We start from the raw sequence: 70543 nt of genomic DNA on the forward strand, positions 1-70543 counted from the left end.
AAGGTTTGCTTAGATGATGTTTTATTGCTGTTTTCTGGCTGATTGGCCACTTCCCCAGCTGTCCCACAGGAGAGATAAGGACTGATTGTTTTCTACTTCACTTAAAACAAATCTCCTAAAATTGCACCATTTATTCTTGAAAGGCCACCTGTGCCACCTTGCAAATATTCTGCTTTGAATGCATCTACTTTTTGCATTTCCCTATCCTCTTATTTTGAGGGTTGTTTGCCTGCAAACAGGATTCTTGTTTCCTTAAACTCTAGAGCATCTCCTGCTCATTCCCCTTAAAGTGATAATGCCGTTGTGATGTCCCAGTTGTCTGTTATAGAAAGAATTTTGATAAGTCTGAGGAGTATGAGTTCATGTGAGGAATATGCAGCAGGAGTGTTTGTTTAGCACAAGGCACATATTAAAATGTTAGGTTGTATCTCGATTGGTCAATTAAAGATTGCCCAACTTTATAAATATTATTTTGCCATATTTGTCAATAGAAATTGAATTCTAGCCCATTCTTCAAACTTTAGAATAATGCACACAAACAGGGCCTGGAAATCTGTCAGTATTTGGATATACTCTCCCTGGAGCAAGGGGAGTGGCGTGTTCTGTTTCCAGCAAGGGGGCAGTGCACAGAGCTCCTGAGCTTGGCTGTCAAATTTTAATGTATCTGGGATACCAGGTTTGAGCACCAGACTTGGGGTTTCTCCAACTTAGGTCTTGTGGTGAAGCAAGAGCTTACTGTTGCAAGTTGCACATGGGACATCTTGTTTGAAGTACAGCTGTTTCCATGAAAGTATGTGGGAGATCAGGAATAGTCATTTTGATGAAAAGGAGTTCCTTGCTGCTCTGTATGCTTGCATTTCATGTCAGAGGCATCTGTACCGTGGCTGACTGTTTGGAATATCCTGGCTTGTTTGTCTTTTCTTTCTCTTTGAGTTGTGTAGCTGTTTGAAAGAGTCTCTCTCCAAATAGCTTCCAGTTGTTCTTTGCCTGTCTGTTCTGTGCTCATTCCTGTTTTGATGAGAAGATGCCACTCTAAACCCACAGAGCAGTATGCAAAAATATTCCTTGAATGTACTTGTTTCAATTGTGGGGGAAGCATGCATTCTGACGACATGCATAACAAATTATAAAATGAAGGAGCTAAACAAGTGGCTTTGAAGCTGTTGTTTTGCAGGGTTCAAATTCTCCTTAATTAAGTACCTCTCCTTAAAGTCCAGGTACCCTTCTCCCAAACTGTGATCGTCCCTCACCTTGTCGGTATAAATAAAAATTACATGCTATTTTTTAACTATCCATCTCACTGTATAGAGTATATAGATATACTTTCTCTATAACTCAACACAAAGGCTCTCCTGTGTCTATAAAAATAGCTGCTTTTGTGTGATCCTGCAAGTAGAAACGACCATACAAAATTCCAGTTGCTTCTACTTTTTAGTGTATACATTTGAGTAAATATAGTTAAAATGCATTTTGAAGTACTACATTTGAACAGGTGTTTTCCATTCTCCTAGAGGCAATTTGCCAGAATTGCTTATAAACCGGATCAGAAAGCAGTACCACATAGCCCTAGTCAGAAGGCCCTAACATCAGCCACAGCACTTTAATTACATGGAGAAGGGGTGGCCAACCTGTGGCTCTGGAGCCACATGCGGCTCTTCAGAAGTTAATATGCAGCTCCTGGTATAGGCACTGATTCTGGGGCTGGAGCTACAGACGTCAACTTTCCAATATGCCGAGGGTGCTCACTGCTCAACCCCTGGCTCTGCCACAGGCCCTGTCCCCACTCCACCTCTTCTGGTCCCCTCCCCTGAGCCTGCTGTGACCTCGCTCCTCCCCCCCCGCCCCCCAGTCTCCTACATGCCACGAAACAGCTGATCGTGCAGGGAGGGAGTGGAAGGTGCTGATCGGTGGGGCTGACAGTAGGCAGGAGGTGCTGGGAGCGGGGAAGGGGGGAGCTGATAGTATTACTGTGGCTCTTTGGCAATGTACTTTGGTAAATTCTGGCTCCTTCTCAGGCTCAGGTTGGCCACCCCTGACATGAAGTGACATGATCTTTAAGTACAAACAAAAAGTCAATACAATGTATAATGTAGCCTTCTTCAGCACAGGTTTTCCATGAACAGAGACACCTGACTTAATTGCTGAGGCCTGCTCATTAGTAAGTGTTGAGCTTTATGCCAGTGTGCTAAAGGGAAGATACACAGCTTGATAGTTGCCTCCCCCTGCTGTGCCAGGTGATCATAGAAACTTTGTATATGCCTTAAAAATTGTCAAAGTCTAGTGAAATCCTCAGATTTCATTAACTACTTCTCTAGTCTTTCACTTGGTGTTACATAAACAATGCAGATAACCCTAAGTACAGATAACCAAACACATAATTTCAACACATAGTTAAGAGTAAAGTCTTGGCAGCTGAGAGCTGCAGCTTCTCAGACTGTGGAATGTGGTCATGTAGCTTCCTATAGCCGGGGAGTGCTATTACCTTGGTTTTCAAACATGCCCAGTTTCTGATTGAGCTGGTGTTATCTGTGTCTGACAGATTGCATTCTTAGAGAGGGTGTTACTGGATGAACTTCTGATAGCTCTTCATTTCACTAAGTCCTTGTCTATACTACAGAGTTTTGTCAACAAAAGGCAGCTTTTGTCGACAAAACAGTGGATACGTACATACTGCAATGTGACTTTTGCCAGCAAAATACCCTGTTTTGGTGACAAAATAAAACCACCTTGATATGAGAGACAAGGGTTTTTGCACAAAATTTTTGTCGACAAAGTGCCAGTGTAGACACCATGCTTGATTTTATCGCTTTAATTGGCGTCCAGGAAGTGTCCCACAATGCCCTTCCTGACCGCTTTGGTCAGTAATTTGAACTCCACTGCCCTACAGCCACATAAACAACCATCCACCCCTCCCCCTTAGAAGCCCCAGAAATTTTTGAAATTCCGTTTCCTGTTGGCTCGGCATGGAGAGGTCTCATCACATCTTCCCAGGCGACCATGACATCTTATCGCACCAAACACTCTCCCATCTGGACCACTGCGGAGCTGCTGAATCTGCTCAGTATAGGGGGAGAGGAGGCTGTGCAGTCCCAGCTGCACGTGACCCGTAGGAATTTTGATACCTACGGGCAGATCACTAAAGGGGCTATGATTGGGACATGCTGCAGTGCAGAGCGAAGATAAAGGAGCTGAGGCAGGCGTACCATAAGGCGAGGGAAGCAAACCATCACTCCAGTGCTGCACCTAAGACCTGCCAGTTCTATAAGGAGCTGGACACTATCCTCGGTGATGACCCCACCTCCATCACCAAGAGTCCCATGGATACTTCGGCGGGCCTGGAGGCGGCAGAAAGAGGACCTAACCCGGAGGATGAAGTCATTGATGAAGAGGTGGAGTTAGATGATGTGGAGCTCCCGACGGGGTGGCCCAGTGGGGCAGGCAGGCAGACAGGCACTGTTCTCCACTCCGGAGGGGTCTAGCCAGTCTCAGCAGTTGCTCTCTTGTGAGCAGGAGAGGAGACACCTGGTAAGTGGCTGTGTTTTGTGTAGCACAGAGGGGTTCAGGGTATAGAAATGTACAAGGCTGGCTGTGTTTCTGGGTGCTGGATATTTCCCTTTGCAGCTAATCAGTTCGGTTGAACAGGGTGCACACCAAGATCTCATGGGAATCCTCCAGAGAGATCTCTAGGAAAGTTTCCTGGAGGTACTTGGCAATCCTCTGCCAAAGGTTCCTTTGCAGAGCTGCTTTGTTCCTTCCCCATGGTAGGAAACTTTCCTGTGCCATTCGGTAATCATTTGTGCAAGGACCAAAGTGGCACACAGGCAAGCAGCATAGGGACCAGGGCAGAAGCCACAAGCATGTAGTAGATGTACCCTTGCTTCCCTGCTTATCCTCAACAGTGAGATATCTGCAACAATGACCCCTGCCTGTGGAAAAGTGTGAAAGAATTTTAGAATTTTTTCCCAAGTCGACTGCACCACAACCCCTGCAGAGTGCTCTTTTCGCCATGTAGAGCACCCCCTGCCCCAGCCAACACTCACCATGCTTTGGGTGTTTGTCAAGATGTGTGCTTGCCAAGAGTCTGTAAGAAAGTGATTGTTTGGTTCTAATAAAGAAAAAAGTTAATTGTAGCTTCTTGCAGCCTCTGCTCCGTAACAGGGAGGGCTGGCAGTGCTGTTCCCTTGCATTCTCTCTGCCATTAAATGAGGATTAGTAAAAATGAAGAATTTCCAAATTACAAATGGCTTAGTGAAGTAGAGGGAGAGAGTGCCTCCCCTTTTGACAGCAAGCTGGGTGGGGATGCATGCTTTACTCAGTAAATTGGACTATGTTCCAAATTAATTTTTTGTTTTAACCTTTTTGATCTGCGGTTTGTTGAGATTTTGCTGTCCTTGAAGACGGTGCGCTGGCTCACTGTCTGCAGGAACAAGAGAGTAAGAGCTGGAATCCACAGTAGGGAACAGAGCAGAAGCAGTTCTGCCATGGCAGTCCTTATCCCTTCTCTCCCCTGCTGACCTGTTTCCAGGTTTTGTATGTGTTTCCTGCCTGCTTTTCCATAGACACTGAAGAGCAGTGGAAGGGTAAAGCTGCTCCAGTGTGCATTTCCTCCAGTCCAGCTAGTTGCTGCAGAATAAAACAGTTTGTTAACCCTTCCAGAGTTGAGTTTAGAGGACAAATGTGAGGCAGACTGTAACATCCCAGACCTTGGACAAGAGCCACTGACTAATTAAAGAGGCCTCCTAATGGTCACTGGAATGTATCTGTCCTACTTACCCTGGGCAGCAGATGAATGGCACATAGAGGCTGATTTTAATTTTGCATTTTGCTATCCAAGTGCATAATCCCTTTAATCCTTCACTCCATGGATGATGTTTTTTGTTTCTGTTGTTAATTAAATGGAGTCTATACAGCCTCAGTGACTCAAATTTTAGGACAAATCTGTGCACTTAAAGAAGCAGGCTGGCCCAGGTCTTCTCAGGCAACATGACATTTAAAAGGACACTTTCAAGGTTATTGCATAGATGAATTGGCCTTTCCTGGCAGCCATCCGTACAGAAGCTTCCCTTCACCATTCCAGAAGTGGATTCTTATTTATCAAATAATTCTTAGTATTACAACAAATACTAATAAATCATCCCTATGGTGTCTGATTTACTGCAGGGCTGATAGTGATTGGAGTGGAAACCCTGCCTCCCTGAAAGGGAGATGATAAACAAGAGTAGGGACCGAACCAGGGTGAAGAGAGAAGGTATTTGTGCATCAGTTTGTTTATCATGGGGCACACAGCAAAATGAACCTTACCTGCTGTATCAGGGATGCAAGAATTAGCAAGGAGTGAATTTGGAGTGGGGGATAGGGACACATCCACTCCTGGAATTTTGAAGGGGAGACTTACAGTACAGGGTCACTCCCCAAGAAGTCAGTGTTTGGCCTCCTATCCTTGTCCCTTTAATAAGTTTGTATTTTTTTACTAAAGCTTTTAACACAGACAACACCAGATGGAGACTATTAAGATGAGGCTGGAAAATGTTAATGGGGAAGGCCCGCAGAGATGAGGTGTGGGGAGAATGGGTAAGAACAGTACTGTACCTAGAAGGGTGTATTGCCTGGTGGGGCCTAGTCTGAGCAGCTCTGCCAGATATTGGGTTGTGGCTGGCCAGCCTTTTTCTTGTGGTTCTGTAATAATGGGAACACATCTGGCCTTTCTTTACTTTTAGATTTTTATAAACAGGCTCCATGGTGAGCTCTGTGCATCGTCGTTCTATAAAAACCCAGCTGGGATGACGCACGGGGAGAGCGTTGTCTCGAAGGCAGCCAGGACACAAGATGTGTAGGGTGGTCTAAAAGTTAGTTAGGAGGGACATGTGGTTTTCTTCAGGGAATATTAGGTTTTAGTCTTACATGTCACAGGGGCATAAGTAAAACATTTTTATTTGGGGGTGGTAGAATTTTGTCCACATTTAATAAAGTGAGATAAATGCATTTCTGTTCCAAACACAGTGTTTCCTTTATTTATTAATGCAATACCTAAGTGTGTATGTGGAGACAGGGGGCAAGAGCCAAACCAATCACTAAACCCCCAGTTGTGTCCACCCATTATTATTATTATTATCTAGCACAGTGGTGTCCTGGTCCATGACTAGGGCATGCAGGTGCTACAGAAGAGGTGGGCAAACTACGGCCCACAGGCCACATCCAGCCCACAGGACTGTCCTGCCTGGCCCCTGAGCTGGCTGGGGAGGCTAGCCCCAAGCCCCTCCCCCACTGTTCCCCGTCCCCCGCAGCCTCAGCTCACTGTGCCCCCGGTGCAATGCTCTGGGCAGCAGGGCTGCGAGCTGTTGCCGGGCAGTGCAGCTGCAGAGCTGCGGCCTGACCCAGTGCTCTGTGCTGCATGGTGGCGTGGCTGGCTCCAGCTGGGTGGCACGGCAGCCTGTCCTGGTGCTCTGGGCTGCACGGCTGTAGTGCCGCCAGCCACTGGTGCTCCAGACAGCCTGGTAAGGGGTCAGGGAGAAGGGGGGGTTGGATAGAGGGCAGGGGAGTTCGGGGTGGTGGTTGAAGGCAGGGGTGTGGATAGGGGTTGGGGTGGTCAGAGGTCGGGGAACAGGGTGGTTCGATGGGGCAGAGGTCCCGGGGGGTTGTCAGGGGACTGGGAACGGGGGGTTGGAAGGGGCCGGAGTCTGGGGGGGCATCAGGGGGCGAGAAGGGGGGGTCAGATAGGGGGCAGGGGCCGGGCCACACCTGGCTGTGTTGGGAGGCACAGCCTCCCCTAACAGATCCTCCATAAAATTTTAGAAACCCGATGTGGCCCTCAGGCCAAAAAATTTGCCCGCCCCTGTGCTACGGTAATACAAAATCATCATCATCATCATACTAGTTGTTGGTGTTCTTATCTAAATCTAGATTTGGGAGTTGTCTCATTATGTCAAACTTTTGCTTTCTTATCCACTTGTCAATGGAAAGTAATGAGTGTTCCCTGAGCCTCCCTCGGAAAGTGACTTTCAGTTTCAGCACCGTGAAACCACTGCCAAAAAAAACAACCCTCACTTGAATATCCCTATGGTTAGTGGTAGACCACATCTCGGAGGAAAAATGCTAGGCAGCAAATGATATTCTGTTGCAAGGAATAAGTTTAAAACATAAAGTGAATAATTTAATGGCAAAGAAGATTAGCCTGGAAGAGAGGTTAGGACTATTAAACTTAAACTTAAACTCTTAAACTATTAGTTTAAGCCAGGAAACTGAAAGAGTGAGAGCAAAAAGCAATCTCAAGTGTCTAGCTCAGGGGTCTGTTCTCCTGACAATGGTGAAGACTAAAATTCCTGTCTTAGGAGAAGAGGTGCAGGTCCTAGTCTCCATCAGGGAAGATGCCCTTGTGCTCTTGACCTTCCAAAATACAGGTAATTGTTTTGTTGTTTGTTCTCAGAAGCAAATGCTGGCATGGCAGTCTTCTAACCTTTGAAACACCCCACTTTATGAAAGATTCAGGCATACTCTTCATCCAGCTCATCTGATTGTATTTTTTCTCTTTCACTGTTGAGATTTAAATGTCAGTACAACTTTATTGTTGTTCAGTGTTCTTCCTGCATGATATTACAAGAGAAGAAAGGTGTCAGTATTGTGATGCATGTGGTATTCTTCTACAGGTCAAATAATGCAAAATAAGAGATCCCATTCATGTTTAGGTGTCACATTTAGGAATTTGATATGGATAAATATAAACTTTTTAATCCTTTACCATTTTTTAAAAAACTCTAGTTTCCACAGATTCTGTACATTTTTGGCATTTTGGCATGCAGGAATTTTCACCACCTGTAATGGCACAAAATATGTACAGCCATCTGCAGCCAATATAGACAGATTCCTTAACTACAACATGGATGAAGTCTTTGGATTTCAGTGAACCTGCTTAAGATGTTATTTGCACAGGAGCAAATGAAATGTTTAAGAAATTGCATCAGTTGAAAACTTGGGCAGACCAATGAAATAATATTCAGTACAACCTGGCTTCTGCCACATGGTAAGCCATGATAAGCCTCTTCATGTCATCACTGGCGGAGACTTGTGCCAAAGAATCCTCTTAACAGAATAAGTTCTTAAAGGGATATTGCCATTTTGGATAGGGTGTTTTTCCTCCTAAAGAAATGAGGACTCTGTGAATTGTTAAAACAGATTTCTGCATCCTTCTTAAAGGTCTTCCAATTACTAAAATATTCTGAATTAAATTCAAGTCTCAGGACACTTTCACCTGTTGTGAATGCCCACAGAGTGTGTGCGTGCACCCTGGTACTTATATTTCAGAGAGTGCATGAGCTGCTCTTTGAGTGCATCACACACATTCAGCAGAGCCAGGCTTGGCGATATGTGGTTGTGTATTTTTAAATTATGCACATTGCCTGAAATAAACTGTTATCAGGCGTTTTCTGGAATCTTTATTTCTGTGGTATAAATACATTTCCCCTTCCTTGTGTCATTGAATGGATGCTCTGTTTTGCAAATTGGATATTAGAGATTGGACCTGCTGTTAGGGAGAACAATGTGAACTGTAGACCTACAGTTCACTGAAAATAATGTGCTTTCATACCTTGGTGAATGCACACTTTCAGTCAGAGGTTTGCCATGTCCATGGAACCTCCCTGAACATGCTCAATCAGCTTGTTATGTTTAAAAAGACAAGATGTAACAACAGTTAATTTGTTTTTAGTGAGATGTATTTATTTTTTTGCAAGAAAGGAGTGATTTTTTTTCAGGAGGGGGTTGGGTGACAGGAGTTGCATGTGTTAATTGTGGCCACAGTGTTTGTGTACGTTTTTTCATCTTCTGGTCTTGTATATCGCTACATGGGATGGTTCTTATATGATTCAATATAGGAAGCTTCTTTTCCTCCACTCTTCATATTTTCATAATGTGACTCAGAAGGCAATTGTATTTGGCTTTTTGGTGGGATTTTAACTTTTGAGACAATAGAATTCAGGACATCTGGTGTTGAACTGAAGTGCTTCTGTCCCCGTGTGCTGAAGGACTTTCCCCCCCCCCCCTCTTGTATATTCCCCTCTTTTTTAGGGTCACTGTCTTTGTTTCACACTCTGATTCAACAAAGTGAAGTTGTGCTTTAGAGATTTGTGTACAGAGTGAACTTGTTTTTTCAACTCCACTTTGGGTGGCTTTGGGTTTGGAAAAACGATCTTGTAAATACTAAAAACTTTGTGTTAAAAGTGCTTAAACTACTTAAGAATCTAAGAGTAAAATTTTCAAAAGTTCTTAGCTCCTTAGTCACTTAGGCACTTTTGAAAATTTTACTGAAAATTTTTTGGTATAATTTATGGTATACCATGTTTGTATTTCACTATGCTTCCGTTGTTCATTCTATACATCATGCAGTCTTGCCATAGATTAAGAGTGAATTCAGGCATCCACGTGTCTGTCACTTTCAAAACTGGGACTCAGCTGCTTTTGAAATTTTTACCTTTTATCTTGAGAGATCATTATTGGCAAAGTTAGACATCAAATATTCCAAAGTTAGACATCAAATTGAAAATTTGGTGCAATTACTTTTACATTAATCATTCAATATTCAGTACATTATATGAGCGTTCTTGTCACTGTGTTGAAAAAACACAGTTAAATAAATATAATTGTAATGGTTTATTTGTCAATTGATGGATTTTCAGTTTACAATATTTGTCTTGGTTTAGAATCAGCTGTACTTTTGAACTCTGTCCCAAGCTAGGGAGTGTTGTGTATGTGATTTGGAAGAGACCACCTCTAAGGCCTTGACATCTGTATTGTCAAATAAGAACCAATGATTGGGCTAAGTAAAGCCATTAACTTTGGTTCCTGCAGACATACAAAACTACCTAAGGCTTATTGTCATTTAGCAAGCAACCCTGTGAACATCATACAAATAATATGCATTCTTCACAATATTTCTCATTTCTATGTAAATGTGTACTCTACTTTTAAAAAGTCATTTAGAAATTGCATAATCAGTAGAAATAATCCCTCTGTATGCTTACAAACCAGTCTAATGTTAACTTTAGGTTAAATATCATAACATTTTCTATGTGAGAAAGATACATTGGTGCAGCCTAAGGTGTGAATTTAAACTGATATAGTTAAACTGCTACAACTGTCTGGATGGACACTAATTTCAGCTTGCGCATGGCTTTTTTCCGTGTAGCTTTAGTTGTTAGGGAACAGGTTTAAAAGTTTAAGATAAATTGACATAATCTATGCTTAAACTGAAATTAGAGTGTCCGCACAGGGACACTGATTTACCTAAATTGGTTTAAAAACTGGTGCAACTTTTCTATATAGACAGGCCAAATCCCCGAGTACTATACATGCATACCTTGAAGGCAATCACATGAACTGTTTAACATAATAATAATACTTATGTATATAGTATGCTACATGTTCAGAGCACTGTACAGACATTAACTAATCCTCACACCACTCTGGGAAATGAGGGAGGGGGTATTATTATTATCCTCCCTGTTTTACAGCTGAGGAAACTACAACAGAAAGGTGAAATGACCTACCCAAGGCTACACAGTGAGTCAGTGGCAGAGCCCCTGACTCCCAGTTATGTGTGGAATACATTAGTGTATTCAAAGATTCACTCTGCATCTTGTTTAGGTGGGTGGAGGATGTGTGTGGGATGAGGACAGTAGACGTTATTAATAGATTTTGTGGTTTGCTTATAAATCAGTCTGTTTCTTCCACGTGAGTAATTCTTTTTGGTGACTATTCATATGCTTAAAACTGTTATTACTATATAATAAGTACACGCCTTTATGGAAATGGCTTCATACATAGAAAATATTGTGCAAAATAATTTGATTGCACCAAAGCAAATCCAATATCCATAGTTTTGTTGCTATGAAAGGAATAAAGTAAAGACCACAGTATATTCACGGAGAATTATTTGTTGAATTATTTTCTCTTTTATTCTAGCATGCTGAAATTGCAGAAATTTTCTTGGTTCTTTTGATATTTTCACTGTAGATGCTGCCATTCTCTGCATTTGAGCTGTTCCGCTAATGCCTTTAACTTTAATCTGACTAATTTGCTTGCTTGTTTTTTGCTTTTTTCCCTCTTAAAAATACAAAATAAATAAAATATTTTCTCCTCTTCTTGCTCTCAGAAAAATGATTTACTCACAGCAAATTGTAGAATCCTATATAGACTGGACTAGTGGCATAGAAACACAAGAGTGGGTTGATCTGGATCTGCTCTCTTGGCCTTAATCAAGTAGCTTCTTCAAGTTAGGAGGAGAGACCATGTAGAAAATCATGCCAATCCCAACATGTTGTCTTTCTTTGCTTGAATGTGACGAACAAGGCTGTTGTGAAAATTTGTTTATATCTTCTGTGTAACCCTTACTACCTTCACTTTATATTTGCATGTATATACAAGGGCATGCCAAACTTTCATGTCATTAGTACAACCAAAGAGCAATCGACAATGAGGAAGAGGACGATTATTGCTTCAGCCCTAACACTAATACTAACAGCCCAAATGCAGCTGATGGCAGGGGAGGATGATGCAAACCAGAACAAGACCATAGCTGGAAATATTCAAAAGAGCTTCTCAGTAACATTAATTCAGACTGTGCTGGAAATGTCTCCTGAAACATGCTTAGGGAAAGCTGCCATTACACTAGACACCAAGCACCATTCAGGAAAGCCTTTCTGAAGAGGACTAGAGCCTGTGAAACAGCTCTGTGGAGGGGCTCCAGAAACTCTCCTTGCAGCTGAGACGGGGAGATTGGGTTCAACTGCAGTAGGACAAGGAATCAGGGAACACAGGCAGAAAAGGTATATAGGAGACATTTCTCTAAACGTCCTGGGGAAAGCCAGCTCAGACAATGAGAACTGTCCTGAACACAGCTCCAGGGCCAGAAGGTAGGTCTCACAGTCAGAGTCGTCCCTTGGGTAGGGCGAATCAGGGCGACCACTCCGGGCCCCGCATTTGGGGGACCCTGCGGGCCAGCACAATTGGCCAGCGCAATCAGTCCCAGAAGAGACTAATCCATCACTTCTGTCCTGGGCCCCCTGGCTCTGGGCTCTGCACTTTGGGGGCCCCCGCAGGCTGGTGCGATTGGCTGGAGTGGTTGGTCCCAGAAGAGACGAATTCGTCACTTCCGCCCTGGGCCCTGCACCCCCCCCCCCCCCCCCCGACGGATGGCCATGTTCACAGTAGAGCCAGAGTAGGGTGGGTCACTCACATCTCCCTTTTAGGAAAGGAAACCCTGGCCTCAGATCAGGTACTAGTAATTAGACGCATTGGAGTTTAACCTTATCTGGGATTTCTTATTAGAAAATGCAGCCTACAAGTATAACTAATGCTACCCATGCAAAGACACAATGGTAAAAGAGTTTGACCACCAAATAGTGTATCCCAATGGGAATAATAGTTTCACTGTTTATTATTATTCATATATTTGTATTACAGCAACACCAACAAATCACAGGAATTAGAAACGGAAAATGCCATTTAATACACTCTTGTAGACCATTCCCCTTTGGCCATGTTAGGATTATTCCCTATGTATATTCTTTGTTTAGTCTTGTTTAAAATGTACCAAGTGATGGTGCTTTTGCCACTTACTGTGATAGACGATTCCACAGCATAATAGATCTCGGTGACAGGATTTTCATTTTAGTCATCACATGTTCAGTAGCAGGGGGAGTGTATTGGGCTTTGGGAACCCTATAATGAAGCAGAGTGTCTTGAGGAACTGAATTCAGTGGATACTGAGGGAAGAAAGTCAAGTCAAAAACTTCCTTTCCTTTAATTAGAGGAACAAGAAAATCATCACCGTTTCTCTCTCTGCTCTTCTTGAGTGATGGAGGGCCAGTCCTGTTTCGCTGTGTTTATAAAAGCTTTTGAGAGAGTCAAAGGATGCTAAAGCCAAATGCAGTGTTTGTTTTGGAAGGGAGAATTTTTGCTAAGCTGGTTGACTTGTGTTATTTCTCTTTGGGACCTTTTCCCAGTTTTGTCATTGTTGATTATTCTTTGATCCAGCATGCTGAGATTGGGAAGTCTTGGGATTCCCATTAGCAATAGCTTCCTTTTTGACCAACTCTGCTTTTCTGATGGACCCACCTCAGGTCTCTTTCAGTCATGTTTGATACTTGTGATTTTGCAGTTCTGTTCAGATGAGAATCCCCAGCAGTCTTGCAGCACTAACCCCCTGAAATGGCAGATGGCAGAACTAGAACTTGGGAATCAGGAGCAGTTCCTACAAAATGAAGAACTGTCTTGGAGACTGCAGGAGGAGTAGTGGACTCATGCAGTAGGTGAACCTTGAGCAGAAAGGGAGCACATTAGACCTTAGCAGTGGTGTTTCTCAAATTGAAAGTTCTAATTTGATTATATTTTTCTATGGGATTGTGTGCTACACACAATCCTATCTCCATTATCTAAAGTACATATACCCTTGAGTCCATATACAGGCCACCGTGACAGGCTACTGGTTAAAACAACTTCAGTATCTCAGAATATTAAGATCTGTTTTTAATAAAACCAAAAAAAGTCACTTTGCATAGAAATAGCATAGATTTCTCCCTTTGCCCCTTGGAGCTGTTGCTGCTGCCTGCTTTCCATTAGTATCTCTTACTATTGATTCTCAACAGACTTTTTAATCTATTCTTCAGAGAGCAAGGAGGAACCAGGAATGCAATGACAACTATCGAGCAGCCCAGGTGGCTCAGGATGAGGTAACAGGCTAAATGCAAGCTGTTCACATTTCTCTCATTTGTTTTTCTTGGCAGTTAGAAAATGTCTTCCTGGCCTGAGTGTGTGTGTATAATGTGGGGGATATCAGGGCAAAATTCCAGGACTGTGGAAGAAGGAGGTGGCTCTTCCTTAAAAATACTTCAAAAAAAGGGGAAACGCACTGCTTTCTTTAGCTTCCAAAGTCAATGCCACTTCATGGCCCAGTTGTTGGCATCTGAACAAATAAGCACCAAACCCTTGAAGACGTATATGTTGCCCCTGTAACATGCTGTCACTTCCTGGATGAGTCAGACAGATTAGGAAAGTGAAAGCCTCAGTTCACACACACAGGTCCAGACCCCATGGTAACTGCAGTAATAGGGGAAAACATACAGCACAATATGAGTGTAAAATGGGGTTTGAATAAGATGTGAAATCTTGTAATGGTTGCCCAAATCTGGTGCTGGCTTGAGATGCAACTTGTTCCTGGATGTCCTGGCAGCAGCTGTTGCCAAGTGTTCCTTCTGGTATCTTCTTCTTATTTATTATTTGTATTATTGTAGAACCTAGGAGCCCTAGTTCTAGACCAGGATCCCACAGTGCAGACGTGGCCAACCTGGGGCTCCGGAGCCACATGCGGCTTTTCAGAAGTTAACATGCGGCTCCTTGTCTGGGCACCGACTCCGGGGCTGGAGCGACAGGCGCCAACGTTCCAATGTGCCGGGGGCGCTCACTGCTCAGCCCCTGGCTCTGCCACAGGCCCTGCCCCACTCCAGCCCTTCCCATTCCCTCCCCTCAGCCTGCCGTGCCCTCGTTCCTCCCCTGTCCCCCCCAGAGCCACCTGCATGCCATGAAATAGCTAATCGGCAGGTGCGGGGAAGGAGGGGGAGGCGCTGATGGCCGGGGCTGCTGGTGGGTGGGAGGTGCTGGGAGCTTGGGCGTGGGAACTGATCGGGGGCTGCTGACGTATTACTGTGGCTCTTTGGCAATGTACACTGGTAAATTCTGGCTCCTTCTCAGGCTCAGGTTGGCCACCCCTGCATAGTGCTATACGTTGTACAAACACAGAATAAGAAAATGGTCCCTGCTCCAGAGAGCTTACAATCTAACACAAGAGACGGACAGATACAGACTGACTGGGGACTACAAGGAACAGAGAGACAATATTGGTCAGCATGATAGGCAGTGGTCTCAGCACACCAGTAGCCTAACCATTGCCAAGTTTTTGTAGGCCTTACAGCAAAGTAGAGTGTCAAGGGAGGATTTTGAAGAAGGTTGAATCGTTAGTTTTACAGGCGTTTACCAAGAGCTTCTCCCAAGTGTACAGATCAGTATGGGAGATAACAAAGGTACTTGTTTGAAAATTTTAACAAGTGAGTGATAGCAGCCAATTGGAGATAGGAGCTGACTCAGAGAGGAGATAGCTAGGAAGGGGATAGGTTGTGAAAGGTCTTGAAAGTGAAGACAAATAGCTTACGTTTGATGCAACAGAGAAGAGGGAGCCAGTAAAGGGATGCAGAGATAGGGGTGACATGGTCAAAGTGACAGGCTAGGAAAATGATCATTGCAGCAATATTTCAAATGGATATCAGTGGGGCAAGACTGCATTTGTCAAGGCTAGAGAAAAGGATTGAAGTATGTTGCAGTAGTTGAGACAAAAGATGATGAAAGCCTAGACAAGAGTTTTAGCTGTGTGGATGGATAGAAAAGGCTGTATTGTAGAGAGATCATACAGAGAGAATCTGCAAGACTTACACATAGCCTGGGTGTGAGGATCTAGCAAGAGGTCTGAGTCAAAGATGTCACTGAGGTTACAGGCCTGAGGGTCTGGTGGAATGGTGGTGTTATTCAAAAGCGATTGAGAAAGTGGGGAGGAAAATTAAGAGCTCTGTATTAGCATGTTTAGTTTGAGTTGATGGCTACATATCCACAGGGAGATGTCAGAGAGGCTGAGATTTTAGTTTGGAGAGAAGGACACAAGTCTGGGCTAGAGAGGTAGATCTGTGAGTCATCTCCATAGAGATGGTAGTTGAATTTATGTTTGTGGATGAGATTATCTGCCCTTCGAAAGCAGGTTATGTCCTTTCCTTTCAGAGCCAGAGCTCACCATGGTTACTTACGCATTGTCATCTCAAGGCTAGTTGGGTACACTTAAACTAGTTGGAAGTAGCAGCTAGTGAAGAATCTGCTCCCCACTTACTAAGCAATGTTTCCTGCTAAGAGCATATCACAGGTTAGCTCTGCAAGGTGCACTAGCTGCCAGGTGACTTCTGATTTCATGCTATTGGCTTTGATCTAAAAAGTCCTAAATGGTTTGGATCCTACCTGCCTGAGACCTCCTCATGTGATAAACCAGTAGTTACAGTTGCCCAAGATGCCCAAGCTAACAGCCTCCTGGTTTAAATGGGACCAAACTAGTGGCAGGGTGTTTCTCCGTGAGAAGTCCTCGACCCTATAACTCCCTTCGCACCTTGGGTCACCAAAGGCCAAATTTGGTGACTTTATGCCAAAAGTCATGTTCCTCTTGGAGTGAGAAGATTTGTTTGTTTTATAGCTGTCCGTGAAATCCTGTGTAATGCACCTTGACCTGTGATAGATGCAGGGCTGTCTTTCTGTTGTAGGCAGTAGTTAAAGACAACTACACTATGAAATTAGGTTGAATTTATATGCAGAACCAAGAACTGAAAGCCCAGTGGAAATCCCATGAGACAAACCTGGAGACAGAACAGTGATGAGGGGAGCAAGGACAAGAAGGTAACATGTTAAGTGTCTACCACTTGGACAAAATACTCCAGGTCACAAGAAGACCTAGCTAATGAAACTGAAGACCGTACATAGAGTCCTCTGTGCTTTTATAGCAGCAAAGAGTCCTGTGGCACCTTATAGACTAACAGACGTATTGGAGCATAAGCTTTCGTGAGTCCCATGCATCCGACAAAGTGGATATTCACCCTCTAAGGCTTAAGCTCCAATACGTTTGTTAGTCTATAAGGTACCATAGGACTCTCTGCCACTTTTACAGATCTAGACTAACATGTCTACCCCTCTGATACTTGTGCTTTTATAGTTACAGCAAACAAAATAACGTGGAAATCTGTCCCAAGGGTTCTATCCTATCTGTCCCAAAAATATTTTTGTAAGGTAGGTGCCGGAAACAAAATTCACCGAAGGGCTTACTGACCAGAGAAGAGGAGATGCCTGACAGATCAGGGCATCAAAACAAGCTGTGGAGGTTAGTATAGGAAAAATAGAAATTAAAAATAAGCAAAATGCTTGAAAGTTTCTCTGCTCCTCACCGGTTCAAAAATAAAATAACCCTTCCCCTTCATTTTCCTACAAAGCAATCTCCATATTCTGGCAAGCCCTGGTTTTGGGTTTTGCAGCTCCACTGCACAGTTGACACAATTACCAGCACAGCTGTTCACAGTAATCACAAAGATGTAATTCACATAATCTAATGCTGTCCATGCCAAGTGGAGTCAAGCTTCAGTGCTTTATTCACTGGAAGAATTGGTGATGTTCTATTCTAAAGGAGCTCATGGGTATATATCGTCAGCTGGTAGAACCAAAGACTCAGGCAGAAGGGACCCAACAGGAGAGTGGGGTAGAAAAAAAACAAGGAATTAAGAGAAACTTCAGCCACATGAGGAGCTGGTAATGCTTGACCCTTTTCTCTCTGAGGGGTAGTGAGGAATCCAAGCAGCTGACCTCTGTTCAAAGTTCTCCAGATGTACTGAAGCAACAAAGAATAGTTTGAGCTGTGGCATGCATCTAATTGTCTGGCTCAATAAGTAGAGGCCTGGACACTTCTTATATGGATCTGGAGGAGAGAATAGGAGTTGAATTGGTCAGCCTGATTAATGGCTACAAATTTATTTTGATAACTCAAATTCTCCTATTCCTGAAAAACTCTGTTTCAAATTAAAACCTTAAATTGGTGCCAGCCATTGAACTATGCTACCCTAATTACCTTCAGGTTGGAAGGAGGGCTGCTTAACACCCCTAACATTTAAAGGTTTAATGTGGATGTCATGGTAGTAGACAGAGAGGTGATTGCAGATGAGATCATAAGGCTGAGAGTGCTTGTAGCTAGGGGCGGCTCTACCAATTTTGCAGCTCCAAGCAGTTGCTGCCGAATTGCCACCGCCGCAACAGCAGCAGAGCTGCTGCCGAAAGCCGCTGCAGCAGGAAGAGCGGCAGAGCTGCCGCCGAATCACTGCCGCAGGACACGGACGGCCGCCCCATTCTAAATGCCACCCCAAGCACCTGCTTGGAAAGCTGGTGCCTGGAGCCGGCCCTGCTTGTAGCCTCTTACACACACTTGCTCTCTAGCTGTGGTGGTTAGCTAACAAGCTCACTGGTCTGAGCGATACCACCCCCAGAAGGAAAGATTTCATCACACAGTGCTATTGGGCAGACACCTACCAGAGGTTCAAAACACCCACATTGAGGGAGCAGCGGTGTAAAGCAACCTGCAGCAATTTCCATTATGCAGTCAATGGCTGAAATGAATTCTAACATTAGCTGTGGGATGAAAGAAATATTGTCTGAAGTATAACTGTGTAAACTATTTATTTGAATTAACTTAGAGGCCTTAATTCAGAACCAGCCCCCAATTTTCAGACCCCTTTAGTCTCTGACAAAGTTGCTAACATTATTAGAGTTCAGCAGTTCCTCTGAACTACATTAAGGTTAGTTTCAAGAAAAGTCCCATGAAGTATTTACCTTTTAAGGAAAAACTGTTCATTGTTGTATCATTACTTGGGAAAGGTAGGGGATCTTTCCCCATTCCCTGCTTCATTTGGGATGAGCTCAGACATGTGAATTTCAGCTACTGAATTACAACTTCCTTAAATGAATAAATAAAAAATGCAGTTGGTCCAATAAAAGATATTACCTCATCCACCTTCTCTCTGAGTAAAAAATGAAACTATAATGCTGACAGCCAAATGCGGCACAGGACAAGGAGTGTCTGTCTACTCTGAGCATCCAGGGGATTGTCCAGGGCAGTGCTGTGGGTAGCCATGTGATCTAAAATGGACAGTCAGAACATATGACACATGCTAGTACTGACCATGGTTTGCTCCTGGGAGTGATGCACTTTTGGATCTGGGGTAGCATGTGCTTATGTTCCTTTGCCTTTTGAATATCAGAAGCCAACTCATACAACTGTGTGGCAGAATGGAAGGAGTATCATTATCACAAAAGGAGAAGGATTTCTTGAAGCTGTGAGTAGGATTTGACATGCCAGAGGCTTCTAGCTAGCATTTGCAAAACATTATATATTACAGGTATCTTTCATAAGTCGGTTTGCACCCAGTGCCTCTACGTATTGTACTGTGCTGCTCTTTGGTGTATCCCAAGGGACTCAGTAACACTGGCTTTTTTCCAATACATCAGAAGTAACAAATGTGGCTGAAATGAAATTCTTTGCTAGCTCTCAGCCTTTGGCTCATCAGGGAGGCAGCATGGTTTCATGGGCTGCATTCTTACTCGAGTTCAGCTGCTGACTTGCTGGGTGGTGTGAGACAAGTCTTGAACCTCTCAGTATCCATTCCACCATCTATAAAATGGGGATGATAATCCATCTCTCACTGGGATGTCATGAAGATTAATTAGCTAACATGCATAAAGCACAGTATAAGTAACATAGGGTCAAAAGTTTACCTTCAAAGAGTTGGCAGGTTACAATTCAAATACAATGGTGTGTTCCTAATACCAGTGGGGGGATTTCATGAATCTACACAAAATTATAAGGACCAAATTATTCAAGCTTGGTCTCACTATAGATCTTAAAAACCTTCCCCCTTGGTCAATGTACACCACAGAGCTGCGTATCTGTCTTCTGTCTCATGGATCAAGTCAGCATAAACTCTTGTTATTGTCTTAATATAAAGAGGTATGGCTAGATGCTGAGGAACCTGGATTCCCCAGTCAGAGGTCAGACCCTGGAAAGGTCAGACTTCCCAACACAAGGAGGCATCATAGACAGAACAAAGTAGGTGTTTTTATTCAGACTAGTAATCTCTTATATGTATATATTCTGGACTATTTTAGGGCCTTGTATACTTGTGAGGGAGTAAAGTTTTAGAGCCTTGTGTAGAAGAGTTATTTTCCAGCTAGTGCAATGCTCACTCTATATGCAATGGGGTCTCAGTTTCATAACAGTTCAAAGGGCAGTTTGCGGAAATAAAGATCCAAGATATTCAATGATTTTCCCAGTACTTTCCCTATTTAAGCTAATGTACAATGTTGATATATCAGTCACTCAAGGTAGATAAAAGAACAAGAAATACATGATACAATGTGTCCAGAACTTAACGTTGCAGCTGAAATGTGTTCTTGTAACCTCCATCTGAATGTATTAGGGAACAAATCCAAATTTTGATATACCAGCATTCCAATTTCAGGAGATGCTTCTGAATTCTGAATAATCAAAGTTTACCTTAAAGAAGTTAATCTATATTATAGCCCACCACCAAATAACTTGAATGCAGTAATAGAGACATACATGGGACATGGTAATAAGATACTCCTGAATGTTCTTCTAGGAGGTATGAGGTAAGAGTAAGAGTCACTCTTGCTGTAAGAAAGGACTGAAATAGAACGTACAAGTTTCAGATCAAGATTGCCCAGATAAGAAATGACTAGCTGTCTTAGTTCTGTAAACATGTATGTTCAGAAACTGTCTTCAGACATTTGGAGAAGAAAACTTACAAATATGAAATCCTACAGATGCAAATAAAAAGACAAAAGTATGTAAATCTGCTGTAACATTCAATGTTTCCACAGGCAACAATTTCCTCGAAATACTGATGAAGATCTGGACCCAACTTTTAAGTCAAAAAAGACAGAACCACCTGCTGAAGTGTTTGCATCCTGCTCCCAAGGTAATAATACTAGCCATGCTTAGCTCCACAATCTCATGCTTAATAAAGCCAGCTGTCCTCTCACATTCCAGTCCATGCAGGAGTGGTGTTGGAGTCTCTCTCTATTTTTTCTATTACCTATATAAAATGAAATCGAAGCCCTCATTAACCTAATGTTCCCACTATCCCACATGTGCCATAGTTTGTGGTAGGTCCACTTATGTACAAAGTCCAATGCTCACACGTCTCTTATGATAGGATTCCTCATCAGCACTGGATTGCTAGTGTACAGCTGGTAAATCTGAAGAAATTATATATGGGGAAACAGTAACTGTGCCTGTAAACAATGACTTGACAAAAATTGGAGGAGTGATAAAGAGGATAGGTGACTGATACATAGCAATCACTTGGTAAACTGTGCAAGCAAACAATATCTGTTTTAATATGATTAAGGGTAAAAGTATATATTTAGGAATAAAGAATGTAGGCCATACTTACAGAATGGTGGGGGTGGGGGAGACTCTACCCCGGGAAGCAGTGACTCTGAAAATGATGTGTGGGCTGTGGTGGATAATCAGCTGAAAATGAATTCAGTGCTGTGGCCAAAAGAGCTAATGCAATCCTGAGATGTATAAACAGGGGAATCTTGAATAGGAGTTGAGAGGTTATTTTACCTCTGTATTGGGCACTAGTGTGATCACTGCAGGAATACTATATCCAGTTCTGGTATCAACAATTCAAGAAGGATGTTGATAAATTTGGAGAGGGATCAGAGAAGAGCCACAAGAACGATTCAAGGATTAGAAAACATGCCTTATAGCAATAGATGCAAAGAGCTCAATTCTATTTAGTTTAACGAAGAAAGGTTAAGGTGTGACTTAATTACAATTTATCGGTACCTACAAGGGGAACAAATATTTAATAATGGACTTTTCGGTCTACCAGAGAAAGGTATTATATAACATGAGCCAATGGAAGTTGAAGCTAGAAAAAATTCAGATTGAAAAATAAAGTATAAATTTTAACAGCATAATTAACCATTGGAACAATTTATGAAGGGTCATGGTGGATACTCCATCACTAGCAATTTTTAAATCAAGATTGGATGGTTTTCTGAAAGATATGCTGCAGAAATGATTTGGGGATAGTTCTGTGTTACACAGGAGCTCAGACTCGATGTTCATAGTGGTCCCCTTCTGGTCTTAGAATCTCTCCCATTCTTTCAAATAACACTTTTTAAATGAGGAATTTACACCTGTAACCCGGGACACCTTGTGGCTCATTTTAGTCCTCCTGCCATTTCTAGTACAGCGGGAGTTATTCATTCTATTCCTTCTTTTTGCAGCTGCCCAGTCACACACTGTTCCAGTTGATAGCCTCTTTGATTATCAGACCTGCCTTTATTTCACCGACCAAACGTCAGCCTGAAAAGCTAGGACACCAAAAATCCAGGGACAAGAAGGAAGGCTGTAAACAGCAGTGAATCCTAGAGCCTACTTCCTCTAGCAACAATAAAATATATTTCTTCGTCATAGCTGTGAGTTGAATGATGACTCCTTCTTCCTGTCTTAATTACCAATGGCCAGATCTACATAATGCAATTCCTTCCCTGTTCAAGGTTTGCTTTATTACTTTGGTGGAGCCTTTTACTGAACTCAGGTGAATGCACAGAGGTTGCTATTCCTGTGTGTTAATGGACATTGAATCGTCATAGTTGCTGTATATTAAAATTCAGTTTTAAATGAAAGTTTAACTCTGGGAGAAGTAATTTGTCATGTTGTTGTTAATACAATCAGGGATGAATCCAAAAGTCTGCAGGTCACATTTTTCCAGGATCTTTAGGGAGCAAATTGTTTCAAACAATTAGATGTGTCATCATGAATTATTGAGTCAAACCGTGATGCTACTATTGCAGTTGAAAAAGCTCATGCTCAAATAAATTGGTTAGTCTCTAAGGTGCCACAAGTACTCCTTTTCTTTTTGCGAATACAGACTAACACGGCTGTTACTCTGAAAACTGTACAGTATATTACTTGTTTACCTGCCAGTGGGATTAGATCTGAATTCCTTACTTCATCTTGTTAGAATTAAGACTTCAGCACAGCTGCAGTGAGACTAGACGTGCAAATTAATTGCTCATTATATTTTCCTCAATACTGCTTGGACAAACTTACCTCATTTTTTTCAGAAGAGGAGAAAATGTCTTGAAAATATTTTCCAGAAAGTATTGAAGAAACTAAACTTGAAAAGATGTGAACAATAGCTTAACATTTCTCTTGAAGACTGTCATATAAGTTGAGGAGACTGCATGTGATACTGCAAACTGCAGCAGACACTTCTCTGACGTGCTGAAAGGGAAAGGAGCTTTTCAGCTGTGTCTACTATATACATGATGATAAATGGGGGTTGTTCAAAAGTGCCATTATTTCAGAAGAACAGGTGCTTCTCTGGGATCTAGAGTGAGAACAGGCCATTCATTGTGAATATAGTAAAGGCAGGTACTACTGGAATATGTTCTAGGGAGTACATGAGCCCATGGCTAAAATTTTAATATTTTATAAAGACACTTTACAGATTACTATTGATTATTCAAATGCTGTAAAAGTTTTGAGATATGTTAAATATATTTGCTACAGATATTGTTCACTTGAGATTACCTTATTTCCTATAGAGTTGTTTTTGACATGGAGCATATTGAATGCAAAGCACATTGTTTAAAATTGGTGCTGTTTTAGTTTTGCACTTTCATGTGTGTTCATTTTCTGCTTCTTGCACCTTTCATAAAATCCAGTAGCACAGGCTGCTGTTCAGCAGTTCTGTTGGCAAATAAGAACGTGTCCCTTGTAGGAAATGCCTTGGTAGCATTCTGAACCTTCCTTTGCGTTTGTACCATGTGTTAATTTCAAGCTCTTTTTATAAACCTACTTGTAGATGTATGCATTATGCCCTTCATATTTCAAGTTAAATAAAATAGAAGTTTTTAAAATGGAAGTTAGCCAAAAGAGGCTCACAGCTGAACTCCTTGGCCACTTGTTTCTTTCACTGGCTCTGGTTTTCATTCTTTTCTACAGCACCAGAATTGACTAACTAAATGCCCCACATACTAGCCTTTAATTTACTGGCAGAATACTTATGTCACAAAGTAATTTCTACAAATGTTTATTCTTAGAAACACTTTCTACTAAAATCTGCCCCCTAAACTGTCAAGCCCTGTTGAGTCAATTTACTAGCTGAGGATGTGCCCCAAGGACTTTATATTTCAGTTCAGTGGAATTTTATATGGAGCTTAAATGCTCAGCATAACACAGAGGACACAAATCAGGTGTGAGAAGTAAATGTCATTAAATCAATCATACCTGGAGAAGAGTTCTATGTGAGCACAAAAGATTCTCTCACCAATCGAAGTTGGTCCAATAAAAGATATTACCCCACACACCTTGTCTCCAAAAATCAATCAATAAACAGCTTGGAAAAAGTACTGTAGCGTGTGTGCAGGAAAGGAAAAGGGAATAAGAATTTCAAGTACCTGAAGATATGCATACAGTTCTGTGTGTCCGAGAGTGAAACTCCAACTGTTGGGGTGCAAGTGTTTTCAGGGAAAACACCACTGCTGAGGTTCTAGATTAGAAACTGATCACAGGGTAATCTGTGACATTCCGAACTTCTTACAAGAGCCACACATTCATTTATAAATAGGGTGGTAGTTTTTCTCCACTCCTTGGTCATTACATCTTAAAACTTGCAAATATGACTTTTGTTTGTCAACACATTAATTGAGAGGAGAAAAAATATAGGAAAAGTTTTATTTTTTTAAAAAAATCTTATTTAAATATATGTAAATATGTAACTTTTCAGGCAAGGCTTCAGTTCCAGACTCTTCTTTTCGTACATTTTGCTTTGTAATCAATTATATATAAATTTAATCAAAACCAGCGAGTGTGGGTTTGGTGAAAAATTACTGCTACATAAGGCTTCTCTTGCATGGAGGGAGTGACTGGGCTCTCATTCATCTGCCAGAAGGAATGTATCTTGCCTAGTTTAAAAAACAAACCCACCAAAACCAATCTTTACATGACATGTTGATTTAGTTGACTTTCATTATATTTTTGAATAACATTTAATGAAAAAATATAATATACATTTATGGTGCTGTAAAAGGGTACAATTATCACTGCCAATGCCATGACTCAAACATACACATTCTTATTCAAATTAAAAGCAATAGTGACTGATCAAGGCAGATACACTTTCTGCCATGAAAATATTTCCAACGTCATAGTTCTACCTATGAAATTAGCAACATAGTAAGTTATATTTTACATGTACTGTACCTGCAATATATGTACTGTATTTAACATATCCAAAAATCAGAGGGTAATATTCTAAGATCAAAAGGATGAAGCAGTCCAGTTGCACTACTCACAGATCAAATTAATAACCTGTCACAGTGTATCCCAGGGGCGGGCAAACTTTTTGGCCTAAGGGCCACATCTGGGTATGGAAATTGTATAGTGGGCCATGAATGCTCACAAATTTGGGGGTTGGGGTATGGGAGGGGGTGAGGGCTCTGGCTCGGGGTCTGTGGTGGGTCCAGCAATGAGTTCAGTATGTGGGATGGGGCTGTGGGGGGCGGGCTCTGGGGTGAGGCTGGGACCAAGGGGTTCGGAGGACAGGAGGGAGATCAGGGCTGGGGCAGAGGGTTGGGGCGTGGGAGGGTGACAGGGGTACAGGCTCCAGGTGGCACTTACCTCAAACAGCTCCCAGAAGCAGCGGCATGTCCTCCCTCCAGCTTCTACACGGATGTGCAGCTAGACAGCTCTGCACACTGCCCCCTCCGCAGGTGCCGCCTGTGGCCGTAATTCCCAGCCAATGGGAGCTGCGGGGGCAGTACTTGGGGTGGGGGCAGCATGTGGAATCTCTTGGCTTCCCCTACGTGTAGGAGCTGGAAGGGGGACATGCTGCTGCTTCTAGGAGCCGCGCGGAGCAGGGCAAGCCACGGACTGGGGCAAGTCCTGGACCCTGCTCCCCGGCAGGAGTTCAAGGGCTGGGCCGTAGTTTGTCCCCCCCCGCCGGTGTATCCACGCCATCTACAAAGCCAATCAATATAACAGCTATTTGGAAAGCACAGAAAAGGTGTTCTGAGACATTTGACAACCCTGACTTACCATATTCCTTTTAACTTCTAACTAAACTGGAATAGGAAAGCATTCTGTAGGGCAGGATATAGAAGTTCATTCCCAGGGTGTGAGGGCTTCTGGGAGTTGAAATAGTATCAGTCTAGATTTTTATATCACACCCATCAGTGTGATAGCTGAGCACAAATTAGGAGGGTCTATAGTTCCAGACATGAAATGTATTGGAAAGAGCAAAGTTGTGGAAGCTTGTACACTGGCTGCCTGCACTGTACCTAGCTGTAGTCAGTGTTTAGTCTGTAACTTCAGGAACATTATTCTCACTCCCAAACTTTAATAAGTAAGCTATAGCATAGACATCTACTAGAGGTAACAGAAGAGCAGTTTGGCTTGTGGTTCCTGTATTATTGATGCTTTATAGTCTCTAGAGCAAATCATAATATTTTAGAAATATTATGTCAATAAAAATGTCAGCATATGAAAAAAAGTTAGCAAGTTTGCTTTCATTTTAAAGATGCTGCCCAGAGAGTTTCATTAGAATTAGAGATGTTGGCAAGGGCTAATTTTTAAAAAGGTGTGTGGCTTTATGTTTGTTTTTTTAGTTTTTTTTTTTAAATATAAAGACCAACTCTTCTGTCTGTAGGACAGTGATGTACTGAGAAAGACCTGCTTCATCCACCACCGACTGCATTGTTCAGTCCATAAGTTTTAAAATTCACTTAACCTGCTTCTGCTTCCCCTCCCCCTCCCCCCCTTACCCCCATTATGTAACCAGGCTCCTGTCCTGTGCTCTGAAAGGAAACCACAATTGGCTTCCTTAGAAAGTCCAGTTTCTAATTCACCAAGGAATCCTTGAATAGTTTGGATTTGCTACAGTCATCACAGTCTCCTTGTTCTTCCTCTGGAAAGCGGCAGCTGCAGGCATCCTCCTCCTGAGTCGATTGCTCAGGTGTTACATTCACTAAACAGAAAGAGATGATTAACTTGAATTGCATTTTTTAATCACTCATATTTCATTTTCCCTCAGCAGGGACTGCATGGTGTTAACAAGTTCTTCAGAATTATTCAGTTATTTGCCCTGAAATTGCCTTTTTCTCCAAAGATATTTCCTGGTAAGTTAGTCTATTGTGCTTTGTTTTCTCCAATGCACAGGAGGCTCTCATTGAGGTGAGGAGAGCTGGCGGCATGGAATCTCCAGACTTCAGAGAACAATATTGCTTTCCCCTGTAGATTGAAATACCACTATTGGCACCAAATGTGTGGATTTATTCTAATCAGTATATGAAACCCTATCAGTTCAAGGGTTGATTTTACTCATAATTTCTTTAATGAAATTTCTACTAATGGAAATAACCAGCAGAGATTTAAATATACACACACAGTCAACTGCTGTTTGACTACAACAGAACATGTACATGCTTAATTCTACTTTTCCTACCCAGCCCATGAACGTCTCATGGTTGAAATATCGGATTTTATTTTCAGCTGATACTTCAAAGTGTGTGTGTACACGTACACATATACACACACACACATATATATATATATATATATATATATATATATATATAGTTTAGTGCCAACATGGTAACAGTGTACCCAGGTTCTGCACTCCAAAGAGCTTACAATTTGAATGGACAGAAAATATAAACATTTTCAGGACCAGCTTCAGAAACCCATGTGCGTCTGCATGTCCTCCTCCTAACCTTTTGCCCAGTGGTTAGGGCACCTGACAGACCACTTTGCATCATGAAGAGAGAAGATTCTAGTTTTCATAGCCTGTCTCCCAAGTGAGTGCCTTAATCACCAGGCTATAAAGTCATTTTCACTTTCTCTTTGGCCCAATGAATATTTAAGTAGTTAATACGTAGTGGAACAACTTCAACAGGAGAGATTGAGAGCAACACACAGAATAGCCTATAGCCTGGTGCTTCAGATGCTCATTTGGAAGGGAGGAGATGTGAGTTTGAGTCATTGCTCCACAGCGTGGATTCAAATGTGGTTCTCCTCCACCCCAGGCAAGTGCACTAAATCACTGGGATAAAGGTTAAAAGGGGACAAACATGGATGGACACACACGATTTTCTGACTGAAATGAAACAGATGATCCAAAATAGACTCTTTCAATTTGCATACAAATTCTGAACATTTTCTGAACTGAACCAATTTTTTTTCTGATTTTTAATTTGCTGGCTGACTCCAAAAAATAAATTACTCACCCAGCTCCAGTCACTCCCAAATCCCAAAGGGCCCCGGGAGACATCCTTTGTAACATTTCTAAAGCCAATTTCTTCCCAATAGCCTGCTTTTTTTTTTTTTAAATAAAAATCTAAAACCTGGTTTTCTTTTCACAGTGTAGTGACTTTCAAAGAACACATTTAAGTTCAACTATGCTGCTACTTTTTAAGGAAACTCTTAAACCTGGATTCTTGCCTGCTTGCCCACCACTAGGAAAAGGAAGATTGTAGGTAGCATGTCTTACTTTTCTTGAACATAGCAGGTAGTTTCTTTTTGTCGCAGATATTGAGGCACACATACAAAGGTAGCAGAAACATTATGCACACTAGCACAGCCCCAGTAACAGCGATGCCGATGGTGACCACCTGAAGATCCTTCCCTAAGAAGCAAAAACATTCCTTAAAAATGATTGCAGAGCAAAGCTCTCCTGCAATGGAAGCAGCTGGATTATTTGTCCCTGAACAACTAGAGCTACTTTTCTTTTTGCTTCTACTGCTTAGAGTTGCTGCTGCTGTACCAATCTGTGAGACTGGAGACAAATAAAAGGACCCTTAAGTTCAGTTATAAGCATGAGAGCTATAGTTTAGCTAATTCCAAGACAAGTTGTAACTATTTCACTCTAGTGGGGAATTATTATGCAATAACTCACCTTGTACATGGATAGGGACTATGATGGAAATGGTGGCTGGAGTCATAGTTTCTGAAGCTTGTCCGCAAACCACATCACTCCTATTAGTCCCATTCACCAGGACCTTATCTGGAAGGCATCTTAAATATGTTTAAAAAAAAAAAAAGAATGTATGAAAATGAATTAAACGCAGACCTCAAAGCTATAATCACTTATTTTTTTTAAAAAAAGTACTTACTTTGTCCATTGTCTGCAGGGACCATTGGTCTGATTGTTAAATGTCCCATTGGGACACTTTTGGCAACCTTTGACAAATACAAATGTTACTATTTATATAAATTGACGTTTAAAATGGTGCAAGAGACATTATTGTACAGCTGAGTAAAAATAATGTTGCATTTATATATCAATTTTCATCATCAATGGCTTGTATAAACAAAAATGTGAGGATAGGTAAAGTTCTTATATTAACTAAAGTAAATATTTTCATAAGTGTCTTTCATTGTAAACAAGTTGATTGAGGTCCCTGAACTGAAAGAACTGACAGAACTAATTCTGTTAATGTATTTCAAGATACTGAAGAGTCAACTAGCATCCTATGAACTGTGCCCCAAGGCCAGAATGTCTCTATTCTTGCTATTCCAGAGTTCTGCAAGTATCTTTTCTTTGTCACTCGTATTCTAAAGGACCAAGGCCTATGTTTCTGGCCCTACCAAATTCACAGCCATGAAAAATGCGTCATGAACCGTGAAATCTGGTCTCCCACCATGAAATCTGGTCTTTTGTGTACTTTTACCCTATACTATACAGATTTCACAGGGGAGACCAGCCTTTCTCAAACTGGGGGTCGTAACCTAAAAGGGAGTTGAGGGTTGTCACAAGGTTATTTTAGGGAGGTCATGGTATTACCACCTTCACTTCTGTGCTGCCTTGAGAGCGGCACCTGTTGGCTGGGCACCCAGCTCTGAAGGTAGTGCAACTGCCAGCAGCAGTGCAGAAGTAAGGGTGGCAATGCCATACCGTGCCATCCTTACTTCTGCGCTGCTGTTGGCAGCGGCTGTGCCTTCAGTGCTAAGCTCCCGGCCAGCAGCTGCCACTCTCCAGCAGCAGCACATACCCCCAACCCTACAATAACCTTGCGATGACCCGCCCCCATACACACACACCCCCCTCCATTTTTGGTCAGGACCCCTACAGTTACAACACTCTGAAATTTCAGATTTAAATAGCTGAAATCATGAAATTTATGATTTTTAAAATCCTATGACCATGAAATTGACCAAAATGGACTGTGAATTTGGTAGGGCCCTACCTATGTTAATGGAGTTTTACTGAACTAATGGACCAGCAAATAATACAATAAGGCCTCAATTCTGCAAATAGTCACATGGTCTTTTCTACTATTATTAGCACCTAAGAGTTTTGCATAAAGTAATGGGACAAAGGCAGCCTTACCTTCTTCAAGAGGCTCTTCACCTACTCCACAGTTTTCTACACATTTAGAACAGTCTTTTCCAAAACAGCGATGCCCATCGTTACATGCACATTCTGCATCCACTGTTGGAGAACACTCCCTTTTATATTTGAATTTTCCTGTAGAGCAAAAACAGATATCCCATATTGGCACTCACTCCTCAAAGCATCTGGGTCAGAAACAAGCCCATCCTAGTAAAACATCATAATAGGGAGCTGTGATGAGTAGAGGGACCTCCTGCCTGATTTGCTTCAGAGGATTCAAGCTGAGAGTGCAGGTCAGAAAAGTGCAATGGATGCACCAAACTGATTTTCACTTTGGCAATTGATTTTCTTTTTAAAGTTAACTTTCCCCCCCGCTTTTTGGTTATACAGGGGTATCCAAACTGGGCCCAGCTGAGGGCCTTATTACAAAGCCCTTGTGACAGCTAGGTACCAAATTTTTGCTTACATACTTAATATAGTCACAAAAATACAGCCATGCACTTCTGACTCACACACAAAACAGGAGCTGGAGTATGTTGGCATATCTACCTTTCCACAATTTTATTTCCAAGTGAACCTTTGCATGGGGGAGGAGGTGGTAGCAGAAGGGACACCATTCATAGATATACTGTTTAAAAGGCCCATGGATCCAGACATTATTAATCATGTACCAAGAGTGCGCTTAGCCTAGCTTCCAAGGCTAAACAATTCCATTTACAGCTCAATGTCTGTGTACGCTACACCCTGCTATGCTCAAACATCTACTAGAACAGGGATGGGCAAACTATGGCCTGTGGGCCGCATCTGGCCCACCGGCCATTTTAATCTGGCCCTCAAGCTCCGGCTGGAGAGTGGAGTCTGGGGCTTGCCCCACTCCGGCACTCCAGCTGCGGCTCAGGGGCCACTCCACACAGCACCCAGAAGCAGCGACATGTCCTCCCTCCAGCTCCTACACGTAGGGGCAGCCAAGGGGCTCTGCTCCACAGGCTGCCCCTGCCCCAAGCGCCGCCCCGCAGCTCCCATTGGCCAGGAACCGCGGCCAATGGGAGTTGCAGGGGCAGCACCTGGAGATGCGGCAGCACACAGCAGAGCCGCCTGAACGCACCTGTGTGTAGGAGGCAGAGAAGGAACATGCTGCTGCTTCTGGGAGCTGCTTGAGGCAAGCATCGCCTGGAGCCTGCACCCCCCCAGGCCCCAACCCCCTGCCCTGATCCCCCTTCCGCCCCCCAAAGCGCTCAGTCCCAGTCCAGAGCACCCTCTTACACCCCAAACCCCTCAACCCCAGAGCCCTCACCCCACACCCTGAACTCCTCATTGCTGGCCCCACCCTGGAGCCAGCATCCCCAGCTGGAGGCCACACCCCAACCTCAATTTCCTGAGCATTCCCTGCCCGCCATTCAATTTCCATAGGCAGAGGTGGCCCTCTGGCCAAGACGTTTGCCCGCCCCTGTACTGGATGGACCTGTGGGGGCAGCAGGTTAGGGAGCCGGGCTACAGAAAGGCAGTACTGTACCTTCACAGCGGCGGCATCTGGTACACGCCCCCAGTGCACTGGCCGTGGCGGAGAAAGTGCCCGCGGGGCAGGCGCGACACGCGTCCGGGCTCTGCCCGCAGTCCGCACAGCTGAGGAACGTGCCTGCGAAGGAGCCAGAGAAATTGGCTGGCTCCAGCCGTGATACCCGAGGCGCTGCTGCACGCCCAGGGGCCGGCCCCAGCGGCCCTCCCGCCCCGCCCCGGCCCGCCGCCCTCCCTGCGCCCCAGGGCACTTACCGGGCGGGCAGCGCTGGGGCAGCGCGGGTGTCGCTGCGGCCGGACCCAGGCTCAGCGCCAGGCCCAGCGCCAGCAGCGCCGCCGTCACCAGAGGAGCGTGGCCGCGGCCCATGGGCACTGCGGAGAGAGGCTGCTGCGGGGCTGCGCGTCTCGCTGCGTCTGAAAGGCAACACACCGGCCTGAGCCGCCGCTGGGGAGCGCCAGAGCCAGGCCGGCCCCGGCCCCGGCCCCGGCCCCGGGCAGGCCGCCCGGGAGACCCCCTGAGGGGAGTCCCTGGGGAGAAGCCCCGGGGAGAGCCCCGGCGAGCGCCGAGCCGCCCGGCCACCCCTGAGGGGAGCCCGGATGGAGCCCGCCGCGCAGACCAGACACCTCATGCCCCCTCCGGGCCACGGCCTTACCTGCAGAGCTGGCGACTCCTTCCCGGCCGAGCGCCTCGCGGACTCTGCCGGCGCCGGGCTCCGAGCGGCCCTTGTGTGACCGCCCCCGGGGCGCTGAGTCACCGGCCGGCGGGGGCGGCTCGCGGGAAACCCCCACGCGCCCCTGGGAGCGCGAGGCCGGGGTCGCACCCGCTCACTCGCGAGCTCTGCGCTCTCCCCGGCCTAGCGAGGGTCTTGCGAGGCACCCGACTGCGCCTCTCTCCCGGGCGTCACCGCTGCTCAGAGCCGCTCTGCGCCGTCCACCCGCAGATCCCAAAGCGCTCCTCTCGCCCTTCCTGTCACTCCGGCACGCGTAGAAGTCTGGCCGCCCCAGGGGATTTTCAGATGAACCAGCCTCAGCACCAGTGTTTTTTCTGTAAAATCCCCAGAGAAGCCCAGCTATGCAGAGGAAGGGCCCAATGGCAGGAGGCTCAGACACCAATATTATGTCCTCTGGCTTCAGCTTATCTCATCTCACCTCACCTTACTATTATTTGTAGTATCAGAGCACCTAGGAGTCCCAGTCTTAGACCAAGTCCCCATTGTGCTAGGTACTGTACAAAACAAACTAAAAAAAGGCAGTCTCTGCTATTGACAAATTGGCCCTCCCATACACTGGGACCCTATGAAGCTTCCCTAAACATAAGTGAGAACAGGCGGCATCCTTGGTTAACTAAAATCTACAACCTTGCCACGCTCTGAAGTACTTGCCCAGATGAGTTTACATATATCAGCCAATATTATAAAAAATCTGTTCCTAAAGATAGGTTCCTAAACACATATTAAATCATTCATTGATGTAAAAATTCATTAATGCAGCTTTAAGGGAATCTGGTGGTGTAATGTGCCTTCTGCAACATCAAGTTCAGCAAAACTCAAACTTCTGAAAACAAGGAAATGCAGAGTTAAGGTATGTGCCCACTAACCTTATCTCTGCCTCCCTGGAGCTAGCAATAGCTCCTGGAAATCATCTGCATACATGACAGCTGCATTTGCTATAGTAGGGTATAGTTGTATTGACTAGTGGAAGGATTAGTTGTAAATGTGATATGAAGTGATCTGGGAGGATGTGTATTTGAGCCCCTTTCCTGATCCATGTCTGTGTGATCAATGGAAAGAAGTGCATGTGTACCTTGAGAGATTCAGTATGCCTTACTTCAAGTGTGTTGTGTAGGTTGTTAGTAGCAGGGCACAGAAGTCTTTGTGCCAGGGAACTGTCAGCAGTTGGATGGGAGATGAGTGTTGTCTGTGATTTTAATGAAGGGTAAGTGAATATAGTGTTAGATGGCATTGTAGGTAAGGGTGAAAGTGTTGTAAAATGCACTAGATGTGGTGATCTTTCAATGGAGTAGGTTAAGTGTTTGAGGGTAGGGCAGATGTAGATAGCTCCTGTACAATGTACAGGCAAGCCTGTGAGTATGTGTATTATCGATATATTGTAGCATCACTCAGAGATGGCAGAATTAAAGTTGAATGGGTGTTAAACTTTGTATTTTCTGATTTTCAAAACTTTAAGGTAGAGTTCTGCTGAACTCGACGATCTGGAAGGGCATGAGATACCACCAGGCAACCTTAACTCAGCATTAGTTAAATTTTTTGTCAATGAATTTCCAGTTTTTTTTAAAAGAAAGAGAAGCGTTGATAGGAGATTGTGGTCATTTAGGCAGTTGTAATTATGTAGGTGTGCAGTTCGGACACTACTGTGGGCAGGTAATAGTAATTATAATAAAAATAATTAATACCTATCTCTTTCATAGCGCTTTTCATCAGTAGGTATCAAAGCATTTTACCAAGGAGGGAAACATCATTATCACCATTGTGCAGATGGAAAAACTGAGGTACAGCGAGATGAAAGGGCTCTACATAGCTATCTGCAGCATAGGAGGCTTATACGGTGTGAAGTTGCTCATTCATCTCAATGTGATGTTCTCAGCTGAATAAGAACACTCCAGGTAGATAAATGCAGCCCAAAACTATAGCTCTGAAAAATTTGAGCTGTTCCACTTATCTCAGTGGTGCTATCATATCTACTCCCCGATGCCAGTGCTTGAGAACCTGTGATGTGCATCGAGCATGCCCATTCTCAACTACTCACTCCAGTCTCAGCAATGTGTTCTTGGTCCATGCTCCCAGCATGCCTATTCTTACCTGGAGGCAGAGCTTCCCCACATACCAGCTCACATAAGGGGACAGGGAGAGGGCCTCAGAGCCCTTTAGAGCAAAATGGGCCCTCAGATCCTGATTATCACATGGGGGACCAGAGAAAGGGGCTCTGACCCCGAGAGGGACACAGCTCCCCAGATCCTTACTATTGCATGGTGTGGGGCAGGAAGAGGAGCTCAGACAGCTCCAGAGAGGCAGGGATCTCCCTAGATCCTAATCACATGAGAGGACAGGGAGAGAAGCTCAAACACTCCATAATGGCAAGGTCCCCCCAAATCCCAGCACACATACAGGAAGGGGGAATGTGAGGCTGACAGGCACCCTTTGCCCCAAACCCTCCTGCTCTTCCTGCCACTCAGCTCATTGTCACTCCTCCCAGTGTCCCATCTCTGCCCTCCCACTCCCGCTGACAAGAGCCCCAATCCCAAATTTGGATCACGATTGGGGAAGAGCCAAAATGGCTTTTGTAAAGGGATAATGTGGACAAGGATGATCCATTGGATATAGTATACTTTGACTTTTGGAAAGCCTTTGACAAGGTCCCTCATCAAAGTTTCTTAAGCAGATTATGCAGTCATGGGATAAGAGAGAAGGTCCTCTCATGGACCAGTAACTGGTTAAAAGATAGGAAACAAAGGGTAGGAATTAATGGTCAGTTTTCAGAATGGAGAGAGGTAAATAGCGGGGTCTCCAAAGATTTGTAATGGGACCAGTGCTATTCAACATACTCAAAAATGATCTCGAAAAAGGGGTAAACAGGTGACAAAGTTAGCAGACAATACAAAATTACTCAAAATAGTTAAGAGACAAGGTGGGGGAGGTAATATCTTTTACTGGACCAACTTCTGTTGGTGAGAGAGACGATCTTTTGAGCTACCCAGAACTCAGCCTCAGGTCTGGGAAAGGCACTCAGAGTGTAACAGCTAAATACAAGGTTGAGCAGATAGTTCAGTTTAAAGCTGACTGTGAAGAGTTACAAAGGGATCTCATAAAAGTGGGTGACTGGCCAAGAATATGGCCAATGAAATTCATTATTGATAAAAGCAAAGTAATGCACATTGGAAAACATAATCCCAACTATACATACAAAATGATGGGGTCTAAATTAGCTGTTACTGCTTAATAAATAATCTGTTAGTCCTTAAGGTGCCACCAGACTCCTTGTTGTTTTTGGTCAAGAAAGAGATCTTGGAGTCATTATGGATAATTCTCTGAAAACATCTGCTCAATGTGCAGCGGCAGTCAAAAAAGCTAACAATGTTAGGAACCATTAGGAAAGGAACAGATAATAAGATAGAAAAATCATAAACTCACTACATCAATCCATGGTATGCCCATGACTTAAATAACGCATGCAGTTCTGGTCAGGGATGGCCTTACAGGAGGGTGCCGTGGTCAGGGGGGTGCTGTCTGAGTGCGGCAAGCTGTTGGGCCTGGGCTGCCAGAGCTGGGGGGAGCCCTTGGCCAGCTGGGTGGGGGGTGGGTGATGCTGCTTGGAGCTGCCAGCCTGGCAGGGATGTACAGCCAGCAGGGCTTGCCCCTTCTTGCAGGCACAGTAGTGGCTGCACACCTGCTGTCCTGCTTGGTGTTTGGGGATGCATGGCCAGGGGAGTCCCCGGGCTCAGAAACTCCTCCTTGTTGAGCCTGGCTGGCCCTCACGCCCGCACCCCACGCTGCTGTTCACAAACTCAAAGAAAGGGTGCCAAAATACAAGTTCGCCCAGGGCACCATTTTTCCTAAGGCCAGTCCTGGTTTTGGTCACCCCATCTCAGAAAAGATATACTAGAATTAGTAAAAGTACAGAGAAGGGCAACAGAAATTATTAGGGGTATGGAACAGCTTCCATATGAGGAGAGATTAATAAGAGTGGGACTTTTTATTTTAGAAAAGAGATGATGGGGGAGGAATATGATAGAGGTCTATAAAATCATGAGTGGTGTGGAGAAAGTGAATAAGGAAGTGTTGTTTACCCCTTCACATAACCTGCAAACTAGAGGTCAGCCAATTAAGTGAATAGGCAGCAGTTTTAAAACGAACAAAGAAGTACTTCTTCACACAACACATAGTCAACCTGTGGAACTCCTTGCCAAAGGATGTGAAGGCCAAGACTATAACAGGGTTCAGAAGTGAATTAGATAGGTTCATGGAGGATAGGTCCATCAATGGCTATTAGCTAAAATGGTCAAGAATGAAACCCCAAGCTCTGGGTGTCCCTAAACCTCTGTCTGCTAGAAATTGTGACTGGACGACAGAGTTTGGCTCTCTCGATAAAGTGCCTTGTTCTGTTCACTCCCTCTGAAGCATGTAGCACTGGCCACTTTTGGAAGAAAAGATACTGGGCTAGATTGACCGTTGGTCTGACCCGCTATGGCTATTCTTATGTTTTTATACTAATCCTACCCCATACCCCACAGGAGTCACAGCAACTTTTAATGATATCTGAGGAAAATGTGGATTTTAGAGCACTTAGAAGTCACCCGTTAACCAGAAAGGAGTTCTTAAGCATATCCTTAAATCCCATAGTTATAGTTAAGGATAAGTGCTTTGAGGAATCCAGGTTTATGTGGTTTGCCCAAAATTAAATAGCCAATTGTAGTTGTAGAACAGCCAAGAATAGAATTCATCTCTCCAGTACCAGCTCAGTATCTTAACCAGAAGAATACCCCCTCCTCTCAAAATATTTGCAGGGAATAGGAAGAAGCACTGAATGATCATAGATTACACAGCACTTGAATGAAGTTGAAGTGTTTCATGGTATAAAGCTACCTTCCATCTCTTGATTTTGTGATAAACTCATTTTGGTTCAAATTTGGCTTTTCTAATTTTCACAGTGGATTTCTGTTGCTTCATATTCTCTGTACTCTACATGCTCTTAAATATAAATATAACGGGGGACTTCTTTTTTATTATTATTCATATCCAGGCACTACCTGGTGTGACCCAAAAAGAATGAGCTATTCTTTCTTAATGAAATTATCCAAGTGATTGGTACTTTTGATCATGAAGTGTCAATCATTCCTCTGTCCAGTGAAGCACGATATTGTGCTAAGGATGTGAAGGACCTTTATCCAAGCATAATACGAAAATGTTTTCTGTAATTTCTACCTGTTTGTAAACGCCTTCTCATTATGTCTGTTACAATAACAAATCAGGTACAAAAGTATAACATTAATAAACTTTATGCCTGAGATTTTTTCAAAGACACAGGGCTTTGGGACAGTCAGTCTCATTAATAGTAATTGGGCATCCAAATTCATTAGGTGGCTCTGAAAATACACATTTTTAGTAACCAGATGCATGTATAACCTGCCTATCAGTATTATATATAGGGTGCTGCCAAAATAAAGTAGCTTCCAGACAAGAACAAGGTATGATACAGTACATATTGCGTATAGTTAATACAGGGCAGCGTTTTGCTATGAGTGTTTGGCAGATTGTGCAGACTGGGAAATCCCATGAACTGCATCACAGGAATTCAGCTGTGGGAGTGTTAATCACTGTATAGGTTGTTAACAACCCCCATAACATTAAAATTATCACCATGAATTCTAATCTGTCCTCAAACGAAAAAAAGTGAGTACGTCAGAACTATGATAAATTTAACTACTACTGATCTCAATTTCTGAATGACATTTTGTGGGCTGCAATGTGACCCTTCATGCAGAAGTGAAGCAGCTGATTTCCCATCACTAGATTTAGCACATTTTTTCTTACAAGGCAGCAGTATGGCAGACTTGAGTGCACTGTGACAGCAAAAGAAAATAAGATTAATTTTTTAAATTATATTTACATATTAACTAAAGATAGAGTTATTACAGAACAATCATTGTTCATCATGTTTAGATTTACAGATTTTGTATTGCTTAATGTGAATACTAATAATAATTTACACTTACTAGTACTCTATGTCAGAATTTATTCTGAGCAATAATACTTTCCAATTACATCGTGCTGCTTAGGTTAAATTCTGCCCTGATTTTCAGTCAGTGGGGTTGGTCCAATAAAAGATATCTCACCTATCTTGCCTCAATCAATGTGGTATAAGTCTGATGTGCAGAACTTGGTCCTATATCTTGAAAGTCCTAAGTGTTAGCCAACTGAAAGGAAAACTTGAAAGTGCTGTATAAATATTAACCAACTTGAAAATTTTCAAGTCCCTGATTTTTCTAGGAAGGTTTTTAACAAGTTCACTCTTCTTTTAAGGAACTGAGAAAGGGGATGCTTCTTAGAATTCCTGGGCTAAAATAAAAAAGTTTATTTAACAAGTCTTCTCTCTCATAAAACAAGCACCTGCTTACACACACAAAAATTTGGATCCATCATGTTGTTTGGTTTCAGCTGTTAGTCTGAGCTCAATTAATGGTTTTCAGACTATTGATCAAGTGGAAGATGAAAGGGATGCCCCAGGGTAATAATGGAATGTTTACAGAAATACTTTAACTGAAGAGAGGAGAAAATCTGCTTCCGAACAGAAGAAACATTAGCATCAGGTTCTTGGAGGGGGTGGGTAATGCTATATTAATATCTTCTCTGGAAGGGAGGATCCCTAGGGAGAGATTAGTTCTGTCCCTTATTAATCCCCTGCTGGAGTGTGTGTGGAGGGGTGGGGGTTAATACCGACCCTGCTGCGGCCAACGCCAGGGTGCTGCACACCAGCCCACGGCGGACTGGGGTGGGGGTGGTGCTGACCAATAATGATGCCAACTTGGGGCGGTACGTACTGGTCCCCGATGGATGGGGGTAGTGCCGACACTGATGCCGGCTGAGGGGCACTGTGGACTGACCCCCTATGGATTTTGGAGGCGCTGATGCTCACTGGGGCCCGCTTGGGAGCAGGGCATACCGACCCTTTACGGATTGCGGGCCGCGGTGGTGCTGACCCGTCACGATGGCGGCGTGTCCTGATCCCCAGTGGATTCGGGGGCGAGCAGCACGCGCCTGCTGTCAGGCTCGCGGCCGCGCGGGCCGGTCTCTGCGGATCCGTGCGGCACGAGGGCTGCGCGCTCACCGCCCAGCGGGCGCGGCGGCGCCCCCTCGAGGTCCCCGCCCCTCGGCGAAAAGAGGAGGGCGCCATGGGCGGAGCCGCTCGCGAGGCGGGCCGCCTATTGCAGCCCCGATTGGGTCTCTGGGCCGTGGGCGGGGCCGAGCAGCCCCCACCCTGCTTTGCCCCGTCCACCCTGACACAGCGCTGACCATCCGCCAGGGGGCGGGTCTGCTGCTGCGGAGGTGGCGTGACTCCCGCCCGCTCGTGACGTCACCGTCGCCCCCCCGTCACCTGGGCGGCCGGGCGGCGTGCGGGAGAGGCTCAAAGCGCGACTTGTCAGCGCCCCCTCCCCGCCTAAAGGTCACGACCTTCCCTCACAGAAGCCAGCCGTTATCGCCCGTACCCGTCAAGGTCCCGAGGCAGCAGCACCGCGTCACGCGGGGTGCCCCGAGCTCAGGCGTCCTCCGGAGGCGTAGCTCTCAAAGCCCCCTCAGTCTGTGCGCCCCCCGGCGCCCGCTGAGGGGGAGGCCCAGGCTAGGCCCCCGCCCCCTGACACCTGCTGTAGGCCCCTCCTGGCAGCACCGCCCGTGCCGAGGGGCGCGGTGGCTGGTGCAGCTCTTGGCTGGAGGCGTCAGTGACCAGGGCTCGGACCCCATGGAAGTGACACTAAAGCCCAGCGTGCCAAGCAATAAATCAGGATTTTGCCCTCATGCAGGCCTGTTATCAGCACTAGGCCCTGGCTGGCAATCCAAATAGTGCTGGCTAGAGCCCTCCTTTACCAGAGTAATCGCCTGCCAGCGTCCAGGACCATCCCCCCCCGTTTCCCCCCCCGCCCCGCGCACACCTTAAAGTCTCATCTCTTTTCTTCTTTTAACGTTGGCATGGGGGGAGGGATAGCTCATTGAGCACTGGCCTGCTAAACCCAGCGTTGTGAGTTCAATCCTGGAGGGGACCATTTAGGGATCTGGGGAAAAAATTGGAGATTGGCCCTGCTTTGAGCAGGGGGTTGGACTAGATGAGGTCCCTTCCAACCCTGGTATTCTATGATGCTGGTATGCATTTAATACAAGGTTTTCACCATTGCCATGGAACACTTTTGATATGGGTTTGACACGCTTAGTGTTTTAGGAGTTTTATGTAATGTCTCATCAGTCTTTTGAAGGCCTTCCACAACTTTTAGAGACTGTTTCATTCCCATGCAAATAGAAATAGCCCCTTTTCAGGAAGCCTATTAGAAATACATCAGTCTCAAAGCATAAATATGAAATATTAAAATTAATATTCATATACCAGGTGCAGTTCATATCAGGAAAGGTAGGCATTATCAGATAGACTTATCCTTGATTGTTCTTTGTGCACCCTCCCCTGTGTTTACTATCTCATTGGGTCTCTCATTTTTAGTTCTAACTGGGAAAGGAGTTCTTTTGTGTGATTGGCTTGATTGCTGGGGGGGGGGGGGTTGTCTTTTTGGCACATTCTCTGATAAAGATTAGCTATCTGTTGACAAGCATATTAAGTTAAAAAAGGAAAATACTATAAGTTGTTTCCTGTTTCCCCTAATTTCTGACTACATATTCATGAAATATAATACTAGTCATAGTTAATATTTAGCCTGGTAAGTTCTTTATCCTTTGCATTTATTTTATTGTGCTGTGCTGAGATGTCTGTTCATAGGCACCTTTACATTTTATTAAATAAAATAAGTGTTATCATCATTAGGGAAAGAGTATTTCCAAACCCTGACATAATTGTAACTGATATCAGCAACAGTAAAATGCCTCCTCAATTCTGAGCAAAGGGGTGAAACATTTTCATTCCTTGTGCCAAATTTGTCCTTTCTTTTCTTCACAGCCAGTTTCTTCTCTAGGTGTAATCTTCTACTTTTTTTCAGGCACTCGTTTTGATTCTTTTACATGGAAATATTGGTGACTTGGAAGCGTTTAGTACTTAAAAGTCAGGTTTCCTTATTACTTACTTTCCTTCGTGCTGTGTTTTGGCAAGAAATGGGTTAACAAGAAGGGCGTGTACTTCAGGGGGCTGTGTAGGACTGTTCCATTTATCCTGGAGGGAGGACAGAGTACTAAAAAGCAGAAATTACCTGTATTGTACTATTTTAAAGCAAAATGCTAAGTTATCAAATGCATCTGTCCGAGCACGACAAAAAAGAGGAAGGTCTGAAGGCATGTGAAATAGCAACAGCCAGCCTGCAAAGCCCGTGACATCAGCATGCTTCCTGCGGCCAATAAAAGGCCCCTCCAGGATGGAAGCAGGTTCCTTCTGCCCGCCTGCCCGCCCCATAGGTAAGGAGCTGCTTGGGGGTTGCGGGCTTCCAGGGTTCCCGGCTGGGCTGGAGCTTTGCCTTGGTTTTCTTCCCCATGAATATCAGCGTTTTTGCCGCATTGATTGTCAGCGAGCCGCTGCCCTGCAAAGCGGAGCCGCTGCAGGCCCAGCGCGTCCGACAGGCTGGGAGTGAGGCGGGCGAACGTAGCCTGCTGGGACGCCGGGGTGCGAGCCGTAACCCAGGCTGCTAAGGGTATTCTGGAGTCTGAAATAGCAGGGATGTGCCTGGGGTCTGATGGAGGGCGCAGGCTGATTACAAACAGCCGTCCTTGCCTGCGTGTGCCCATGTAGGTTCAGGGTCTGACTCGTCTGTAGTTTCATCCGCACGCCTGTGGCTACAAATCTCTTTAATGTCTCTTCTTGCTGGCACTGTGGTCTTGATCACTCTGCAGTATAATTTTGTGCTATTCCTCTTCCTATTTTTTATTTATAAATTCTGAAAAAATAATCTTGTGCATTCAAATGCCCCATCCCCTAAATTTAAAAATAGCTGTTGGGACACAGATATTCAGTCGAGCTTGGCTGAGTTCATAAGCCATTAAAATATATTTATTTTCTGGCTCATGTATAGTATTTTTCCTTTCTGCATTTGGGTTAGTGCCTTAAAAGGACACCATCTTGTCCCCAGCTTTCCATGGGCTGCCTTTCCTATTTGCATCTGTCAGCAGTCATTGGTCCCAGAAATGTGCATTTACCCATATAGGGAGGATGATCTTAACTTACTGGCTGCCACTGGAATAGTAGGAGGTGCCTGCACAAAATTGGCACCATGAGACTACAGACAGAGCTGCATAATAGGAGATTTATTTGCCATGCATAGTCAACCTGCTAAATCAGGGATGGGCAAACTTTTTGGCCTGAGGGGCACACCTGGGTATGGAAATTATATGGGGGGCCATGAATGCTCACGAAATTGGGGGTTGGAGTGTGGGATGGGGTGAGAGCTCCGGCTCGGGGTGCAGGCTCTGGGGTGGGGGTGCAGGAGGGGGCTCTGGGCTGGGACTGAGGGGTTCAGAGGGTGGGAGGGGATCAGGACTGGGGCAGGGGGTTGGGGCGTGGGAGGGGTGCCGGCTCTGGACGGTGCATATCTCAAGCAGCTCCCAGAAGCAGTGGCACATCCCCCTTCTGGCTCCTATGCGGAGGTGTGGCCAGGCAGCTCTGCAGGCTGCCCTGTCTGCAGGCACCATCCCTGCAGCTGCCACCCCTGCAGCTCCCACTGGCCACAGCATGCACGGAGCAGGGGAAGCTCCAGACCCCACTCCCCGGCTGGAGCATGAGGGCCTGATTAAAATGCCTGAAGGGCTGGATGTGGCCCCCAGGCCATAGTTTGCCCACCCCTGTGCTAAATCAAGGACTTGTTCTGAGTAACTTGGCTCTGCAATCTACATGAATAATTACTGTTTTTATTCTGGTAGCACCCACAATGTGCTTGGCACTGTACACAAATGCCCACAGAGGAGGACATAGAGTTTACTCCAAAGAATTTACAGTCTCTGAAGATAAAAAATTTATAAAGGGCAGAGAGGAGGAATACAAACAAAATGTGTACAGCTTCCATATTTAAGTAGTATATATACATGAACCATGCTTGACATCTCTTCAACCTGTTTGTTATTAGCTAGCCAATTTCTTGTGAAAATGAGTTTTGCAGATTCTTGTGGATCTTTTGAAGAAAACTATCAGCTCTTTTATTTTAGTACTCCCTTAGTCACACAGTGACTGGAAGTTCTTGCTATGACTACATGAGTCAATTTACTTGCTTAGTGGATTTGGTACTTAATTGGCAGAAGATAAAACTCCGTAATAAATTAGGATTTTCTATACTAAATTAGACCAGAGGTCAATTTACTGTAGTTTAGTATCATGTCTCTTGACAGTGGCTGGTTACCACATACTTCAGAGGAAGATGCAGTGGAAAGTTATTCCCTAAATCTGCCTATAGGGGAAGCTTTTTCTTAATCCCATCCACTGGTGGCTGGTTTATGCCCTGAAACAGGAAGGTTTTATATCCCTCTTATTCTGTCTATTGTAACCGACCATTCTTTAGTAGAATATTTTTTAGATCCGTTTATATGCATAAACTGTTGGCCTCAGTGGTATCTTGTGATAGTGAATTCCATAGCAGAAGTATGCAATGTGTCTTTTAAAAAGTATTTTTATAGGCTCCTGTGCAAAGATGTAATGGTAGTTAAGTCCATAGCAGAGTGGAGGAAAAGGCAGTTCTTTGGCCACGTCTTTTGTGAATGTGTACAGAAAATGGCTTGTTGCTCACTAATCGCTGCTGCTGCTACTGCTGAAGAAACAGAGCAAAGCAGAGAACAATAAAATTAAGTTTAACAAATCCTATTCCCCCAACCTCCAAATTTGTCTGGGTGACTGTGTCTAACATTTTTTTCTTATAAAGAATGCCCAAACTGCATGTGCATTTTTGGGTGGAAACCCCCTTACTGGAAAAAACTCCCTGCTAAACAGAGTGGGTGAGTTGTGAAATGCCTCCATTCCCAGTGGTCATCAATGTTGCCATCTTTCTGATGACCCAAAAGTCACTTGTAAGTTGTGTTTAACAAAAGATTTGTCACCATAAACATGAATTTAATATGTAGTTTATGTGCTGAAGCCACAAGATTAGTTCTACTTAATAGTCTTCATTTAAATTCTCTTGAAAATCTTCTGCACATTTAGTCTTAAATATCTATTTCGGAGACTCACTTTTAAAAAGAATCTTCCTTTGTTCTATTCAGTCACTTCAGGGCAGTTTCCCCACCCTCTTCCCCACAGAGATTGGGAAATGCCAGAAAATATATGAATCAAACATGTGAAGACATGGGTAGAATCGTTACAAATCAGAGGAAACTCCTCCTGCATCAGCTGTCCAGAAACTAAATACCAAATATGGGTTTAAAATCTAGTTTAAACCCTTCTAATAAGAGTTGTAAACAAGACTTCAGGTGGGAGTCAATAATCTCTCTCCCCATCAGTGTGGGTGTGCACTCTGAAAGCAAATCTGATGTTCACCTTAAATATTAACACTGGCAAATATATATTGTGTAACATTTTTAATTAGACCAGGCTTCTCTTCCCAACTCTGGACTGATGCACTGTATCCCATTGGACAAGTTGTTTAACCCTTCTGTGCCTTAGTTTCTCTTGTAAAATAGTGGTGGCATAATTCACAGCATTGTGACTGTTTTGAGATCTTTTCAATTAAACATGGTACAGAAGTGCAAAACAGTACTATTCTGTGGTGCATTTCGCTATTGGGCAACATTTGAATAAGGCACAAGAATTGCCCCGCTCAGAAGAGGCTTTTATTGTAAATAATCTGTTAGAAACAAAATGATCTAGGTCCTTCATAAATTTCTTATGATGCAGTATGGTAGAAATAATGGCTTATTACAAAAATCAATCGCCACCACATGAGGAAGTCTAGGGCAGTGGTTCTCAACTAGGGGGCCTCGAGCAGGTTTCAGGGGGCCTCCAAAGTCGCTGGGGTCCAGGGGAGAAAGCTGAAGCCCAGGTCCCTGAGCCCTGCCACCTGGACTGGTAGCCGAAGCCTGAACAATGTAGCTTTGTGGGGGGCCCTGTAGCATGGGGCCCTTAGCAATTGCCCTGCTTGTTACCCCCTAACACTGGCCCTGGCTTTTATATGCAGAAAACCAGTTATTGTGGCACAGGTGGGCTGTGGAGTTTTTATAGCATGTTGGAGGAGGGGGGCATGCTCAGAAAGAAAAAGGTTGAGAACCTCTGATCTAGGGGATTCACCCTCTAACAGTCTCTCTTTGTTCCTCGAGCAGACTCTTTGCTTTGTGGGCTGTGGAAGCTTCAGTGTAGCGGTGGGGTCCAGTGAAAATCAGAAGTACACCTTAAAGCTGTTAAAACATGGTCTCAAAAAGAGCCTTAGTGATTCTGGCTAAAGGAGCAGAGGAGATGGAAACTGTTATCCCCGCTGATGTTATGAGAAGGGCTGGAGTGAGTATGATAACCACTAGAACTTTTTATGACCATTTGTTAAAACAAAAGATATTTACCAAGTATTCTCACCTTGAATCAATCCTCAGTGATGGAGAGATTGTTTTATTCAATAGGCTCCTGGATGAACATGCAACTGGGCCCTTTTATTTGTGGTTTGAAAGACAGATGCTCACTCATACAAACAAGTACTCATTGCTGCAGAATATGAATTCATAGATTCAATAGGCCAAAACATACCTGTTAGAAAAAGCATCCAATCTTGATTTAGAAATTGTCAGTGATGGAGATTCAACCATTTACCAAGGGTAAATTTACCAAGGGAACAATTTACCAAGGGTTGTGGTGAATTATTCTCATTGGAAGTAAGGTGTAAATATATATCAATCTGAATCTGACTAGCTCCACCTTCCAGATATTGGATTGTGTTCTATCTTTCTCTGATAGATTGAAGAGCCCATTATCAGATTTTTTTTCCCAAGTAGGTACTTACAGATTTCAATCAAGTCACACCTTAATCTTCTCTTTGTTAAGATAGATTCAAGTAGCTCAATCTATTTATCGCTATAAGGCATTTTTTCTAATCCTTTAATTTTTCTTGTGGGTTCACTCTGAGCCCTCTCCAATTTATCAACATCCTTCTTGAATTGTGGACACTAGAACTGGACGCAGTATTCCAGCAATGGTCATAGCAGTGCCAAATACAGTTGTAAAATAACCTCTCTACTCCTACTCAAGATTTCCCTGTTTGTGCATCCAAAGATTGCATTAACCCTTTTGACCGCAGCATTGCACTGGGTGGGATTATCCACCATAGCTCCAAAATCTTTTTCAGAGTCACTGCTTCCCAGGTTGGAGTCCCCCATTGTGTAAGTATGGCCACATTCTTCGTTCCTAGATGTATACATTTACATTTAGCCATATTAAAGTGGATGTGTTCCAAACAATGTAAACACATTTACGCTGTGAACCTAGTAGTGACTAGGGCCGATATTTAGGTATCTATCATCCTCTCAAAATATGTGCAACTCCTGTGTTAGTGGAGAGAGTTTTCTTTTTTCTTAGGAAGACTAGACCCCTTTGTATTCATCAAGCTAATGACCTTGATTATTTCACTCAGATCTCTCCTTGAAGCTCTGCTTTCAGCTAGCAGTCTCTCACTTACCACCTGTAGAGTGCTCCCTATTTATCACTTGTGCACCTGCAAGTATAGGCAATAATCCAATCTTGATCAGGTGCAAGAGTGATAAATAAGATTTAAAAAAACCAAAACTGCAAAGTGAGAATTTAAATGACCAGAACCTCAAGTCTGTGCACATGAAACAGCCAAAATAAAATGCTACCTCTCCCCTTCTTTTTCATCCCATTAATTTGTTCACTCCCTTGTGCTGGTGCTCCTTAGAGCACAGATCTTTCCTTATTTTTCCCTATAGGGTGCTGTGCACATCTGTGGAACTGTGACCAAGTAGCTGAGAGTCTGGAGCTGAATAAACTGATTTAGAGAGTGTCCTGTGAACCAGGACCAAAAAGTTAATGGATCATTTAGCAGGCCTGCTTAATCTGACACTACTTTAATCTAGAAACCTGTGGAATGCTGGATTATGTGATACAGCTGTTAGACTTTCCAGATTCAAATAACTAATCTTACTGCAGGTACTTCTCATCTAATTTTACTTTTGAGGTGGGAAACCTTTGGTTTTAGTCTGATTCTCTACAGCTTTTACTATTGCTTGGTTTAAATAATCTTTTAAACAAAATATACCTCTGCATACTACTTCAGAATTGTCATCTGCACCCCCTTAAAGCAGAGCATTTTGCTGTTGTAATGGTGTCTGTTTTTCTGTCAGATCAAGGTGATTATTGCAGGCTTAACAGGAAAAGATCCAGTGCAGTGTAGCCGAGATGTCTTCATTTGTCCTGATGCCAGTCTAGAAGATGCCAGAAAAGAGGTTTGTCATACTGACTTAGCATAATGCTTTACAGGACCTTCTTCACAGATTAGCAGTGGACTTGGAAGGTTATTAGTAACGCCCAGTTTGACTGATCGTAGCAGCACTGCACAAACCCAGAGGCACATAATTTAATTCTCTCCCTTCTAGTGTTGTCCTGCAACACAGTATCTTAGTTTTGCACAATTTTTAACATTCTGTCCAGGTATTTGACTTGGTAAAATGTTTAACTCCGAGCTTTACTGTACATGTTACCCAGACTCTCTGACAAAATAACATAATTTGGAACAAAAGAAAGTTTCTGTTCAGGAAGGAAGTGCTGCTTAGGGAGCTTTGCAGCATAGCACCTATTAGCACATTGCAGAGCTGCCAATCACACTCTGGAGCACTAAACTCCCCATCCACAAAGACTTATTGTGTAGGCAAAGTTTGTCTCAAATCGAGTTTCTCCAGCAGTTCTTGGCCTGATATATGGAAAACGAAACAGTGTTTTTCTAGTAGCTCCATTTAAGTGAAATATTTTGGTCGCTCATCAGACTTCGTTTTGAGTAAAGAGCCTTTCAGAAGCAGAAAAGGTAGAATTCCTCTGCTTCTCATTTTAGTATGTTTTAACAGTCATAAAGACAAACTCCCCTGAGTGAACGTGCATGCTCCTCTTCTGTAGAATTCTGCTAAGTAAGCATTTCTTTCTTTGTTTAGGGGCCGTATGATGTGGTGGTCCTGCCAGGTGGTAACCTAGGAGCTCAAAATTTGTCAGAGGTAAAATCATGAAGATAATTCACAGGCCTGCCCATATATCTGTAAGTGTTGCTTATTCTCCTGCTACTGCAGCAAATTCAACCCAACATCTAATTAAAAACAAAAACAAAAAAACACAGTAAGCTGTGCAGCTGCAGTCTTAGCCAGAGTTATCCAGTGTAACAATGGGGAAGTACTCTGTTATAACTTGTAGTATGGAGATTTAACATGTTGTCGTACATGATTATTGAACAGGATATAAAGTATTTTGATGCCATAAGAAATTAGGAATTGCCATACTGAATCCAATTTAAGGTTCATCTAGTCCGGTATCCTGTCTAGCAATGGCCAGTAGCATCTCTTTTAGTGGAAGGCATAAAGACTAAGGCTGTCAATTAATCGCAGTTAACTCACGCAATTTAACTTAAAAAAAAAAAAATCTCTATTAATATTATTAATTGCACTGCTAAATAATAGAATACTAATTGAAATATATTGAATGTTTTTCTACATTTTCAAATATATTGATTTCAATTACAACACAGAATACAAAGTGTACAGTGCTCACATTATATTATTATTTTTATTACAAATACTTGCATCTGCCTCAGATGAAAGTGAACATGCGTTGATCTGCACTCTGCTTTGGATTGTTCTCTAGTAGAACCCAACATCAGCATGGATGCATGTCCTCTGGAATGGTGGGGCATGAAGGGACATATGAATCTTTAGCCTATCTGGCATGTAAATATCTTGCAACGCCGGCTACAACAGTGCCATGTGAGTGCCTGTTCTCACTTTTCAGGTGAAGCATTAGCTCCTGCAAATGTAAACAAACTTGTTTGTCTGAGCGATTGGCTGATCAAGAAGTAGAACTGAGTGGACTTGTAGGCTCTAAAGTTTTATATTTTATTTTTGAGTGCAGTTATTTTTTGTACATAATTCTACATTTGTACATTCAACTTTCATGATAGAGATTGCACTACAGTACTTGTATGAAGTGAATTGAAAAATACTTTTTTTGTTTTTGTTTTTTTTACAGCACAAATATTTATAATAAAAAATAAAGTGAGCCCTGTACTCTGTTCTTTGTTGTAATGAAATCCATATATTTGAAAATGTAGAAAACATCCAAAAATACTTAAATGGTATTCTATTATTGTTTAACAGTACAATTAATAGCAATTAATTTTTTTAATCACTAGACAGCCCTAATAAAAACCCTCATTAAGCAGATATGGAATAATTTAACCCAGCAAATTGGTCTCGTTGTCTCTCCTAGATAACAATTGGCTTAAGCCCTGAAGCATGAAGTATACTATAACTTCCAAAATGTTCCTTATGTTGATAACTCTGGATATTCTTAATATCCAGTCTCATTTTGAATCATTTTGAGTTCTTGGCTTCAGCTACTTTCTGTGGCAAAAGTTCAATCACATGTTGTGTGAAAAAGTATTTCCTTTATTGGTTTTGAATTTTCCAGCTTTTGATTGACTGTTCCCTGTCTCATAACACTAAAAATTCCTGATCTACTTTCTCTACATAATTAACTATTTTTTGTATGTATTACAGATCGTGCAGCATGATTTGTGGGTGGTTTTTTTTTTTTTTTTTAAATAATTCCTTAATGTAATATTATTTCTTTGTGCAGTCTCCTGCCGTGAAAGACATTTTAGTGGACCAGGAGAACAGAAAAGGCCTAATTGCTGCTATTTGTGCAGGTACAGTAATGAACTATCTTGTATTGTAACCTACTTGGCTGCTTTAAAGGACTGTCTGGGTAACTACCTACTTTAGAAAACTCTTTCAGTACTGTTGTGTCCCAATAGCTCAGTAGCAAGAGTAAAATGTAACATGCATAGAGTTCAAATGGAGGGGGGAGAGGAGCTATAATCTAACAAAGTGAAACGCAATATATAGGGCCCTACCAAATTCGCGGCCGTGAAAAACTCATCACAGCCATGAAATATGGTCATTTGTGTACTTTTTACCCTATACTTTCATGGGGGAAACCAGTGTTTCTCAAACTGGGGGTCCCAACCCAAAAGCAGATCACGGGGGAGTTGCAAGGTTATTTTAGGGGGGGTCATGGTATTGTCAGCTTTACTTTTGCACTGCCTTCAGAGTTGGATAGTCAGAGAGGGGCAGCTACTGCCAGGCACCTAGCTCTGAAGGCTGTGCCATGCCAGCAGAAGCACAGAAGTAAGAGTTGCAATACTATACCATGCCACCCTTACTTCTGCACTGCTGCTGGCAGCGGCTTTGCCTTCAGAGCTGGGCTCCCAGCCAGCAGTCGCTGCTGTCTGGCTGCTGAGCTCTGAAGAAAGCACCCCCACCAGCAGCAGCACAGAAGTAAGGGTGGCAATGCCATGACACCCCTACAATAACCTTGTACCCTCCCCACAACACCTTTCTTGGGTCAGGACCTCTACAGTTACAACACCATGAACCTTCAGATTTCAATACCTGAAATCGAGAAACTTATGATTCTTTTAAAAATCCTATGACCATGAAATTGACCAAAATGGACCATGAATTTGGTAAGGCCCTAGCAATATACTAGGGTGTTCTATAAAATACATGCTTACACTAGCAGTCTCTCTGCCAGGAGCTATGTGCTGGCAGTACGCCGTCAATATAAATTTCTCAGACATAAAGTAATGTGGCCCTCTGTTGCCCTTTAGCTTTGGAGGAAAAATTGTAAATATAAGATTACAGGTTCACCATTCCTCATCCACATGGCAGTGGTAACGAGAATTATTCTTGCCTGGCTTGGCTCCTAGACAGACTGCATGACCAGGTATCTTATTCATTGCTTTATAAAGTGCTTTGAGGTGTCTGAGGTATGAAAAGTAATATAAGCAAGTGCCAGCTCTACTAGTTCGACTCTAGATGAAGCAGTGGTTGGGAAAAGGCTTTCATGAGTGACTTCCTTCTGCCCATTGACATGTATAAAATGTATTTATTTAGTCTAGTCATAGGCATTTTTGGAATGCCTCTTTCACTTTTGTTTCTGACATGTCTTTGTTCTTTTGAGTGCTGTGGAAGTACAGAATGTCATTTTAATTTGCTATCACTAGATTTATCTGATGGCTTATCCCAGGTACCTGCAAAGTTCTGAATTTCCTCACACTTGGGGGACAGTAGTTTTCTATTTATCCTCCTGCTTTTGCTATAAACAATCAAGATGAATTTTCAACAGTTCTGTAAAGGACACCATTCATAATAATGGAAGTTCACTTGAAAAGAGTCACTGATTTAATTATAACTGTTTGCAAAGCAAACTTCTAGCTGAATAACACAAGTTGCTTCTTTCCTGGAACTGGCCCATGAGTCAAACTTGAACAATACACAGAAACTGGTAAATCTTATTTTCTGGAATTCCCATAATGGTTTTTTCTAGGTCATTTGTTATATAACTTTCTGCTACATTCCTTCCTCAATTCAGTTCAAATGGGAAGTGTTATCTCCTCTAAATGCTGTTATTACAAATAAAAAAGTTACAGCTCCTAGCCCATGATTTGGCTAAGATATTGTATGTTAATACCCTTCCTTGGGCACTTGGCACACAGTTGACTGTCAACTGTGAGGTTTTCCCCAGAATATTTGTAATTAATCCTTGTTAGCAGCTCTCTGTTCAGTGTCATATTCTGCCTCTTTCCCCCAATTTAAGCAGATATCCTAGCAGTATGACTGACTTGTTGTAGAAGATGGGAATCAAGTACAGTGATCACTTAATCTGCAAGACAATAGTTTTTATTCAAAGATTTAGAACTAAATAACTTTCTGGTTTTTGATGTACGTTCTCTCCCCTGGAGGATTGATTTTGTTTAAAGGAAATGTAGGACACCATGTACCTGTGGTTTCTCTGTTGGGGCCTTGCATTTATTCTTCTATAGTTCTCATGTGGGCTTAGACTGTGTATGCATCCATGCTAGGCCTCTCCTAGGCTTTTGTGAGGCTCATTCTTTGAATGTTTGTTAAAAAGTACCTGTCTCCAATGGAGTTTACACTAGTGACAGGCTCACTTTGTATTACTTGCAGGTCCCACTGCCCTGCTGGCACATGGGATAGGGTTTGGGAGGAAAGTTACGACACACCCTTTGGCCAAAGATAAAATGATGAATGGAGGTAGGTATAAATATTAAAAGGCAAATGGATGTGTTAAACTTAGCATTTATCTGTCCTGAATACTATGGAGGAAATGGATCCACGGACCTGTGCCCTTCAGTATTACCACTCGCCAGAAAGAAGGGGGGGGGTGGAGTGGAGGTGGCCTCAACAAAACACTGTTAGGACCATTTTCCTCTCCTACTTGAGGCCTGCCAGCTCTCCCCTTTCTGAATTCTTACTTAAAAAAACCCAGCAACCAAACTAAAATGGTTCCCTTCTTACCTTCCAGAAAACCAAGCTGTCAACAGTGATATTTTTCTCATGTAGCAAACTGCTGTGATTTGGGGAAGGCATGTCATGCACATTTCTCATTGCACTTTCTCACCACTAAATGGAAGGAGGGGAGGAGAGTGTAGCAGAAAAGGGGAAATATGAAGATGGGAAGGGTATCCACCACTTCTTTCCCAGAGGGAGCTTGAAAATCCCCTAACATCATGTTTATAGAGGTGTTCTGTGATTTCTAGAAATACCCTGAGAATTAAGAGGCACTGTAAATCTTTCTCAGTGTTGACGGGCTTTGTTATCAGGGTATATGTTGGTTTAGGGTAACTTAAATTGTGTCACTCTGGGATAGTCTTTTGTTTTGTTTTCCTTATTGACTAGTGTTGCAAATCCATACAGCACTGATTAAAATATTACCTGGTGTCCTGTCTAAGTACAGTTAGTCCTGGTCAATTTGAACTATGTCCCTTCCTCCTCCTAGAATGGGGTCCAGGTAAGGCTCTAGTGTTCCATTTGGCACTAGCTGTTGGCTTCTCCAACACTGGGATTTCGTTTCCAAGGTGAGGCTTAGTTGCACGTTTTCACCTGGAGCCAGTTATGGCCACTAATTCCTATGCTTTTAGGAATAATGGCCTATGCTGGAAAGATGACCTGCTTTATGCCAACACTCAATATGGACTTTGCACTGGAGTTAGCACTACTATTGCGAAGGGCCTCATACAAGATATACAGCCCTTTCACCTGTCTTGCAGTATCAAAGCCATTCCCTTCACAGACAGTATGAAGTGGATACATGAACCTTTGAGGGATTGTAGATTTCAATGGAAATCACTGTAGCATTTTCTAATGTGTAATATGATGAATTTCCAAGATGTATCTAAAAGCATAGTTTAATGCATCAGAGCTTTCACGAGAAGGTGATAGGTTTGCAAGCAACAGGCATTAATTAATGAAGCACACACTGTCTTAATTAGCAGTACAAGTGTTGCCAGCTATTGGGAGAGAAGGGGAGGGGTTTACTGTGAGGTTTTTATTGTGGCTTTTTCCTTAAAGCACTAACCATAAGCATGTGATTGGGAGAGAGTCTCAACTTTTATTTAAAAAAAATCCTAGGCCTCATAACAAAGAAAAGCTTTAAAGATTTGAAAGCCAGAAGTTAGAGAGAACACAATAATTTTTTTTTTTTAATCTCATGGTTTTGGTGGATCTGACTCATGATTTTTGAACACTTGGGACTAACAGTACTGAGCAGTATGGCAGATCTGGAAGAATTTGCCAAATTGCTACTGGAGTTGTGCATGAGCTGCATCAGCCTGAACATCTTCTGTATTCTGTTTTTCCTCTTTAAGAACACTACAAGTACTCTGAAAACCGTGTGGAAAAGGACGGGAACTTTCTCACCAGCCGTGGTCCTGGCACCAGCTTTGAGTTTGGCCTGGCTATTGTTGAAATACTGATGGGGAAGGAGGTGGCTGATCAAGTGAAGGCTCCTCTTATATTGAAAGATTAGTACAGAAATCTTGATGAAGGGGAGGAGAGGGAGAAGAACACAAACTCAGATGGAAAGTTTCTTGTGTCTCTTCTTAAGAATAATCAAAAAGCTATCTTCTCCATAAAATCTAATTGTGGGTGAACTCCTTTAGCACAACATTTGATGTAACTAGCAGTAACGCTTATATTAGGAACTGGAATAATTCACAAGCTAATGGTTTTTGTTCTTAAAGAAATTGACTTAAATGGATCTGGTAGCTAATGAAACTTCTGCACTAGAAAGGTCTGTGAATGTAAACAATAGCATTATGTTTAATAGTTTTTGTTCATGTGATTCTGAAGCTTGTTTGCTTGCTTAAATAAAAAGGAAAGGAAATTGGTTTAAAAAGTGGATTTCTGCTTGTGTTTTGTTTCATTTTTTGAAACTATGCCAGAATATTTCTTACCGGTTTGGTTAGTAATGTTGTGATCTTAATTTCCATAAAAATTTAAACCTAGAAATATGTGCAAATTCTTGTCACATCCTGATGGATGACAGATTAAATTGTTTACTTGTGGCACTTTAGAGACTAACCAATTTATTTGAGCATAAGCTTTCGTGAGCTACAGCTCACGAAAGCTTATGCTCAAATAAATTGGTTAGTCTCTAAGGTGCCACAAGTCCTCCTTTTCTTTTTGCGAATACAGGCTAACACGGCTGTTACTCTGAAACGAATGCTTATATGGTAATTCTAGTGTTCTCTCTCTCTCACTCACACCCCCCTTGTCACTCTTCTTAGTGAAAGCAGCAATGGCAAAACCAATTAATTAAGAACCCCCTACACTTGTCATATTTGTAAGGTTGCAGCTAAATGATCTTTTCACGTGTGCTAGTCAATCAGAGTGACTTAGTTAATGAAATGTTAAAATAAAATTTGTCAGAAATATTTTGTGCAATGTTTCTGAATAATGTGCGCAAAGAGTCCTAGATCAGATCCTTCCATGTCTTTACCCCCCAATGTAGTTAGAGCACAGTCATATACTCCCTTGGCCTCACCATGCTTGTTCTTTTGCTTACCACCAGACAATTATTCCTAATTATACCTTATTGTACTACCCTAAATAATTTTGCTCCCTCATGGTGGTTTACACCTGTCAGATTCTTGTAGATAGTTATCTCATTTAATGTTTATCTTTCTCTCCCTCTGGCAGTAAGGGGCATGCACTGGAATCAAATTATTAAAAATTGTGCAAGGCCACACTTGCTGTTCTTAGGGGTTAGCTTTGGGTCTGTGTTCAGATTCTCTGGTGATGTACAGCTTTCAGTGCTGAAGATCCTAACCCTAACTCCTGCTTGTGTCCAATCCAGCTTTTTTTAAATGGGGGTGGGGGGTATCTTTGTGAGAGCCAAACATTAATAATTATCTAAGTATAGACAGTAGACAAGTCAAACTGACATTTAAAATGGGATTTTTGTGCAAGGAGGGGAAACACGTCCAGCATATTGTGCTTCCTTTTGACAAGCTCTGCGTGTAGCCTCACTGGCATTCAGTAGTCTAGACAAAAATCAGTATAAGCACTGACAGTCAGGCTACATCTTACCAGATTGGGTCTGATTTGTAATTTTATAAATAGCATTCAACCTTTGGATTTAGTAAAGGAATTTATGGTTAAATTAGTGTCATGCTACTTCCCTGCATAAATAATAATGCCAACATTGGTTAAAACTCTGGAACCATTTCCAATTTATAGCACACAGAGGCTCAGATGGTTGAGTAGTGAAACCCTTGACGTCTCTGTGCAGAACACAGCGTATCAGCCATGTTTAACAAATATACCCCTTTCATGCCACTGAATATTCTTGATACAATTTGCTATTCCATTGAAAATGGTCACAAGGGCAGAAGCATTTCTGATCAACAGTGGGATTAATTGGAAGCACAACAAATAGTTCATCCTTCATTTTTTCACTAAACCTTTAATACTTTAAATATAAAAGGCATTTGGGCTTTTCAGCTGTTAGTTTTTCCCTTAAGAAATCTGTTGTCAGACCATCACTAGCACTTTAAAATGACAAAGTAAATAACAGATCGGGAATGAAAGTTAAATTCATGGCAGGAGTGTCTGTCTGCATTACTGTAGTACAGGAATAGACTCTTAGATCTGGACTATTGTACAGTAGAAATTAAAAACAACACATGAACCATGAGGTCACATCTGATTCATTTCTAAATCACTGACACATATATAATTTAATTTAAAAAGTGAAGTTCAGACTTGTCCTTACATTGCAAAATGGTATTACTCTGGTCAAGTGAGGCAATAAAACAATCACTGAATTCCTACATTAATATTCAAAGAAGGCACTTTGCTGTGAAGTTAATACATTCACTTTGATCTGTTACAGTCATTCTGAAACATCATTGTGTGCTACCTTGTGATCTGGTCTTGTCCACTGAATTTGGGTATCATCAACTTTCAGTTTTCCTATAATGGTAAGTGCTAATAAGCTTGAAGTCAGCAGTACCATTATTTCAGTTCTATGTGACCCTGTCATAGCCAAGAGAACCATAGCAGGGAACATTTCCTTAGCAATTGTCTCTGGGGCCATCGGCTCTTTGGCACCATATAGTCACTTACCAGCAATTAAATCTTGTGCGCTGAAAGTATTACCACCACAGAGCCTCAGTGACCCTCCCTTCACCCATCTAGTTGAGAGCCCAGCTCCAAATGCTGCTTTTGGAACTAGAGAAGAACTATAGGATGGTTAGAGGGCATAGTATATTTATACCTTAGGCCTATGAACTATAGGACTCAATGTTATGTGTGCTTCAGGGCAGTGGTTCGCAACCAGGGATACATGCACCATGCACGGGTACATCAACGCATCTAGATATTTGCCTAGTTTTACAATGTTACATAAAAAGCACTAGCAAAGTCAGTACTAATTAAAATTTCATACAGACAATAACTTATTTATGCTGCTCTATATACAATACATTGAAATGTACATACAATATTTATATTCCAATTGATTTATAACTACTGGGTAAAAATTAGAAAGTAAGCAAATTTTCAAATTTGCTGAGACACTATTACTATTTCATATTTTTATGTCTGATTTTTTGTAAGCAAGTAGTTTTTTAAAGTGAAACTTGGGGGGTACATAAGCCAAATCAGATTCCTGAAAGGCATACAGTAGTCTGGAAAAGTTGAGAGCCACGGGTTTATACTGCTCTATATACTATACACTGAAATGTAAGTACAATATTTATATTCAAATTGGTTTATTTTATAATTATATGGTAAGCAAGTTGTTTTTAAGTGAGGTGAAATTGGGGTGGTGTGTGGTACGCAAGACAAATCAGATGCCTGAAAGGGGTACAGTAGTCTGGAAAGTTTGAGAACCACTGCTTCTGCTTCAGGGCACAAGTCAACCACTAACGGGTTAGAACCCACCCACCCTAATCAAGAGGTTATTCCTTAATTGACCACGATGAGGTTTCTTGCACCTTCCTCTGACCTGGCCACTATCAGACACAAGCCCAGGAGGTCCATGTAGGCCAGTTTCCTATCTGGTATGCAATCACTAGATTCCTAAATGCTTAAAATGCCCACTGTGTTGGCTACAGTTGAACAGTTTGAATAGCTACAGAGATTTTTTTTTTTTTTAAATGAAACCACCTCTCATAACAGCTTTTGTTCCGCACAGATTCATTACACAGATACATTGAGTGGATATCCAGGAGCATTTCACAGTTTGAAGGTAGTAGAAACACCAGAATTTTGCATCCATGTCAGTTTCCCCATGTGGGTGAAGGGGGCACAGTGCAGGGGTTAGGTAAAGTGCTTGGGGCACAAGAGGGGGTGGGGAGCCAGGGGCAATGCGGGGGCACTATGCCCATGAGAGCCGGGGCACGAAAATACGAGTTCGCCCAGGGTGCCATTGTCCTTAAGGCCATCCCTGTTCATTCTCACAGAAACCACAACTAGCACTACTTGTCCCTCCTTGCTGACCAGATTAAGTGGATGAGAGACTGACCGCTCCTGTGGTCAGGGTTCAGGCATGGGGCAGCACTAGAGGCTGCTGCCTGTCAAGTACTCTTAGGGACTGACAGTGACAGGACCTGTGGCATCTCCCCAGCACTACATTTACCCTAGTAACAATTTCTAAATTACTTTTGTAAAACCTCAACTCTTTTTGTCCCAGTTTTCAATGGTTTGTAAGTTTTCTTCAGTACGCCCCTTGTCTGGCCTCTTTTTCTAGGGCTCTTCCAGGCCTAGGGCATAAATTATGCTTTGGAAATATGTTAGTCCCCATCTTATTCCCCAGCCCTAGTAACAAGCTTTTTCCTTATCAACTCTTGGGTTTGCCTTGTAAGTAATACTCAGAACACTGTTAGAGCCAAGAATGAAACTCAGATTGGTAACGAGTAGGTGGTGATAGTGTCATGCCACCTTGTGGGATATGATAGTTACAGCAACATTGCAATAGCATAAATGACCTTCAGGCTGCAGCCCCAGTGAAATGTTAGCATAACTGGTACACCCTCTGGCCATGCAGGACTTAATTGGGATACTTTACTTTCTAGTGCAGAAGGCGTATGTGTTAACTTTTGATCTTTGTAAAACAAAGTATTGTATTTAAAAAAATAAGTACAATAGATACTTAGCCATTGCCCTATCTCCCTGAAAGGGTGGGAGGGCTTGCAACTTGGGGATCAGCTTACATATAGTTAGACAGCACATTTATTTCAAAGTAGTTTTGAATGCTGCAGTATTAGAATGCTCTGTCAGTGCAGGCTAATGTTTAACTTAAAAACAACATTCAGTGCTTAAAGGTGAATAATTCCATTACCTGATTAAAACAAAGCCACATGAGTGAGCAGAATTAAATAAAAAATAAAAAAATAAACTGTGGCTAACAGTTTGAACTCTCAGCTTCCAAATGGAACTGGAAGTAAGATGGGCTAGAAAAATGCATCAGACCATCTCCCAGATTCAGCCCCACTGCTGCTCAAACAACAGCCTCACATCTTTCCTCTGCTGGGCTTTTTCTTAGATTCCCTACACTGACTGGGTTTATTCATTGATGGAGATAAATCATTGGCACAGGGGCGTTCCCTGGGGAAGGTTAGCATGGCCAGGGCATCACTGAAACGACCCATTGGCTGCTAGCATAAAACAGAACAGCCCTGCGAGTACTCTAATTTATGCTGGGTATGGCCCAGTGGCCAGACAGCCCATGGATTGGGGGGATGCAGAGGTGATTTAAAGTCAGTTTTATACCCCTCCTCCACAAGATCCACAGTGCACCCTGCCTACGACTCAGGATCTATGCACCAGGCACAGCTTTGATAGCGTCATGACAAAAGTTCCTGGCTTTTCCTGAGGATTTATGGCAGCATGTTTGTGGCACCTGCATGCAACACAAGCTCAGAATGTTTCTGGAGTAGGAGGCCTGAACAATACAACCCCATGTAACTGTAAAGGCAGAACATTCTCTCTGAATGATTTTGCAGAGAGCCTGGAACATCCTATACAAAATGTTTACCAAAGAGAAAAGGGATTTTCTGCAAAGGAAAGCAGTGGGGGCTAGTTTAATCCCCATGTAAGAACAAGAGAATCCATCAGGGTGTGCTCCTCCAGTGACATCTCTGCGCTGAGTCATAGGCCTGTGGCAGGGGAAAGGCTTCTGTCAATGCACTGAAGACTTGTACAGATTTTACATCATAATAGAACATTGCTTAAGCTTGGAAGCAACCTCTTACGCAGTAAGGATTCCTTACACAGTACTGAACTCTGTCAATCTCTCCCAGGTGAACACATGCTTGGATGTGTGACCAGGACACAGGCAATATCTTCTTGACTAACTTGTCAACATGATAGATGGCAAAAGGATGATAAATCACAAGATGCAACCTAATATGCTCATAGCCTCTTGCATTTTCTGAACTGTCACAACAGCCACTAAACTACCATGCCCAAATTGCAGGGCAATGAGTAAAACACCGCTGGGGTCATTCACACTCCTTTATGCCTTAGTATGCGAAGAAGAATGCTTGAACTGGCACAGGAACTATCAGCAAGGATGCCACATATTCCCATCTATCAGGGTTTCATGAGAAAAAAGACAAGAAGTGGAGAAAATATGGAGCTACCTTTAATTTTTCTGAGCATATCCCCTGTTGTATGTTAGGATGGACTCCTCGCCACAGAGGGAGAGAGATGCATATACCATCGCTTGTATGTGTGTGACATGGGTGGAGGAAGGTGCAGTAAAAGAAAGATGGTCCAGAAAAGAGTAATACTGAGGACACGGTTAGAGCCAAGAATGAAACTCAGATTGGTAACAACATGTAGGTGGTAATAACATGTTTTGGGCTCAAAGGGAAGCTGCAGACTTTAAGCAGAGAAGCTCCTCACTTTGCCTGAATCATTTTGTGTAGCAATGAATAGTGTCAGTGTTTCCAGAGTTTTGATGAGTGTTGCTATCTGAGATTTGGAGAAGCTGACACCTTTGCAAAATTAACCACAGCTAGATTTAGCGCATCCCAGTGTTTAAATAATACAACAACATTTTATGAGCAACCACAGGTGTGGCTTCCATGTATGACTCACACCAAAAAAAAAGTTTTGTGTGGATGAAAATAGGCATTTTGGGCAGGGATTAAGCAAGGCCAGAATTACAATGCCGGATGGGTGTGTGTGTGTGTGTGTGTGTAGCAGGGGAAGGGTAACACCTCTTTCAGTCTATACAAAGGCTAATCACAATGTTACTAGGTAGAATTCTTTACAATTATATTTGACCAATATTAAGTACATATGATATAATTAAAACCATGCACTAAATTTCCAGTGGAAATGACATCTGAGAAACAGCTGCCAAAAACAGCTCATTCAGCTGCTAGGTTTTATTAATACTACCACTTTTAGAAAATATTTTCAGGAAATGAACACAATGCTTCCAGCAAATGAGTCAGTTTTACATGGATCAGGCCTGTAGAAGACTGGAAGTTGATACAAAAAGTGAAGACCCTAACATCTTTTGCTATCCTCTGTGTAAGCCTTTTCCTCGTCAAATTTACTTGTGAGAGACAGGCATTTATGTTGTGCTGCGTGCACCAAAGGGCCATGATCCTCATACTCCCAGTTGTCTTTGTATAGCTATCTGTTGTCGCAGACTGTCTTTTTGTTCTGTGTTTGTGCATAAGCTAGCATGGGACGGGAGGTGGGGTGGGGGTGTGTGTGATCTAGGGCCAGGACTTTCATGCACTATGGTAATAAAAATAATTATTAATCCACTAGAAAGAAACACCCTGACCAAGCTCTGAGCCTGTGCATAACCCTGAATTCTTGACAAAGCTGCCTTGATATGTATACCACAGGAATCCGCCCCCAGTTAGGGTATGGCATCTTTGTGTAAGGTGTCATTTCTCTCTGTCATTCCAAACCTAGATTTGCATCACAAAATCTTTACACAGGAATAAAATCAAGGTTCATACAAGAACAAAATGTGAACTGCAGGTATGGAGGCCTGCACTAATTGCACTTCAATGGGACCAGTGTCTGTTGCCACCTAGGAATTCCTAGGAATACTAGGGTGTTGCTGTTTTTTTGTGTGTTTTTTTTTGGCTGAGGGACGCTGAGTTTAACTGACGTTTATTCCTAGGCCCGGCCCGGCTCCCTAGGGCCTGGGAGAGACAAAAATGAAACCAAGCGACGACATTTGCAACAGCCATAAATAAAATACACGAGTCGGGGGGGTGGGAGCCCTCACCCCCCAGAAGCCCCGTGACACCAGTGGGTGCAGCAATTGTTAATGGTGCCGTAAATTTTTGTTGCAGAAAGTTTAGAACAAGATCCGTCAGCCCTCCCAAAATCTGATTTACTTTCTCCTTTGGTTCTGTTTCATGAGGTTAAAAAAAACCTCCAAAACCAGTGGCATAAGATACCTAACATTATGACTATGTATACTGTACCCTGGGAAGGGATTCACAGCATCATTTGCTTTATGACAAATATACAGGTGGGAAAGGGCTCACAGTTAAGTGAGAGCAATGTGTCACCTAGCAGGCAACCCAGTCTCCCTCATGGATGAGATGGGGATTCTGGAGGAAAGGTGGAAGCCTTTATTATCCCTCAACTATAGACATGGAGTCTATAAATATGTTAAATCACATCTAATCCATCTGAGAGGGGCCAGTGCAGTAGAGTTCCCTTTTCTGGTTTCAAACCCCTCAAGCAGTGCAGCTTCCACAACTTCCACTGGCAGATTATTGTACAGCACTTAAAAAAAATAAATTATCCATATAGAAGACCTTTTATAGGGTCACCCCAACTCTTGAGCTATTGAAGGTGGTGTCACTAGTATTGATATATACTCATATTCCCCTCTGCTTACTCCTTGGCTGTTAAGGAGAGGACCATATTTCTAGTCACATATACTTTGAAATCTGCGTGTCCTGACCAGACCTCCCATCTAGCAAGGGCCTTTCTCTTATGCAGTACTGAACTCTGTCAATTTCTGCCTAGGTGAACACATGCTGCCCAACCCCTGCACATTCAAACCTGTGATCAGAAGCTCTTGTCAAGGCATCACATCTTGCTTGTACAAGTCTTATGTGCCAGTGGATGAGCAGAAGAACCTCTGCTGGCTGGAACCTGCACAGCTGCCCCGTAGCAGAGAGGCTGATTGCTCATCTGGGTAGCTGGAAACATGACTTGTGACCCACACAGGATTTATCCTTGAAAATATACAGGAATCCTGCACAGTCGAGGAACGTACACAAGATTTCCTTGGCCAATGCCCTCCTAAATTTGCTGCCAGTGAGAAGCATTAAGCCATGGCATAGGTTCAGGGTACCTGGGGAAACGTCCTCCCATAAGGCTTTTTAAAGGGAAAGTGGTCAGAGCACTGGAAAGCATGCTGTATGGAACAATCCTGTACTGTCCTTGATGAAATGGAAAAGGCCTATTAGCTCACGCAGTTCAGCTCCAACGTCTATGCTTCAGTTGACAAATCAGAATGGTAGCAGCTCAGGAGAGAAAGCGTTTGCACCATCATAGAAAGACACCAGTGACTGTAAATTTAGAGTCGCACAGGCTTGTAGTGTGCAATTCCTGTTAAAACCGAGAGTTAGGTGACTAAAACCTTGCAAAACTTTGAAAATTTGGGCGGGTGGGAAGAAAGACATGTGAAAGGAAGATTAATGAGTTTAGATGCACAAAAATCAGGAACTGCCCAAGCTTCTCATTACTAAGCAAGTGCAACAGGCCCATATACAAAAACTGCCTCCAGCTTGAGAAGGAAAATTGACATGGCTAGATGAACAGGAGACATGTCAGCTCAGAGGATAAAGGACTTCTCTGCCTTCCCCACCCCCAAAAAACAAAGTTATAAGCACCTGAAAATGAACGTATTTCTGCCACCATAGCAAAAGGTATATGACTACCATGAAGGACACCATGTAACAGTATGTTAGCCTCTGACTCCACACTTTAATTGCCTGATTAAAATTCAGCATCCTTCTTAGCAAAGGTTATTTCCCAGAGATGTGAAACTCAGAGGTTGGTATGATTACACCAATAGAATACAAAGTTTTAACAGAGGAGGCAAAAGAGGGAGCAGGGTTTTTTTTAGCCAGATTGGCAGCAAAAAGGTTTCAGCACACTGGTGTTCAGTTCACCATCTCCACTCACGTTGTTTGCAATAAATCAGTACTGAGCATATATGACTGGGAGTTCCCGCAATACAGATATTCTTCCCGGAAGAGGCCATGGAACATTTCTGGAATTGGACTATTTACTATTATTCATGAATGTAGTGAGGCAAAAAAGGAAAAACAGAGAAGAACTTTTCCAGGGCATGGACTGGATTTTATTAACAATCTAATAGTGTCAGAGTTTAATGCATTTAGCATGAAGGGCTGCAAGTGCTAGCCTGTAGTGCTATGTTAGGTCAGCTTGAAGAATGACAACTTGCAAAGGACTGCTTTTTCTTTCACAGTGCTCATCCTCTTACTAAAGAAAAATAGTGGACAATGATTACTAGCAACTTAAAGCTCAGCAACTGCTCCAGCTTTACTCCATCTAAATAAAATCTCTTGCTCCCCTATAAAATAGAATTACTGATGCCTGGGCTACCCCTCTCATAAAGTAAGTTAAGGTCACTGTTAGTGAGCTGGACACTTTACGTCAGTATTAAGACCAAGTCTCTGTCCTGAGGAACTCATAAGTCAAAAGAGAGAGCACAGCCAAAGATTGGGATGACATAAACCGCAGCAGTGTTATGAGTGAACAGAGATATCTGCTTCTTAATTTGAGTTTAACCTTGGTTTTGTATTTTGTTCATCTGAGAAACCTCTGCTGAGGGCAGAACTAAGGCTCTCAGCCTTTCAGAAGCAGAGTGCTTTGAGGAGAGACTTGAAAGAGAAGGTGAAGGCATGACCGACTGGGCTAGGGAGGGGTTTCCAGGAATCTGAGGCCACGTGGAACAAGGCCTGGAGACAAGAGTGGGAGGAGGACATGAAGGGGGTGGTTAGTCATGAAGCTTGGGTGGAGCAGACAGGGTAAGGGGGCGAGGCAAAAGGAGAAACATTTCTAGTGAAGCGACACCTATTAGGCTACAGCATGGCTGATAATCAGCACTGAAAACAGGCTGCAATTTAGTGTTGCAGCTGGTTTGTCAGCTACTGTGGGAAGATACTTGAGAACGTGTGGTGTGGTCAGGCACGTAATTAAATACAGCTCCACTTTAATGACAGGCTGTAGCGGCAATTCCTAAATTCATACTCTGCCTGAGAGGAATTCAAAAAAGCCCCAATGCTCTTATAGACTGTATTAAACCCAAGCACAGAAATACTGCTGAGATGATGTATTCTAGTAGATCTCAAACTAGCAGGGGAACAGACTCACCTGGGTGGGTCCAGAGCAGACAACAATAGGACTGGAAAAACAGGCAAATGGTTACTTGAAAGCCACTTAACTTTCCTCTGGGCTTCCACAACAACCCTCACTGCAGAGGGCTTTAGAGACAGCACAAGCCCAGTGACCCACATTTCTCCTTTACTCCACTGGTACTCAGTGAACCTGCAAGTACATATGCGACTGGCCTGATGATGCACCAACAGCTCTGAGCAGGGTTAGATGAGATTGTGGTAAAGTCACCATGCCACCAGAGCTATAGCAATGGTGGGAATTTTGAAGAGAGCTTCATGCAGGTGTAGCCTAGATGTCTCTCTAACTATAAGAGCTAAATAATTAGCTTTTGTTGCAAAAATAAAAAGCCCTAGGTGTGGAAATTCAGTGGATATGGAACCCCTATAAACATGGGCCCTACTTACCTTGAAATATCACTTACCTACCTCACAGGGTTATTTGGACTTACTAGCTAATGTGCTTAGATTACAAGATCATTAAGTCAGGGACTTTATCTGTGTGCTTGTCTATTCATTGGTGCTATGTACTAATATCTTTTCAGGGTTCATGCACTAGGTAAGTATTGTGTTATATAAACAATGCTGCCAGCGTCTTTCCTATTGAACAGAAAAATTAGTTTGAGTATAGAGTTATACTTTATTTCACCTAGAAAAAACATCCCTTCCCCTACCTTCCCTCTGTCCACTTTTGGACTTTTTAGCCTCTGAGCTCTTCAGGTCAGGAACACTACTGACCTCTTTTGTGTTTGCACAGCGGGTAGCACATTGTGGGTGCTACCGGAAACAATAATCAATAATAATAGGTTTACTAATCTTGATAGGCTGTGTATCATGAATTTATGGCACATCTTATTGGCCAACATGATAAATTAGAGACACACCCTAAAATAGGCTGGCAAAGCTACACAATGAAATGAAACAAGAACAGAAGATGTATGCAACGTGAATGAGTAAACACTGCTGTAGGAACCTTAAGATTAGATCAAGAATTGCAAAAGTTAACTGTGAAGCCTTAAAATGTTGTATTAACATGGTTTGCATTTATGCAAATTTTCCTTTTAGAAAAACCACACTGAAAACTAAAATGCATGAGACTTACATAAACCACCAAATAAATCAAGAAACATTACATGTATCATAAATAAGTATATTATAACTTTATTAAATTCAAGACATGACAATATTCAAAATAAAACAAAGTGAATAAAATCCTTTTGTTCAATACTGTACACATGATGCAGAAATATCAGTGCATTTTCTATAGCATGTATTTCACCTTCATTTAGTTTGTACTAAAACATAAAAGTAAGCTTTAAAATAGCTCAAATATCTCATTCAGCAGTTTAAACTGTAAACAGCTTGTTCATTTCTATTAGGAGGAGAGCATTATAGTAATGGACCTCCATTAATGAGCACCTCTTCTCTTGTGCTTATCTATAAAAGGATAAATATGTGGAAGTATGCACGAGAAACAGCTAATGCACAAGTGTTGCATCTCCCCGGACCTAAGTGGAACAGTGAGGCAGACTATGGGGGGGGGGGAGGGGAAACAAAACAGAAAGAAGCAGTATCTGAAGCAAAGGCAGATGTGACTGACACGGTTTGTAAATGGAATCATGTTTAATTTACCAAAAAAACAAACTACACAACCAGAAAATACTGAATAGAAACCAGAACACAAGACCAGCTTGTGTTGTGTGTTTCTGTTTATAATAGTCAGAAGTTTGTATACTGTACCAAATAAGGATGTAGTCATTGCTGACCATTTACTAGCAATTGTGGATAGATACCTTTCCCCTGTCAATTTTAGGGCACTAACATGCATTCCTTGGACCCCTTATGAAGAGAACAATGGGTGAAGGTTAGCAGTAGCTGGTCCAAGTCTCTGCTAGGAAAATCTGCAGAATTCTGCCATGTGCCTTTCAGAGTAACAGCCGTGTTAGTCTGTATTCGCAAAAAGAAAAGGAGTACTTGTGGCACCTTAGAGACTAACCAATTTATTTGAGCATGAGCTTTCGTGAGCTACAGCTCACTTCATCGGATGCATACCGTGGAAACTGCAGCAGACTTTATATATATTTTTCTCTGTGTGTATATAAAGTCTGCTGCAGTTTCCACGGTATGCACGAAAGCTCATGCTCAAATAAATTGGTTAGTCTCTAAGGTGCCACAAGTACTCCTTTTCTTTTTGCCATGTGCCTGTTAGTGGGTGAAAGAATCCAAGAGGCACCATAAAAAAGCAGAAGTCTAACCCCTGTCGGAAGCCACTTCACTAAAAATTTTACTTATATCCTACTAAGTTTTCAAAATATTGAAGATATTAAAAGAAGTCTAAACACTTTCCAATACACTTCCAAGTCTTTAAGTAGATGTCAATTTCCTTCTAGCCAGGTTAGCACATCCAAGCTAAAGAGAACAGGGTTTGTTCCCAGCAATGCTATTTTCTGCAAAAGATTTTAAAATGCCAAGCCTATTATTTTGGAAATGCCTGTGATATAAAACAAAAATACTGTACTGCACTTTCTTCCCTGATTTCGGTTTTAGACATCAAAACTGGATTTTTTCTTAATATGCCTTTACAAAATATATTACTCTAGGATAGTGTATAACTGGCCAACATGGCTATGGTTACTCCATGTGTTTCTATAAATGCTTTACAGTCTTCAATTATACAGACCAAGATAGGCTTAGTCCAGACAAACAATTCAGAGATATGCATCATAAGACGACTTTACCATTGATACTTCACTTTTCTGCTGAAACAGGAAGAATTCCATTACTTCATTATTTGAGAACCTTTCCTTGGATCTCAAAAACTTAGCAACATGGTTAAGATCTACTCCATCCTAAGCAACTATCGTGAATCATGTTCCAAGAATCTATGGAGAAACCACATAAGACAGGTGTTTCCGTTTCATGTGGCCAACCATGTCCATTCTAGCTTTTGAGTCCTGCTTTGCTGTGGCAGCAGCTGTGGTGCAGTCACCAGACCAGGACTTCATTTCTGTGCTTGAGCTGGTTTCTTCTGCTTCTCTGAAGAATTTCTCATACTTGTCCAGATATGAAGGCCTTTCAGGCAACAGATAGTAGTGTGTTGAACTGGCCTTCTTACCATTTTCAATAATGGGAAGAATGCAAGGGACCCTGTTCGCAGATCCATCACTGTTTTGTCTTTGTAGAGCTTTGCTGCTGACATATTTAGGATCAGGGGCAAAGCTCTGTGTGGGGGGCATGACCCCATTGAGGTACAATGGCAGACTTTTAGGGCTCGGTGTACGGGAATTGCTCCGTGATAAAGGTTCTCTCGGGGGCACTTTGGGAGGCCTGTCTTCATCACTGTATGCGCTAGAAGTGACCTCTGCTGACCACCTTCTATAATCCGGTTTGAGCGCCCTAGGAGGTATGGGAACCCTAGGGGGGACCTCTGGTTTGTCTTCATCAGAATTAGGAGAAGCCCTATTTAAGTGGCTAGATAGCCTCACTACTGGTTTATTAAATGATCCAGCTGGCCCTGAATGAGACCTTCGTAAACGCCGATGCAGCTGTTGCGGAGGAGGACATGGGGTTTGTGTACATCCATTTAGGTTATTTGCAGAGTTGTTATCTTCTGTTTTCGGTCCTGCTGGGGCATCAAAATAGGCATAATTGATCTGTCCGCAACCCCTAAAACTCCGCCTACTTGGAGCACTGGATTTAAAAGGAGGAAGTTCATAATCATCTAACAAAAAGTCAGTGTCTGAACTTGTTAAGAATTCCACCTCTCTGTCGACATCATCTGGAGAGAGGTCCTCAGAAATGGGCAGTGGAGGTAGTGGCCTAGAGCTGCGGTCATTGGAAGATGCAGAAGAAAACTGAGGTGGTCCACTCTTTGTCAGTGTATGAGGAGGCATCTCCTCAGAAACACAGCCCACAGTTACCGACAGTTTGCTGAAACTAGGAACAAGATAATCTTCATGCTTTGAACTAAGCTTCTCACTTTTGGGACTAAGAGGAGATGGGCTGGATTTCTGAGGTGGGACCCTGACACAGCTTTCAGTAAAGCAGTAGCCATTTGTTGGTACAGGGTTTGAAATGTGCCCTAGGAGGGGAAAATAAAGTTAAGAATGTCTGTCTACATCCCCACCACCATGAATTTGTGACAGATGATCTAGCCATTCATTTGTTCCCAATTCAGCACTAGGAAAAATGCATCCTTAATACCTTAATTAACAGAACTCTTAACTACAGTAATCCTGAAACACACCTGCATAACAATATGTTTATGAACAGCCAGCTGTTGTCCCATACATATAGCTTGCTTTACACAGGACACTGCACCATTCCTAAGCAAGCTTCACAGCATTCATCCTCAGAGTACTCCTTGAGGGATTCTGTGGGACTGTGCACCCACAGAAAATGGCCCCCCACAGATTTCCTGTGTTTTCCTGCAGAAAATGGCAGGGAAGCAAAGGGAAGCTGCGCGGAGGGATGACCGTGGGTGCTGTTTGGGAGCGTGGGGGGAAATGCCCCCTTCCAAACAGAGGTGAGGCATGGGGGGGGCCACACAGGATTACATGCCACTGCCCCACCCCTCATTCTGCAAGTGCAGAGCTGCCCAACTGAACGAGGCTGTGTCGGCTCTGAGAACTCTGCAGCTGAACGCTGCCTCCTGGGTCCTAGTGCTAGTTATCCGCCGCTTCTGGGAGCCTTCCTGCTTTCTATTACATGCAACAGAGTGCCCACGGTTGGGCTGGGTAATTGGGGGGGAGGGGGAAAATGAGGGAAGGAGGGGGTGAGTAGGAAGAGGCAGTGGGGAAGGAAGGGTGGGTGGAATAGGGCAGGAGGAGGGGAAGGTAGGAGTGAGGGTGGGGGATGGAAAAGAAAAGGGGATGAGGAATCACAGGAAGAAGCAGGAGTTCAGCATGTGGCATCCCCTTGGCAGCAGCTGGGGCTCCCCCATTAAGCAGGCCCACCGAACCCCCGCCCAGACAAGCCCTACCTCCCTACACTCGGATCCCTCCAATGAGCCCCCCCACACCACTGATCCCCAACCAGCTGCACCTGGACCCCCACCCCATCAAGCCCTATCTCCCCACACCCACTGAGCCCCAACTACCTTCATCTGGATCCCCTGCAGAGTCCAATTGCCCATGCCTCCAGAACACCCCAACGAGCCTCTGCATCCAGATCTCCCACTAAGCCACCCACACCCAGATTGCCCCACACAGAAACCTCTCACCTGGATCCCCCTACACTAAGTCCCTCCACACTTGGATCCTGCTGAGCTGAGCCTGCCCATCCACACCTGGTGCACCTGGCAGAGAGGGAAATACCCTGGGACATTCCTGGGGCAGGCCCAGCCCTTGCACTGTGTCAGTGTCAGGTG

General features: G+C 43.1%; 4 protein-coding genes across 13 annotated transcripts in view; 2 read left to right on the forward strand and 2 right to left on the reverse strand.

Moving 5' to 3' along the window:
• The first annotated feature begins 3070 nt into the window (after positions 1 to 3070).
• LOC144276859 (uncharacterized) lies at positions 3071 to 23579 on the forward strand. Of its 5 annotated transcripts, none has more exons than XR_013348357.1 (4): positions 3071 to 3525; positions 13659 to 13721; positions 20512 to 20609; positions 21934 to 23579. XR_013348357.1 is itself a non-coding variant. In XM_077837243.1 (3 exons), exons 1-3 carry the CDS (start codon positions 7301 to 7303, stop codon positions 22069 to 22071), a joined length of 333 nt encoding a protein of 110 aa, XP_077693369.1. In that variant the 5' UTR covers positions 7061 to 7300; the 3' UTR covers positions 22072 to 23579. The 5 variants fall into 5 exon arrangements, 2 of the variants coding, with proteins under 2 accessions (XP_077693369.1, XP_077693370.1); XR_013348358.1 differs by lacking the exon at positions 3071 to 3525 and adding an exon at positions 7061 to 7397; XR_013348356.1 differs by lacking the exon at positions 13659 to 13721 and having other exon boundaries at positions 3089 to 3525.
• A 2730-nt stretch (positions 23580 to 26309) lies between these two features.
• Positions 26310 to 32413, reverse strand: TNFRSF9 (TNF receptor superfamily member 9). Its single transcript, XM_077837312.1, has 8 exons — positions 32213 to 32413; positions 31815 to 31973; positions 31558 to 31680; positions 30042 to 30179; positions 28825 to 28891; positions 28608 to 28726; positions 28203 to 28337; positions 26310 to 26681 (listed from the first exon to the last, which is right to left on the reverse strand). The coding sequence occupies exons 2-8, from the start codon at positions 31924 to 31926 to the stop codon at positions 26554 to 26556; spliced, it is 822 nt and encodes a 273-aa protein (XP_077693438.1). The 5' UTR covers positions 31927 to 31973; positions 32213 to 32413; the 3' UTR covers positions 26310 to 26553.
• Positions 32414 to 41457: 9044 nt separating this feature from the next.
• On the forward strand, positions 41458 to 54647 carry PARK7 (Parkinsonism associated deglycase). Of its 3 annotated transcripts, none has more exons than XM_077837060.1 (7): positions 41458 to 41677; positions 45512 to 45686; positions 47534 to 47635; positions 48335 to 48394; positions 50025 to 50094; positions 52418 to 52504; positions 54118 to 54647. In XM_077837060.1, exons 2-7 carry the CDS (start codon positions 45597 to 45599, stop codon positions 54276 to 54278), a joined length of 570 nt encoding a protein of 189 aa, XP_077693186.1. In that variant the 5' UTR covers positions 41458 to 41677; positions 45512 to 45596; the 3' UTR covers positions 54279 to 54647. The 3 variants fall into 3 exon arrangements, with proteins under 3 accessions (XP_077693186.1, XP_077693188.1, XP_077693187.1); XM_077837062.1 differs by lacking the exon at positions 41458 to 41677 and adding an exon at positions 41705 to 41910; XM_077837061.1 differs by lacking the exon at positions 41458 to 41677 and adding an exon at positions 41904 to 42004.
• Positions 54648 to 66309: 11662 nt separating this feature from the next.
• ERRFI1 (ERBB receptor feedback inhibitor 1) overlaps positions 66310 to 70543 on the reverse strand; it is a 17383-nt gene continuing 13149 nt past the window's right edge. For all 4 annotated transcript variants that reach the window (XM_077837308.1, XM_077837309.1, XM_077837311.1 and 1 more), the window contains one exon: positions 66310 to 69256. In XM_077837308.1, coding sequence (XP_077693434.1) covers positions 68058 to 69256 — 1199 coding nt within the window. In that variant the 3' untranslated portion in view covers positions 66310 to 68057. The remainder of the gene's footprint in view (positions 69257 to 70543) is intronic.

Source organism: Eretmochelys imbricata, chromosome 18 (assembly GCF_965152235.1).
Source record: "Eretmochelys imbricata isolate rEreImb1 chromosome 18, rEreImb1.hap1, whole genome shotgun sequence".
NCBI lineage: Eukaryota > Metazoa > Chordata > Testudines > Cheloniidae > Eretmochelys > Eretmochelys imbricata.

Excerpts from the sequence above, each read along its gene's own strand:
- TNFRSF9 (XM_077837312.1), bottom strand. The coding sequence starts at position 31,926 with ATGGGCCGCGGCCACGCTCCTCTGGTGACGGCGGCGCTGCTGGCGCTG. Across the intron at positions 31,681-31,814 it reads GCCCCAGCGCTGCCCGCCCG|GCACGTTCCTCAGCTGTGCG; the intron begins GTAAGTGCCCTG and ends GCTCCTTCGCAG. Across the intron at positions 28,727-28,824 it reads CCCTGCAGACAATGGACAAA|ATGCCTTCCAGATAAGGTCC; the intron begins GTAAGTACTTTT and ends AACATATTTAAG.
- LOC144276859 (XM_077837243.1), top strand. The coding sequence starts at position 7,301 with ATGGTGAAGACTAAAATTCCTGTCTTAGGAGAAGAGGTGCAGGTCCTA. Across the intron at positions 7,398-20,511 it reads CTTGACCTTCCAAAATACAG|GCAACAATTTCCTCGAAATA; the intron begins GTAATTGTTTTG and ends ATGTTTCCACAG. Across the intron at positions 20,610-21,933 it reads GTTTGCATCCTGCTCCCAAG|CTGCCCAGTCACACACTGTT; the intron begins GTAATAATACTA and ends TTCTTTTTGCAG.
- PARK7 (XM_077837060.1), top strand. The coding sequence starts at position 45,597 with ATGGTCTCAAAAAGAGCCTTAGTGATTCTGGCTAAAGGAGCAGAGGAG. Across the intron at positions 50,095-52,417 it reads AATTGCTGCTATTTGTGCAG|GTCCCACTGCCCTGCTGGCA; the intron begins GTACAGTAATGA and ends TATTACTTGCAG. Across the intron at positions 52,505-54,117 it reads AGATAAAATGATGAATGGAG|AACACTACAAGTACTCTGAA; the intron begins GTAGGTATAAAT and ends TTCCTCTTTAAG.